At 56.6% G+C, this 58,642-nt stretch overlaps 4 protein-coding genes, 1 long non-coding RNA gene and 1 other non-coding gene across 12 annotated transcripts; 5 read left to right on the top strand and 1 right to left on the bottom strand.

Moving 5' to 3' along the window:
- Positions 1-2,982: 2,982 nt before the first annotated feature.
- On the bottom strand, positions 2,983-4,439 carry CLDN2 (claudin 2). The gene is made up of 2 exons (XM_021271062.4): positions 4,301-4,439; positions 2,983-4,185 (listed from the first exon to the last, which is right to left on the bottom strand). Exon 2 carries the CDS (start codon positions 4,061-4,063, stop codon positions 3,368-3,370), a length of 696 nt encoding a protein of 231 aa, XP_021126737.1. The 5' UTR covers positions 4,064-4,185; positions 4,301-4,439; the 3' UTR covers positions 2,983-3,367.
- Positions 4,440-4,646: 207 nt separating this feature from the next.
- LOC101801887 (uncharacterized) lies at positions 4,647-8,006 on the top strand. Its single transcript, XR_011811633.1, has 3 exons — positions 4,647-5,045; positions 7,059-7,137; positions 7,708-8,006. It is a non-coding gene; the product is annotated as an uncharacterized protein (transcript).
- Positions 8,007-8,543: 537 nt separating this feature from the next.
- On the top strand, positions 8,544-14,313 carry PRRG3 (proline rich and Gla domain 3). The gene is made up of 4 exons (XM_027465023.3): positions 8,544-8,649; positions 8,970-9,011; positions 11,691-11,851; positions 12,068-14,313. The coding sequence occupies exons 2-4, from the start codon at positions 9,005-9,007 to the stop codon at positions 12,599-12,601; spliced, it is 702 nt and encodes a 233-aa protein (XP_027320824.1). The 5' UTR covers positions 8,544-8,649; positions 8,970-9,004; the 3' UTR covers positions 12,602-14,313.
- A 336-nt stretch (positions 14,314-14,649) lies between these two features.
- Positions 14,650-22,457, top strand: LOC101800284 (mitochondrial fission factor homolog B). Of its 6 annotated transcripts, none has more exons than XM_027465019.2 (7): positions 14,650-15,036; positions 15,710-15,965; positions 16,374-16,540; positions 17,299-17,387; positions 18,261-18,422; positions 20,822-20,900; positions 21,077-22,457. In XM_027465019.2, the coding sequence occupies exons 1-7, from the start codon at positions 14,665-14,667 to the stop codon at positions 21,206-21,208; spliced, it is 1,257 nt and encodes a 418-aa protein (XP_027320820.1). In that variant the 5' UTR covers positions 14,650-14,664; the 3' UTR covers positions 21,209-22,457. The 6 variants fall into 6 exon arrangements, with proteins under 6 accessions (XP_027320820.1, XP_027320819.1, XP_027320822.1 ...); XM_027465018.2 differs by having other exon boundaries at positions 17,296-17,387; XM_013097657.5 differs by lacking the exon at positions 14,650-15,036 and adding an exon at positions 15,043-15,474 and having other exon boundaries at positions 17,296-17,387.
- A 148-nt stretch (positions 22,458-22,605) lies between these two features.
- On the top strand, positions 22,606-35,853 carry CNGA2 (cyclic nucleotide gated channel subunit alpha 2). Of its 2 annotated transcripts, XM_072042820.1 has the most exons (7): positions 22,606-23,810; positions 24,632-24,787; positions 24,870-24,980; positions 25,192-25,362; positions 27,657-27,764; positions 28,197-28,303; positions 28,991-35,853. In XM_072042820.1, the coding sequence occupies exons 1-7, from the start codon at positions 23,554-23,556 to the stop codon at positions 30,376-30,378; spliced, it is 2,298 nt and encodes a 765-aa protein (XP_071898921.1). In that variant the 5' UTR covers positions 22,606-23,553; the 3' UTR covers positions 30,379-35,853. The 2 variants fall into 2 exon arrangements, with proteins under 2 accessions (XP_071898921.1, XP_027320826.3); XM_027465025.3 differs by lacking the exon at positions 22,606-23,810 and having other exon boundaries at positions 23,831-24,787.
- A 4,616-nt stretch (positions 35,854-40,469) lies between these two features.
- LOC110352347 (uncharacterized) lies at positions 40,470-57,735 on the top strand. The gene is made up of 3 exons (XR_002401196.4): positions 40,470-41,060; positions 50,348-50,424; positions 51,822-57,735. It is a non-coding gene; the product is annotated as an uncharacterized lncRNA (long non-coding RNA).
- Positions 57,736-58,642: the final 907 nt, after the last annotated feature.

Genomic DNA, 58,642 nt, shown 5'->3' with positions numbered 1-58,642 from the left:
TCAAAGGGCACGGGGGCATCGAGGTTGTGGAGCCAGGGGTGGCCTCAGCTCTGTGACACCTGCAGACCTCTTGGGCGTCTCTGTGGCTTGGAAGAGCTCTCTTCTTGAGCTCTTAAAAGGAAAAGGGCTGAAAATTTGGGTAATAATACATCCATTGTGGCAATCTTGGGAGTGTCTGCCAGGTGTAGCTGGTGTTGTGGGACTTTGCTCTGATGACCTGAAGAAACTTAGAGGTTTTCTAGGGAAATGAGTTCAGGGTAGTCATGCTGTTCTGTGACGTGGGTTTTGTCCTGGTTTTAGCCTTTTTTAGCAAGCTGGACATCCCAGAAATAGAGAGGATATTGCAGGTTCTGTGAAAAAAGGCACCTGCTCAGGGAAAGATTAGTTCCCCGCTGTGGGAAAAGCTGCTCTGAAGCACACCCTTCCTCCGAAGTCCTGGGCAGAGGCAGGAGGCGGCCCCAGGGCTGGTGAAGCCTCCTTGGTTCCTGTGCTTCTGGGATGACTTCAGGGTCACACTGAGAGCCTGGAGGGGCTTGGCTGCCTTTCGGGCTGGGTGTCTTCGAGGTACAGACCTAGAAGTTACCTACAGAAGTTACCTAGAAGTAGCCTACAGGTTAGCAGCTGCCAAAATAGGGGTGCCCCTGGACTGCAGGCCTCAAATGGCCCGGTGTATCCTGAGCGTGGGGACAACAGGCTCGCTTGGGATGATCTGCGGCCTGGTTAACGTGGTGGCAGCTCGGTTTGTTCACCCCAAGGTGTTCAGGACCCTCTGGCCTCGCTCTCTTCCCTGCAGCACGCTGCTGCTTGACCAGAGGTGGGCTTTATGGTCCCTTCCGACCCGAGCCGTCCTGTGATTCTATGATATTTCTGTAAAATCCCTGGTGTAGCTTCGATTTACACTCCTGTATGAGTGTTCCTTGCTGATAAAGCTTGTTTTGCTGGCTGAGTTGGTGTAGGCTGCGCTGATAAAAGATTGTTGCTGCTGCAGATTGCATGTGTGCTGGCTCTGCTGAGATGGCTCACCTGGAGCTCCTCAAGGGTAGATTAGACGTAAATTACGGAAAAATGCGATTGTGATGTTAATGTAATGCCATGAAGATCGAACCCTTGTGTCCTTTTGATGGGCCTAATACCTGATTTTTCAAGGTTAACAGTTTTTATAGCTCTTCTGATAAATTTCTGAGCTGTTGTTCGACCTCAACCAGGAAAGTGCTTTCTAGGAGCCTGCTGTGGTGCACCCAAAGGTCCACTTCCCCTCTGTGTCATGGAGTTTGTTCCGCCTTGCTTACCTCAGATTTCTTCTGTAAAGAGCAAAAGATCCTTTAGGGCTCCCCAAAAGCTCACTTTGCAGAACACGGGAGGCCGTGAGGCGCAGGACAGGCCTTCCCTCCGACAGAAGGTGCTCCCTGAGGAGGAGCTGGCTCCTCACCCACTAAAACCAGGGGAGCTGGGCACCACCGGCCTCACCTCAGTGTCCCGGCTTTGTACCTCCAGCCACGGCCGTCCCCAAGATTTTGGGAGGGCAGGAAGGCTCTGGAGGTGAGGTACGGGTGCCCCTCCAGGCTGCAGCACAGCGCGGGAGGCAGCTGGGGGCAGGAGGAGGGCAGAGGAATGCGGAGGCCGTCTCCAAGTGCCTCGGCCCATCAGGAACTTGGCCTCAATTTTCTTTCCCTCCCTTCTCTCCTCTCCTCTCCGAGTGCTTCCCTGGGTTGCACTGGGGGCAGAGACGGTCTCCCCCAGCACCTGATCCCATACTCCTTAGAGAGCCTGTACAAATTATTTGCTGTTTTGGATCCACTGCCCTAGGAGGGAACAGGAGGCGGCTGTGGGGTGGCAGAAGGGGTAAACTCTGCCTGCCTGAGGGCTCCTCGGTGCTGTGGGATCCAGCCGGGGCTGCCCCTTTTAACAGGTGCCTCACGTGCTGCGGGATGCCCGGGGAAGGTGGCATCGCCTGTGCCTGTCCCCGGGGCAGGAGGGAGCTCTGTGGGGGCTGCCTGCAGAAGGCTTGGGGCCGAGCAAGGCTCCTTCTGAGGAGGAAGCTGGGGCAGTGACGTGTTTGCAAACCCCATTTCTTGCGCCTGTCCCCGCAGGTTGCAGCCCGTGGCCCAGGTGTGGCTGCGGGCTTGTGTGCTGGGCGTTTATAGCGCCTCTATTGCTTCAGAAGATAAGGGCACATTAATACTTTATTGCCCCCCTTCTCCATTTGAGGCACCGTCTGGAGCCGCGGCTCTTGCTCCTTTTGCACCCCCGACCCCAGTGACCCCGGGAGCTCCTTCCCCAGGGCAGCGCCGAGCGGCTCCGCTGGGCACGGGCTCAGTCCCCGGGCCGTGGGGAGGGGGCACGGCCCGTGCCTGGAAATCGCCGCGGTCCCTGCCCACGAGCATCTTCCTCGGGGAGAAGGGGAGAAAGCGTGACTCACGCTGTTATCGGGAGTGTGTTAGCCCCGCGGGTACACACGGTTTCACTGGCGCAAGGTTAGTGGTGACGTCTCAGTGGGGAACCCGGTGCCCTCCTCGCCGGGGCTTAATCTAAATTGTTTTATGAGGGGCTGGCAGGTGAACTGAAACCCCCGGGGGGCAGGGGTTATCGCGCCTCTGGCAGTGGGATGCAGGATACGACGGGCATCGGAGCTGGCACGGGAGATAAAGGCACCCGTTCCTCCGCCACGGGCTGCCTGCACCCTGCTCGCTGCCGCTGGCAGCCCCCACCCCAGACCCAAGGGCTGTGTGGGGAGGGCTCGACCCTGCCTCCCCATCCCAAACCAGCCCCTGCAGGGATCCCCTGGGCTCAGAACCCGCCTGCGAGCCCCCGCTGTGTTTTATTTCTTGTCTCCTGTAAGACCCAGAGCAAGGGATGGGGCTCCCTGTGCGTGACAGACACCGGGCAGGCCAGCACAGCCCCGCCGCAGCCCACCCTGCCAGGTGAGGTACTGGGGGGCTCCTGGCCCCCTGGTGCCGGAGGAAAGCTCAGTCACAGCCTAGCTAGAAACACAGATTTATTGCGACATCGTTTTGAAATCAACACTGCGCCCAGACCCGCCTCCCGCAGTGATTCAGGGCCCTGGGGGTGCCCGGATCCCCCCACAACCCCTCCGTGGCAGCGGGTGAGCTCTGGGAGGGGCACAGAGTCACTGTCCCACGGGGGCAGCTCCTGCAGGCTGGCGGCACCACGGTGGGAACAGAAGCCAGGTTCAGGGTCCTTCACCGTCAGCCGGGGTTTCTGAGCAGTCAAAGTGACCAGAGTCAAAACCTGACCAGGCTGAGCAGAGGGAGTGCCCCCGCGTCCTCTCCTCTCTCTGCCTTCCCTTGCTGCCAGCCCAGGCGTTTGGGGGAGCTGGGAGAGGAGCCAGGCAGGGGCCCCGCCGCCGCTACACGTATCCCGTCAGGTTGTAGGAGTTGAACTCGCTCTTGGGTTTGTGTGTCGGGCTGACGGAGGGCTGGGGGCTCTTGCTTGCCAGCAGCCGGGACGGGTAGGCGTTGGAGTAGGCGACCGGCGAGTCCCGCGACGGGCAGGAGGCGCAGAGGATGAAGCCACCGATGAGGGTGAACAAGGAGGAGATGATGCCCAAGTACAGAGCCTCCCCCATCTCGTACTTGGTGCTGTCGGGGAGGATGGGGTTGTAGAAGTCCCGCAGCACCACGTGGATGTTCCACACCAGCGGGATGAAGCAGAGCAGCCCCCCGAGGACGAAGGCCACGCCACCCACCACTGCCACGCGGTCCTTGCCCGGCGAGCCCTGGCCGAAGACGGTGCACCTCATGCCGGCCACGGCCAGCAGGCAGGCGAGGGAGGAGACAGCGCAGGAGCTCACCATCAGGGCCTGGGCCGCCTGCACGTCGGAGGGCAGGTTGAGCATGGAGCTGTAGATGTCGCACTGCGTGATGCCCGTGCTGTACGTGGCGCACTCCATCCACAGCCCCTTGGTGAAGCTCACGGCCGTCACGATGCTGGAGCCGATGTAGGAGCTGATCTTCCAGCTGGGCAGCAGCGTGGTCGTCAGCGTGCCCACGTAGCCCAGGAAGGCGATGGTGTAGCCGGCCAGCTGGAGCCCCATGGACACCATGGTGGGGCCGGGCGTCACCTGTCCTCCTCCCGTGCGCTTACCTTGCCATGGCCCCGCTGGCGGCTCCTCTCTCCAGGCCGAGCCTTCGCCCCACTCCCCTGGGCGCCAGTTTTGTGCGGGCCCTGCGTGTGGGTGGGAGCAAGGGGGGAGGAGAGGTTACCTGCAAGAGTGGAGAGCAATCCCTCCCCGATTAACGATTGACCCGAGCCCGTGGAGCCGCGCCAAGCACCCTTTCACCTCTGTTATCTTCCCAGGCAAGCTTCAGAGGCAGGCAGAGCAGCGCTGCCCGGGCAGGACGCCAAAGCTCTCCCTGCTGCCGCGGCCGTGGGCAGGGATGGGGAGCCCGCCCGGCCCCGCGGGGCCATCTCCCACGGGACCAGGAGGTGCAAGGGCAGGGAGAGCAGCGTCTCCTGGTGCAAGCCTCCCCCCCTGCCTCTTCCTCCCCCCCCCCCCGTGTTGTATGGGATGGAAATATTTCTTCGCTGCTACGCGTGCCTCAAGCTGCTTTTGCAGGCTCAGCTAATCCTTATCTTCCGCTGTCCGGAGGGAAAAAGCCAAAAAGCTGCAGCTGCGTGCTGTGTGTTTGGGACCTGCCGGTGGAGATCTGGGTGGTGACCCCCCGAGGCTTCCCCACCAGAGGCAGGGGGTTGCTCCTGTGCCATCGGGGCTCACTTAAAGCTCCTGCTGCTGCCTGCCCGCCCTGCGCTCCAGCGGGGCTGGGACAAGAAGATGCGCTCTCGAGGCTGAACTTTGGCTGCCAGCTCTTCCATGGCACGGTGACAGGGAGGAACGGCAGGTGCCGGTGACACCTGTGTCCCCAGGAGAGCCCAGAGACCCGTGGAGGACAGAAACACACCGGGCACAGCGGGGTGACCCGTCCTGCCGTGGGGTGCAGCCCCTGCTCCCCACAGGGGTGCTGGTGCCATGGTGGGAGTTTCCCCTCCCCACCTTGGAGCGGGCAGCAGGGTTTTGGCAGGCGCAGGTTTGTTTTCCCTTCACCTTGTTTCAAAATTCCCCCTGGTGCGGTTCTTGCGAAACGCCAAACCACACGGTGCCGCCCGGCCACTGGCCTCGCGCCCTGGGAAAGTTGCCGGCTGAGGGTGCAGCCCCTGCAGCACCTCCGAGGTCTGCTCCCAAAGTTCCCTCGCTCCTGTCTCCTTTCCCAGGCACTAACCAGCCCCTCTGCTCCGTCTTAGGGCTGCTGCTCCTAAATTAGCACCCCGGGACCCTCGTGGGGCTGGCAAACTGAGGCAGGCGAGGGCTTGGTACTTACGGAGGTGGCTGGGGATGCGGGGCCGAGGGAGGCTGCAGGCGAACGGGACCAGAGGGGGCTCGGTGGGGCAGGACGAGTGGCCGGGGACCCAGGGATCAGGGACCGCGAGTTGTTCGCGGCGGCTTTGCAAAATCCATCTACAAATCTCAGCCGGGATCAGAGGCTTATTGCAGATCAGAATTAAACCCTTTCGGCATCAGGAAGGATTGGGGAGCTGGGCTGCCTTGTTTGGCGTGTTTTCTATTAATTATCAGGGTTTGCCTAAGTGGCTTGGGATGCCAGGCTGCGGGGGGCTTGTGGCACAGGGGGGGAGCGAAGGGAGCAGAGCGAGGAGGAGAACCAGCTGCGGACAGAGAGCCAAATTCCTCCCTCGCCCTGTGGGCTCCCGGGAACCTTCACCTTTAGTGGCGATGCCCGGCTGGCAGGGGACACATCGGGGTTGTCGCTGCCTGTGGGGCTCAGCAGCCCCTGGGAGCTGCTGTGGGGCAGTGCAGCGGGCAGGAGGCGAGGTGTCCCGTGGCACCCCGGCACCCCCAGCGACGGGTGCCTGCTGGTTTCATCTTGTGCCCAGGTCTGATCCGTGCTGGGCTGCGTGCCCGCTGCTGGCAGGTTGAACTCCCCGGCCCTGCTCGTGCTCCGCGGGGTTTGTTATCACAAGGCTCCTGGCCCAAATGAGGAGCAAATGGGACGGTAATGAGGGCTGCGCTCGCGCCGTGCCCCCTCCCGCTCCCCGGCTGCCGCAGATGGAGAAGGGCAGGGGGGGCCCCCGGTGACAAATTGCACTCGGAGCCCGGCCAGGTCCGGCCAGTGTTTGGACACTGGCAGAGCTACAGCAGGGACCATTTGCTATTTTCTTTCCTTGTCCCAAACTGAAACTCTCCCAGGACCAGGAGGTGACCTGTCCGCCAGCAGCACCTTGCCTCGAGTGCCCGGACAGGGGCGTTACAGGGGGTCAGGGCATGTAGCGGTGCCAGGGGGGTACAAACCTGGGCAGGACTGTGTCACCCCCTGCCTTCTGTCTTCCCCCCGTCCTCTCCTGAGCATCCTTTCACCCTGGTTGCTCTGTGCTCAGCCCATCACGCTGCCCCCACCATGCCCATCGCACGCCACCGTGATGCCCCAGCACTCCTGAGCCCTTCCCAAATCCCCTCTCCCTTATGCAAACGGCTACAAGGAGCACTTAATCATCCTCCTTAATTGTCTCTGCCCTCCTCCGCTGCCCCCCTGGTGCCCCTGGTGATTTTCTCACAAACGGTGTCTAACTTTTCCCTTCTGTGTTTTGCTTTTCCACCGGAGCTCCCAGCACCCCGCTCCCAGTCCCCCCCAGCCCTCTGTTTACACAACTGGGACAAATTTCACACCCGTACTGCTGCCCCCAGCCCCGCGCTCCCCTGCCCTGAAGAATTTGCGAGTCCCTGGCCGGGGCAGGGCTATAAAAGCATCCTTGCCAAGGGCTCGCAGCCTTGGAGGGGACACGCTGCTGCCCATATGGAAGCTGCTGCCTGCTGCCTGCCTCCCCGCTGCCTGCCGGTGCCCCGGGATGGTGCTCACCCAGCCCCGGGGCTGGAGCAGAGGGGAAGGTACCTTGGGTGCTGCCTGCCTGGGTCGGGGCGGGTGGGCTCTGGCTGGGTTTGGGTGAAGGCTGCGCTGCTCCTGGCTCGGCTGGGGACCCCGGCACTGGGGGTGCAGAGCCACTGTGACCAAGCTGCTGTCCTCACCCAGGCCCCTGCCTCTCTGGAGACCGTGGCTGCCCCGAGAGGAGGAGGAGGTGACCGGGCGGCAGAGGGAACGGACGGACACTGTGAGTGCTGGGCTCCCTGCTGGGGCTCCCCTTTTCCCAGAAAAAAAGGCAGAAAAGCAGCCTGATGGCCCCGCACTCCTTCACCCCTATGTCCCTTCACCCTGACATCCCTTCTGCCCCCAGCCAGAGCTAGCTGGAGCCTGTGTGGGGGTGGCTGTGTGAGAAGGGGACACCCTTGGCACCCACGTCCCCCAGCACAGCACCTCTCTGGGGCACATGGCTGCTCTGTGGGGGCCTCAAAGGGACGCCTGTTCCCGGCCCGGCGGGCATTCCTCAGGGGGTTAGCGGGGCGCCTGGGCACAGCGGGGGGGATTACTCTGGCAAAAGGCCCTTGTCTGGGGTTTAGGTGCCAGCTTCCTCTGTGGGAGCGCAGGGACCTAAATCCTGGTGGAAGAGGAGTGAGGAAAAGAAGGGTTGGGAGGAGCCTGGCCCCATAGGGACTCTGCATGGGGGCTGTGAGGTGTAATCCTGCTCTGAGGGGAGAGAAATGGGAGAAATGCCCCTGCTGCCACCCCCACCATGGCAGCAGGAGCCCCGGGGGCAGCTCCCACCCCGGCTCTGTCTCCTCAGGCCCAGCCTCTGGACGTGGCAGATGTGTCGGGGGATGGCAACCCCAGCAAGGCGCTGATGCTTTTCCACCACCCGGTCAGGTACGGCCCCGCCACCATGCCCCTGCCGTGCCCGAGGGCGGCGGGCAGTGGGGGGCAGAGGCCTTCATCCATCACCCATCTCCCCCCACAGGCTGCTGTGGCCCCGGTCCAAGTCCTTCGACTATCTGTATGGCGTGGGGGAGAGCCTGCTGCGCAACTTCCCCGTGCAGGCCACGCTCTGCCTGTACGACGACTCGGGCAGCGAGGAGGAGGAGGAGGAGGAGGATGAAGAGGATGAGGATGATGAGGACCATGAGGAGGAAGAGGAGGGCGATGCTGGGGGTGCTGTGCTTGTGACTGGGGCTGGCTCCCTGCTGCCAGCAGCCGGCTCGGTGCGGCCGGTGTGAGGATGGCGTGCGTGGCGTGGGGATGGAGAGGGCGAGGCCGTGAGCGGTGTGGGGATGGAGGATGGGACGGGCGCCATGGGCACCACAGGGGCCATGAACACCACAGGAGCTGTGAGCACCACAGGGGCTGTGAACACCACAGATGGGTGGGGGCCATGACACCACAGGGGCTGTGAACACCACAGGGGCCATAAGCACCACAGGGGCAGCCCCGCTGCAGGGCCAGGCGTGAGCCCAGCGCCCCGAGCGGCCGCCCCCAGGCTCCGCGGGGGCCCGGAGCCGCCCTGTGGGTGCCCCCCCTCAAGGGCTCGCAGCCCCACCGCGGGACTACAACTCCCAGCGTCCTCAGCGGCAGCAAGCCCCGCCCCCTCGCCCCACCCACCTATGGCAGGGGCGGGAGGAGGAGGGGGGGGCGGTGCGGGCGGACGCGATTGGGCGGGGGCGGCGAGGGGGTGGGGCTTACGGCCGCATCCCTCCTGCCCGGCGGCGGCGGCGGGGCGCGGGGCCGCCATGAGGTACGGGCCGGGGGAGGGAGGAAGGGGGGGGGGGGACGCGGATCCGGGGCCGTTTCTCGGCGCCCCCCTAATTCTGTTAATTAATTCTGTTAATTCCGAGCACCCCAATAAAGCCAGGAGCTTGGCACGGTTGCAGCTTGGGCCTGGTTTACTTGGTGGGGGGGTTCCTGGCTCGCAGAGGTAGCGCCCGGCTGGCGGCTGGCACGGGGCTGGCCCGGGTTGGGCAGGGCTGGGGCTGCTGGGCTGCAGCGTGAGCTGCCACCGACTCTCCCCTTTGGTTTATTTTTTTATTTTATTTATTTATTTTTCTTCCCCTGCAGGTAGGTGGGAGCTCCCTGTAGCCGAGTGAGGCAGCATGGCAAGTAAGTGTCCCCCGCTGCAGGTGGCAGTGGTGCTGGAGGGGAGAAGGGCAGTGCTCCGCGGGCAGCTCGCAAGCAAAGGGCTGCCCGGGCTGTTTTTTTGGGGCTCGGATGCTGTGGCTGCTGTCCCTGAACGTGGTCTGAGGTCCAGCCTGCCTTGTGCCTCTCTCTGCGCAAGGTGGGAGGTGAGAGGAGGTGCAGCAGGGCTGACCTCCCCAGGAGTGCCCGCGTGCTGCAGCGTTTCTTTATTCCCATTAAGCTTGCAGCCCTCCCTGAGGCTTTTTGGTGGCCCGTGACTGGTGCCACGCTGTCCTGAAGCCCTCGTGGCCAGGGGCACTGTGGCTCTGCACTCCCAGAGCTGCTGCAGCTGCGTAGCACAGCCCTGCTGGGGCACGCTGTGTGTTGGCATCCAAAGGAGCCCGTGCCTGGCAGCTGTGGCCAGCTGGGGCTGGTGGCCGCAGGGACTGGCCTGGAGATGCTGGAGATGTGGCTGGGATCTCGGGGTCTGCTCGGGGTGTCGCCGGAGCCGGCTGTGAAGGTGGAGGCCGTGTCCAAGCTGGGCAGGAGGAGGAGGACTCCAGCATGACAGGTACGTCTCCTTTTTTTATCTGCTCTCTGCTAGGTGGGGGATGCAGCAGAGATCATCAGAAAAGTTCTGCCCTAAGCAGTGCTTCTAAAAGGCGGTTTTAACCTTGCCCTAACGAGGAGGGTACCCAGCCGGCTCCCTGCCCTGCTGCCCTTTCTCCCTCCCAGAGCTTGGGTGCTGGCTTAGCAGCACTTGCTGCCCCTGGGAGGTGTCCCGTGCGGTGGCAGTGCCCCCTGCCGAGTGGTCCCGTTTGTGCTAACCTGGAGGGCTGTCACCTGCAGGAGTGCTGCGTGGTGGTCAGCACGTTCCCAGTGTCCCAGGGCTGCAGCCGTGTGTCCTCCTGCAGGGAGCAGCTCTGGGGTTCCCCAGGGCTGTGGGTAGAGGCACGGCCCAGCCTGCCTGCCGCCAGGGGCCAGCAGTTCCTTAGGAAACCCAGCGGGGATGGCAGCGAGCTCCTGCTCCCCCTGCCTAAAGCTCCAATCTTTCCTGGGCACCGGTGCTCCCACTGGTGTGGGGAGGCTTGGAGAGGCACGAGGAGGCAGTGCAGCCCCTGCTGGGCTTTTTGTGTGGGCTGGGGAACCCAGGCTGCTTGTAGGAGTTTGCAAGGCTCCTGTTTCCTGAAGGATGTTGTTTTTCCTGCTCTGCTGTTAGCACTTTGCACGTAAAAGAGGAGGGAGCGATGACTTAGTTTCTGCTCTCCTGGCATTTCTGGGTCCCTGAGGGAGATGAGCGGTGGGAAGAGGCACATGCCTCCATGGCAGCGTGCTGTCAGCTGGGACGTTGCTCGTGATACCTGCCTGTCTGTGTGTCTGTGTTTATTTCTGTCCTAGTGGCCAGTTCAGCAGAGCAGGGAAGGGCTCAAGTGGTATCTGCGGGGATGGAGAACCTGCAAGTGAGATCTGCCGCCAAGCTCGTTGCTCCAAGGGGTGCTGAGGAAGCCAGAAAGAAGCTCAAGGAGGTGAGGCCGGACTTCTCCACGGAAAGACAGGACGTTTGCAGGACAGATACTATCTTTGTAAAATTTCTTCTATTTCTGGAGAGGCTCAAGAGAAGGCTGGCCTGCCAACCCGCTCGCTCTTCAGCCAGGACAGCGCTCCTTGACTGGGAAAGCCAAGGCAAGCTGGTCCCTGCCCTCCTGCGAGATGCCTTCTGTTCCTCTTGAAGATGCTTTTTTTGGTTGTCCTTGTTATTTAGAAAAAAAAAAAAAGGCATAATAAAGTCGATTCTGAAGGGAAAGTCTCTGACTCACATCATTCATGCTGTTCTTCATTCACACCTCAGTGGCTCAGCCCTCTGCAAGCTCTCTCACTGGAGCAGGCCATTAATAAATCACAGGGGAGAAAATGCACCTACACAGCACAACGGGAGCACGGTATCCAAGCACGGCACGGCACCGTAGTAGCTGCTTACTCTGTCCCTGCCTTGACATTTACAAATTGTCTCACAACCACCTTGCTGCCTCGTTTGAGAAGCAGGATGAAGGGAAGATGGAGCAGAAGGGAACCTGTCAATCTCTCTGGTGAAAGGCTGCTAATGAACGTTGGGTTTGATGGCTTGGTGAGCATGTGCTCTGTGGTGCCGTGCATGAGGAGAGGTTGCTCAGCCCCGTTCAGGGTGTGGCTCACGATCCCCGTGCTGTCCCTGGGTGTGCAGAACGACCTCCTAAAGCCTGAGCTTTGGGTGGGCAGGCACTGGCCCCAAGTCATTGCTTGGGTCTGGCTGTGGTGGCCAGCTCCTGGGGTTCTGCTTTGCTGAAGATCTGCTTGGCCCCTGGCCTGCCTCTTCTGAGAGGCAAAGGACTTTGGAGCAGTGCCAGGGGGCTCTGCTGCTTTGGGGTGCCCGTGTTCCTCCCCAGCTCTGCCCTCGTGGAAGGACATTCCTGGTGCTGTGTGTCTCTGGGCAGCCCCCAGGAGCTCCCCGCTGGCTGTGCCCTGTCTCAGCGGGCACCCTGAGCTGCAGCTCGGGGCTGGGTGGTGGTTGGGGTGCCTGTTCCCCCTAAATCCCGTGCTTGCAGCCCCACAGGTGGGGAAGCCCGGCTGGGCAGAGGCCAGGTGTGGGGTTGTCTCTGTTCAGCATCTGTGCCTTGTGTCTTGCAGTGTTCCTGGGGGCCAGGAATGCCCACTCGGTCCTGAAGCGCTTTCCCCGAGCCAATGGCTTCCTGGAGGAGATTCGGCAGGGCACCATCGAGCGGGAGTGCATCGAGGAGGTCTGCAGCTATGAGGAGGTCAAGGAAGTGTTCGAGAACAAGGAGAAGACGGTGAGTTTGTGCCCCCCTGCTCCTCGCTGGATGCGTGAGGTGCTTCCAGCTGGGTCCCACGTGTGGCTCGGATGGTGGCAGAGTGGCTCACAGCCCCGCTGAGGGTGCTGCGAGGCAGACAAGAAACCTCTGCCTCTTTTTGGGGCCTGGGGATGGTCAGGGGCTGCTCGTTCCCTGTGCCAGCACACAACGGTTCCTTCTCTCTTCCCGCTGCAGATGGAGTTCTGGAAGGGCTACACCAACTCCGTCTACTCTGTCAAGGACCCCGGGCACAACACAGAGCGCTCAGACGCCATGTACGTGGTGGTGCCCCTCTTGGGAGTGGCCCTGCTGATCGTCATCGCCCTCTTCATCATCTGGAGGTGCCAGCTGCAGAAGGCCACCCGCCACCGCCCTTCCTACGCCCAGAACCGCTACCTGGCCAGCCGAACGGGCCGCAGCCTCCCCAGGGTCATGGTGTACCGGGAGCGGTCGCAAAGCCAAGGAGAAAACCAGCGAGAAGCGAGCAGCCGGGGGGCTGGGGATGGCAGAGCAGGAGGCGCCCCGCAGCAGGATGGCACCCTCTGCCCGCCGGAGCATTCGGTCTCCGTCCTCTCCAGACTGTCCAGTGCCACCCCTCCGCCCTCCTATGAGGAGGTGACGGGGCAGCCAGAGAGCAGCAGCAGCAGCGAGGAGACCAGCATCTCCTACAGCGACCCACCGCCAAAATACGAAGAGATCGTGGCTGCTGCCCCCACTGCGGCCAAATAGCGGGGTTGCGCTCCCGCTGCCTCTTCCCACACTCACGCTCACTCACCCCTCACCCCTTGCCGTGCCCGGGACCCCCTCCAGGTGCCAGCTGGCATCCCCATCTCACTCGTACCGTCACTTGGTGCCATCACACAGTAGCCTTACCCTCCTTACCAAAACCAGCTGTCCCCAGGCAGGGCGAGGATGGGATGTGGGGATGGCTCCGAGGTTTACCAGCTGTCTCCTTCGCCTCGCTCCCCGCTCACAGAAGTGCTGCAGCAGCCAGGGCAGAGCAGCAGCTTGTTCCTGGCTCAACGCGGGGGTCTCCCCATGGTGCATTTGATTTCCTCACTTGCCCTCAGACGTAACATTTCCCACGATTAAAACAGCCTCACTGCCTCCCCGGGGCTCTGCTCAGCCTTACCCTGCGCGCACACCAGCTCACGGACCTGGGGCACGTGCGGTGCTGGTGTTGGAGTCGGTCCTTTCCGTGCCCGAGTCAGCAGGGCTGGTTCGTGATGTGCTGCGACCGCAATCCTCGCCGGGTCCTGTTTTGCTCCTCGGTGCTCTCGTTAGGGGCCAGGGATGCAGGAGGGGTGGTGCTGATTTCTGCCTGTCCCCCGGGTTGTGGCTGGGGAGCAAGTGCCTCCCTCGTGTGTTTGCTGCCTGGTGGGAGCGGGTAGCCCATCCCTTCCTGCGGTGCCTGCAGTGGTGATTGCTGTTGGGAGAAGGGGGAGGGAGCTGTCAGGGAGGTGATTTATGATCTCCCAGATCCCCTTGGAATTTGAGGAAGGCTCCTGGTGGTCTTGTTGGAGAGGTAAGTCACCTGGGAACCACCAAAGGTGCTCGCAGGACTTTAAGCAGTGGGGATGCTCTTTCCTCCTGGAGGTGGCCTGCCTGGTGCCTGCCCCAGAGGTGGCATGCAGGCACCAGGAGGCTGTGGACGTGCCAAACCTCCCCTCTGCCTGCCCCAAACCTCTCCGTCCCGCTCTTTGGGGCTCTTTTCCTCCAGAGCAGGTGGGGGAATTGAGACCCCACTGTCCTCCAAGCCGCTCTGGCGGGCACAGCACATGGTGGCGGTGGCTGTGGTGTGGAGGACGTGCTGGTGGGACAGGAGCAGGGCTGAACCCCGCTGTGCCTGACCCCTTGGTGGTCCTGGTGCCCAGACAGGGCACAGCCACGTGCTTTGCTGTGGGACCAGCTCGTTCCCTATTCCTAGGCAACCACTTTTGGGGTCCACACAGCGTGGCTGTCCACTGACGTCTATAATTTCCCAGTAATGTCTGACGGGCTGTGAAGGGGGCTCACCAGCCCCCCAGCACAGCCCAGAAGCTCCCAGCACTGCCACCCCGTGGGGTTTACCCCAGCACCGCTCTCCACCAGCACCGAAAGGCCGCCTGTGCCCCGCTGGGTCCCAGCGCTGTCTCGCAGCAGGTCCCTCAGCCCAGTGTGGCTGATTTTGGGGCAGGACACACGCCCACGGGGGCTGTGGCTGCCGGCACCTCGTCCCTTCCCCAGCCTTCACGCTGCCTTTTGGCCGTGGTGTGTGTGGGGGCTGCAGGAGGACCTGGCACGAGCGCCAGGGTCAGAGCTGGAAAAGACCAGAGGGAGACAGAGGGGAGCTCTGGGATCCTCTGTCTTTGATGTGTGGTCATTCTCCTTGCGGTTTGTATTCTGTAAAACTTGGTATATTTCTGTGCAAAAAGGTTATTTATTAAAAAACCCTCACTGTCCGAGTGGCACGGGGTGATTTATTTTCCCCAAACGGGGACGGGGGTGATGCGGGGCGATGGAGGCGGCTGTGGGGTGGTGGCACCGAGGTCCCCCAAACAAGTCCTCTGTGGGGTGGAGATTGGGGTGTGCAGCTGTGGGGCTGGGAACGGCACCCCACATCGGGCAGGGGGAGCTGGAGGCCGTCCTGTGGGATGTGCAGAGGGATTTCCCAAAGGCCAGGAGGGGATTCGGGCACAGGGCTCGTCACTGCGTTCCTCTGCGCACTCCCAACCCTCTGAGATAATCCCCTTTAAATAGCAAGCCTAGGGCGGCCTGGGATTTATTTTAAGCCCTTTCAAAACTGGATTTGGATGGCCAGGCCTTGCTCTCCGTCCCCACTCAGCAGCGTTGAAGCCCACCGCTCATCCCAAACTGATATTTTCATCGCCACAGCCTGCGCTGAGGCAGAAGGGCTCTGCTCAGGCACAACTCAGGGCCGGGCAGCCGCAGCCTCTGCGGCTTCCCCGCAGAAACTGGGGGGCTGTGGGGACCTTCTGGGGCTGGGTTGGGGTCCCACAGCAGCAGGGTGCCCGGGGGTCGTGGCTGTCGCCTGTCGCCTGTCGCCTGTGGCGGGGAAGCAGCGCCCGGCGGCGGCTTTAAGCGAGCCCCGGCAGGCTGCCAAGGGGCAGGGCCGCGTCCCGCCTCCCTCCGGCCGGCCGGGCAGGAAGAGCTGCTGCTTCCAGGTTGGGAAATGGCTGAAAGGGCTAAAAAATAAAAGAATAAATCCTAAAAGCGGCCCCCCGGCTCCGCCCCGAGCTGCCCCCGGCACCCAGCGGGGCGGGCAGGGAGGGGGGGGGGGCGGCCTCCACAGCCTCTCCGCCGGGCAAGGAAGGGGAATTGAGGCCGGGAAGGGGAACCCGGCCCCTTAAGCGCTTTATTCGGGCGGATTTTGACAGCTTTTATTTATTTTTTTCTGGCCCTAGTGGCTTAGACACTCAGAGCCTTCCCCTCCCTGCAGCAGCTGGCAGGGGGCTGGGTGCCCCACGCAGTTTTCCCCTGTGGGGTCGGTGCCTTTAGGGGCAGCCCCAGGATTAAATCCCCCCTCCCACCGGACTGGGGGCTGTGTGAGGACAGTTTAGTCCTCAGGTCTTCCCGTGGTAGCCTGGGATTTCATCGCCAAAGCACGTGGTTTGTTTTTAGAAAATCTCGTTTTTCCTCTAAAGTGTGTGAACGCAACAGTGTGTTCCCAAAAACCTTTACTTCTGGGTGGAAAGCCCACGGGAGCTGCCTTTATCGCTGTTTCTGCCCATGTTTAGCTGCCTTACAATGATTGTTACAGAGCCTTGTCCCCATGCAGGTGCCGGTTTTGAAGACCTGCTGCTTTCTCTCTCCCCTTTCTCCTTTCTTTAACCCCAGGCCCCTCCAGTTCATCCCGCGTGGCCGTGGGCAGGTGCTGGCAGCGAGCTGAGGAAAACCAAGAAGATGTGGCCGCTCTGGGGACTGGACCGAGCCCGCTGTGACCTGCTCTTCACTGAAGCCATCAATCAGAGGATGCAGGTCCCCAACAGGCTGAAGGTGGCGGGCAGCTACAGCCCTGTGGACGAGGAGCCCGCAGCCGAGGATCTGCCTCCTTCCTTTCGGATGCACATCCCTGAGAGGATCTCTCTTGCAGGTAATGTCCCTTTTTATTTTTATTTTTTGGGGTGGCTGAAGTTTGGTGAGGCTCTTTAATATTCTAGGGGTAGGATTGTTTTATAAAGCCCTCCCTCCACATCTCTTACAGCTCCCTCTTGGTCTTTGGTGGACTCCCTGCTTTGAGATGCAGAGATATATGGCCCTGCTTTGAAGAGCATTTCCCCAGACTTGCTTTCCTGGAGCGGTGTGTTCATTTGCTTTTCAGTCCTCACCTCTCCAGGCTGTCCCACTACTCGTATCTGTGGGATGTGGCTTTTGATATATATCTGCTAACTCTGCACAGTGATTTTGCTCTCCAACACGGGAGGATCCCTCCTCCCTCCTGCCCTGAGGACGATGGGGCACGTTCAGGTTTGTTTAGTGCTTCCCTCTCTCCTCTCTGTAGAAATATCCGATGCCGGCCTGAGGCCTGTCCTGCTGGAGCAGCAAAGGAAGGTCCCCTCTGTTGTGTGGCACGCGTCCGCAGACTCCTCAGCCCAGCTCTCCGCTCCAGGGGAGATCCCTTTTCAGCACGTAGCAGCCAGACCGAGCTCGCAGAAGCGCAGACGACTGGTACTGTACCGAGAGCACCGGGCTTGCCTGTGCTGGTGGTGGGGGGCATCCCAGCGGTTGTTTTGCTCTAGAGGTCTGTTACCAGCCTAAGCCAGAGCCATTTTCCAGTGTGCTACCTCCTCCCCACAGAGGGTGCTAGCTGCAAGGGTATGGTGGGACCTGTACCTATACCATAATCAGTATACAATCCCACACTGGGTCATCAATTCAGCCAGATCTACTGCATTTTATGAGCAGGAGTTGGGCTGAAGTAGATGCAGTCCCCTGCAACCTCCTTCTGGTACTTTTGAAATCCCTTTTCAATCACTGTTTCTCCTGGATGAAGTGTAAGATGGAGCTGTTTCATCGCAGCAGCATAAAGGATTGTGGGGTTGGAGTTGAAAGCAGATTTTAACCTAGTGGGAAACTAATTCAAAGAGATGCCTCTACTGTGAGTAGAGGGAGGCTTGTTTTGAATGCTAGAGCTGCTGCTCTGCCTTCTCAAGTGCTTTCACCTCCCTAAAATTCAGGAGCCAATCCTGGATGTATCACCTTCAGGTCTTTCTCTCCAGAATACACCTTCCTTGCTGACCCTGTCCTGCTCAGGGCACATCTTCCCATCTGCTCCAGCATCATCTAGCCGGGCTGGGGCTTGTGCAGTGCCACTGAGCATTTCCCTCGTGCTGACGGGGTTCTCACCCTGCAGACTGCCTGGGGTGTGGGGCTGGGCTTCCCCTGTGCAGGCTCTGCCCTAACGCAGCTGTGTTTGATGCCAGCAGGGCCACAGCAGCAGCAGATCACGGCGGGAGAGGATTCCGAGTGACTACACCCAGCTGGCCTTGCACAGCCCGGGCCCGCGCCACGAGCGGTGAGCACGAACCCAGAGCAGTTTGGGGAGGGCAGGGGCAGCGTCTCCTGGGTTTGGGGTGCTTCGATGTTCCCTGTTGGTGCCCTGAGGTGTGGCGGATCCATATCAGGGCCGGTCCCGCTCTTGGATGAAACTGATTAAGAGGAAAGTGGTTTCTGGTGTTGGCACGGAGGGATTCGTGCCAGGCAGCATTGGAAGGCAGCTGTGCTGGTCCCTGGGGTGATGTGCTGCCCTCTGAGACACGCGGGGCAGCGTGTCCCCACTTGCAGCTTGGAGCAGTGCTGTTGGTCCTTGCCTGGCCATTGGGCCACCAGGACGGTGCTGACCCTTCTTTGGCTGGTCCCAGTCTCTCCAGCTCTTCCCATCTTCCTCCCAGTGCTTTCTGTCATGTTCTCCTGCTCCAGCACTGGTGCCAGGGCTTGATTTAGTTTCTACATGGGCTGTTGAAACTTGCAGTGCCTTACAGCCTGGGTGGGCTAAGAGCACTTTTGTTTTTCAGCTCTTTGAGCACACCCTGTGAGCAGGAAAGTGTTTAAGTTGGTCCTTTCCTCGTGAGTCTTGGGCTCTGGATTTAGTGGAGAAAATTCTTTAGCTTAATCCAGGGCAGAGCCATCAAGAAATCAAGGGCTGTCCAGGAGACGTGATGGTGATGCTGCTTCTCGTGCAGCCGTGGTTGGTTTTGGAGGAGTCCAGAGACTGCCTCTGTGCCTGGGCTGCTGGAGGGGCTTCTCCCTCCTGGTGATATGGAAGTCTGGCTGCCGATGGCATTGCCCTGAGATGCTTGGAGCTGCCACGGGGACAAAGGGCCCTGGCACCCTTTGGTTTTGCTGTTGGAAGCCAGGCAGTAACCGGCGTGGTTTTTGTGCACCCCAGGCCAGACGTGTGCCCCCTGCCCGCTCGCAGCGCCCCGCTCCCCCTCTTCGCCGAGACAGGCAGAATCTACTCCGTGCAGAACATCTTCCAGACCATGTACCTCCTGGGCCAGGTGCTCTTCCACCGTGTCCAGGGCTCCCTGCAAGACCCGACGCCACCCAGGTGACTTGGGCTCATCCCGAGCCACCTCCCAGCTGCTCTGCCCAGACCTTCCTTTGCCTGGCAGAGGCAGCAGCCAGGCCTGAGCTTTGTAACCCTCATGGGAGCCACACGGACAGGATGCTCCTGCACGCCTGCCCTGGTCTCTTCTCCTCGCCTATTCTTTCAGCTTTGGGTGCCTGGTGTGGTTGGGCTGGGTGCACCCCGCTAACCCAGCTGGGCTCGCACCTCCTGCTTGGCTTAAAACCATTCCTCTGGTTGCCCCGAGTGACCTAACATCACCCGTGACACTGCTGGGTCTCAGCTGCTCTGCGGTGCTACTTTTTCGGCATGCTTGACGAGGAGAAGTGTGGGAAGGGAATCGAAATCCAGGACAAATGGCCCAATCCAGACACTCTCCTGCAGACTCTCAGCGCCAGTGGCTGTGTCTAGGTTAAAATAACCTTTTCTGTGAATTGTCTGCACCAAGGTCCCCAGCCCGTAGGATCTCCCGGGGGGCAGCACGCCTGCCTACTCGCTGGAGCAGGTCTGCAGTGACCTCGATGTCTCTGGACGTGCTGTGAGGCTGCTGAGCACCCAGCAGTCCGGAGGGATGGCTGAGTACTTCTAACTCTCCTTGAGCAAAACCTCCAGGCAGACAGGGAGGAGAGGGAGCATCCATCATCCGCGCCACTCCGGCACATCGTTCCTTCCCTCCCCAGCTGGAGCAGAGCTGCAGGCACTGCCAGGGGACAGCCAGCACACACTGAAAAGCAGGGACATCTTCAAATGTGGCCTTTTAAATAAAGTCTGGCCATGCTATCTGGTCTGGGTAGTGGCCACAGAGCGCCTTCTCCCTCCTCCTGTCAGCTATGGAGGAGTTTTAGCTGTGGTACCACGGCAGGAGGTAACTTGTGGAGGGGCTGTAACGCAGCGGGGTGAGCCCTGAGTCTCTCCCCAGCTCTCCATCTCCCTTTTGAAGCCAGGCACCGTGAAACACCTCCTCTTGGTACTTTGCATCTTTTCAAACACATACGGTGTCTCTTTCATACCCCCAACAACAGCAATAAAAAGTCACTGAGCTGACTTGTTTATCCTGAAATATGTATTAAAAAAAAACCAACAACAACTCTGGCCTTGGCTGGAGACTGGAATATTTCCACGACAGTGACCCCTTGAAGGGTATGAGTCATCGGGAGGTAATTTCTAGTCTCTACTGTAAAGGGTGGCCACCTGTGTCAACTGGGATTTTTCAATTAAAAGCTGCAGAATGTGTCCAGTTTTAATGGCTTTGTGCTGGGGGAAATCGGATTTTCTTTCTGTTATGGCTTTTGTATTATACCGTGGCTACATTATGTGGAGGCATTATCTCATAAATGTATTTTCAGGCAGATTCCTTGATCTCTGCGTGCTTTACTGTCTTCCCTTCAGTGAGATGTGTATCAGGTTGCAAACAGGAATAAATTACCCCCCTTCGTGAGGTCCCCAGAGGAGTGGTGTTTGCCACCTGGTAACCCATAACGTGTCAGCGAGTGCCTGTGGGGGATATTTGGTTTACAGACCAGCTCAGGTAACACTAGCCCACGATGGCAGCAACAGCAGACTGAACGTGGCAAGTCAGATTTTTCACCGTACACCTTTTTTATTTTGTGGCTCGGTGCTGTGGGCCCTGGAGCAAGGCTGTGTCACCGGGGTGCTCATCCGTAGCCTCTGCCAGTGCAGCTGCTTGTCCCAGGGGTGGCCCCGGTGTTCGCAGGGATGGGGAAAGTGTTGCACAGCTGGGATGCGTATTTACATTTCCAGCAAGATTTGCTACGAGGGCAGAAAGCAACACTTCTTTTTGGGGGAGGCGTGGGAGAGGGCAAATCCTCGTCTCAGCAAACACAGGACCCTTTTCTGCTCGCTGACACGTGTTCGGATAGGTACCCCCAGCTGGTGGCTGCGTCCCACCAGCTGGATCCCCACCCGCTGACGTAAATGATGCCATCCCTCCAGTTTGGCATTGGCCGTGTGGTCTGTGTCTGCCTGTCTCGCTCTAACTCTGATTTATCCAATCCTCAGTGAATTCCTCTGGCTATAGAAAATGGATGCTGGGTAAATATTGTGTTTTCTCTCTGTTGGGCCTCTAAAGAAATAGCAGCATGTGTTTCTACTCTTGGCTGCAGTAGCATGTGCTGTATGTTTTGTCGTGGTCACCCTGGGGTGCATGGTGGAGGGGTGTAAAAATGCATGATGGGGGGTGAGAGGGAATCAGGAGATGCTGTGCAAGTGCTGTTTCCTCTCTCCTGAAGCTGCATTCAGCTGGCACGGCCTGGGCATGCATGCACTGCCTGCATGGCTCGGCTCCCCGCGGCAGTGCCACGTGTGCAGGAAGATAATTGCACCTCTCGAGCAGTGTTTGCATCTCTGTTTTTCTCCCGCAGCCCCCAGGAGGCTGCCCCAGCCTTGGAGAGCTCCCTGGAGGAGGTCGGCACGGCTGAGATGGCAGCAATGAGAAAGCAGGTGAGAAAGGAGGTGGAGGGATGTGGATGTTTTCTGGGAAAGCCCCAAGAGGGTGGATGAGGGCGCTCCAGGGATCTGTTGCTCAGGCTCGATTTGCTGGCGTTGCCAAGCCAGCCCTGGGTGATGCTCCTCATGGAGAAGCAGGGCTGCTGATGGCCCCGCTGCTTTCCCTGCAGCTGACGAGGATCTCGGTGAGGCTGCGCGTGCTGGAGGAGCAGTGCAACGCCTGGCAGCAGAAGGAGGCCATCGTGTACTCCGTGCTGATCTCCGCCTGCCTCGTCAACACATGGCTCTGGCTGAGGAGATGACTCTCTGTGCCCCGGCCCACCGTGAGCAGGGGAAGATCCTTGCTCACCTGCTTGCAAACAGTAAAACCGTGTGTTTCTTCTGAACTTGACCTGCTTTTTGCACTGGAGGCCCTGCAGGACCTATGTCCTTCAGGCCCTGATGACAAGGTGCCACTCTTTAGCAGCAGCGGTGGGAGAAGTGAAACCCTGAAGCTGGACCTGGTGCTGCAGCAGCTGGAGATGGGTGTCGGGGGGTGGTGGGGTGAGACAAGGAGCGTAGGAGTAGGTAGGAGGGGTGGATGTGGAGGAGCTGGGTGCTCACATCCCTGCAGCCCCTGCTGTGCCATCTCCTGGGCTCTCAGCACGCTGGAGGCCGCCCAGCAGCGTGTTTGCAAATGTTCAGGTCCAAAGTGACCGCCAGCACTGCAGAGCTCTGGGCTTATCCAGAAGCTTGGCCTTTTCCCAGAGAGATTGGAATGGGAAATGTCCCTGTGGTGACTCTACACCTTGTAACAACAGCCAGGCTGTGGAAAAGTGCCCGTTTGGGCAGCAGGTAGGTGTTTGTTAGGTTGCTGGTGCCAGGGGGCAGGATCACTCCCAGGTCTGCTGCCAAGCTGCAATTTCAGCAAGGGTGCAACAAGACAGGTGAGGGGAAATCTCAGCCCAGATGCCCTTTAGCTAAAAACAAGTGCTGTTCAACAGCTCTGCTGCTCCTTGCCTTCCTTGGAGGCCAGGAACACCTGGCTTCGGGGGGGATTTGAGACTCTCGGTGGTTCATGCAGTACATCTGCTGGAGCTGTGCCTGTGTGCTTGGTCTTGGCAACAGGGCCTCTCTGTGCCACCTATAAATGATCGTAGCTGGATCTGCAGGTCACCTGCATGTCCCAGGAGCTTATTTACAGACCTGGCTGCTGAGGTGTTTCCTGCCTGCAACTGCATCAAGCATCCGTGACCATAAATCTGGCAGGTGGACGCTCACTGATAAATAGGTGCCCCACAAGTAATTGCAGGTCTGAACCTGTGGCTGGTGTCTGGGCTGAGGAGAGCGCTGGGATTTACTGGTGCTGAGCTGGTTCCTGTGGCTTGCAGCTCAGGGATGTGGTCAGGCTGGAAGTATTTGGAGGTGGTCAGACTGTAGGTGTTCCCGGAGGGTAATTATTGGTGGGCTGGAGGGGATAGAAGGTGACTGCTACATAAGGTGTATGTCCTGGTTTAAATCTGGAACCACTGACCCATAAAATGCGTATTTTAATAAACTCTGTGTGCTGGACGTGTCTCTGGTGCCATCGTGGAGCCTGATCGTGGTATCCGGCTGGGTGGGGATGGGTGAGGTTCGTTCCCTCGCCAGCAGGACTCTGACCTGGTGCCGGCTGTCTGCGCCACGCGAGCTTCTTTAATCACACCTCACCAGCTGGGCAGCCCAGGAACAGCTCTTTTGGGGCTGGAAGGAGGGCGAGCTGGGGATCCGGAGCTGCAAAGCAGCTCCCTGCTGCCCACCTGCAGCCCTGCCCAGGGGTGATGCCTTTATTTATATCCTCTCTCTCCAGGGAGAGCAGATGTGGCAGGGCTGGGTGCCCCCTCGGGTGGCTGCCACAACAATGTGTGTACAAAAAGAAGCATCATGTGCAACGCAGCACCTGAGGGAGGTGCGTGGCGTGCACCAAAGGGGCAGAAGCAGAGTGGCTCCCGGAGTTTCTGTGTTGTTTTTGGAGGTGGTTGCAGGTAGGGAGCAAAAAGAGAGATGGGAAGAGGGATGTGCTGCTGCCACTGCCCGGATCTGTGGCACGGGGACAAAAGCAAGATGTGTCCCTCCTGCCCAACGCTGCCTGCAGCCCCGACCGAGGCTGCAGAAGTTCCCTGTCTCTTCAGGCTCCCTGCTGCCAGGAGGCAGTGAGATCAGAAGAGGTGGAAATTAAGGCTTTGAAGGAAGCGAAGGTAAACTTTTAGTAGTGAAGGGACTCCAGCTGCTGGTGCTTTCAGATCAGCCCTGCCCGGGGTGCACAAATCCCATGCCTATGGCTGGATGCAGGTGGAAGAGGGTAAAAATTATCTCCTTTATGGCTTCGGGGATGCAAATTTTCTGCCGCCTGGTTATCAAAATGGCTTTGTGGACAACCTAAGAAAACAGAGACTGGTGAAAGGCACGCTTCATGATTGTTATCAAACTCTGCAGCTCTCTTCTCCAGCACTCCTGAGCAGCAAACGTGACCCCTGCTCCCTGAGCACGACAAGAGGTAGCGGGATGGAGGGAAGGAGGGGTGGCGGGGGCGAAGGGGACGTGCAGGGAAGCGGAGCAGCCCTGAGCAGCGCGTGTCCCTCCTCCCCTTTCATCCCTGGGCTCGCAGCCGCTGCAACCAACTCCTCTGATGTGCAGCGAGCTGCTCGGGGCATCGAGGGAGCTGAGGGGCCGGGTGCGTGCCGTAGCGAGGAGACGCGCACACGCTGTCACCTTCCCCGGGCACCGCGGGGACATTCTGCTGCCGGGTCCCTTGCTTGGGCCGGGGAGAAGGGCAGGAGCAGGGGTGGCACTGGGGACAGCTCAGGAGGCTGCTGGAGGAGGATGCTCCCCATCCCTTGCTAGCCCACACGAGGTGGCAGCGAAGCCTCAGAGGACACCAGGCTCGTAAGTGGACGGCGGTGGGGGCTTGGTGGTGGCTCTGCCACCCTGGGGAGGTGGCTTGGGCTGCAGGGAGCTCCGTGTTGGGGGTTCCCAGCACTGTCTCAGTGCAGCGGGGACGTGGGCTGGGGTGTGCAAGGCGTTGCCTGCACCCACACAGAGCATCACCCGTGGGCACACCATGTGGGGGTCACCCCACTGCGGGGCACGGAGGGCTAGCTGGGGGGAATTTTATCTTCTTCTTCCCCGAGGCAGGGCTGGGACTTTCCATATGTGCACGTCTGTGAACTGAGCGGGTGTCAGGCGGCGGGTGCGAGGGGTGCTGGGGCCAGACGAGCCCGCAGGGCATCTCACACTTCTTAGAGAAATCAGCTCCCAGACTTCACAGCTCCACAGCAGCCTCTGCGTGTAAACGCTGAGTTCCTCTGATGCTCTCTGAAACCAGACGGTAGCACTTGCCAGCAGGAACCTCAGCCAGGTGGTTTATTATTGTTGACATTATTTTTTTTAAAGAGCAAACCTTAATTTCCAGCGCAGGGATGGGTGCTGGCCATGAGGAAGGCTGCCTTGTGCTGCTGCCTGACATCTCCCCATGGGGGCTGCCTGGTCCTTCCCTCCCTGCTCACCCCCCTGTCCTCGCCGTGGGGCAGGCAGTGGGAGCAGTGCTGGTACTCGCTGTGGGTGCTGTTGTCCTGGCCATGACCGAGCATCCCTGGGGATGGGGACAGCACCTTACAGGGGCCACAGGCAGAGCTGGGACCTCAGGCTGCTGTTCACCACCATCATGTCCTGCTCCCTGCACTCCTGGCTGCTCTCTGCTCTTCCAGGTCCCCGGCGCAGGCGTGTGCCCGTGGTCTCCTCGCGGGGAGGATGACAGCCAAGAGCAATGGCCTGCACCGTTCCCCGGCCGCCCTCAGCCCCTGCCCGCCCGCCCCAGCCCCTGCAGGGCCCGACGAGGAGGGGACAGAGCTCAGCACCACCAGGTCAGGATGGACACAGCAGGGTGGTGCTGGCAGGGCCAGCTCGGGGTGTGCATGGCCGTGACCCCCCTTCTCCACACCACAGGACCTGCTCCACCCAGGATGAGGCCTCCTCGGAGCTGCAAAGAGGGGCTCCCGTGGCTGGGGGCGAGCAGCCGGCTGCCCCCCTTTTCCAAGGCAGGCGAGCTCTGGCCAGGTACCCGTGTGTGCGGCTGGGCTGGGTGCCTGGGTGTGGGGATGGCTCCCAGAGCATGGGGAGGAAGCTGGCGAGCTGCTGCCTGGGCTCTTGGCTGAGCCTGGGCCTTTTGTGCCTGGCTTTGACATGCTGGGGGTGTGTGGGGTCGGGATCCCCTCCTGCTGAGTAGGACTTTAGGGCTGCACCTGATTCTGCCTGTCTCCCTGCCCAGGATAGTCCGGCTGGTGCTGGTGCTGAGGGACTGGGCCAGCAAGAGCTTGCACGAGGAGCAGCAGAGGCCTGACCCCTTCCTCGAGCGCTTCCAGGGCCCGGAGCTCCAGATGGTGGCTGCAGACGCCGGCAGTGATCCAGAGGATGAGGAGACTGAGGAGAAAAGCAAAAAGTAGGCTTCTTTCCCTGCGACCGTGCGTGGTGCTTGGGGTCTCCCAGCAGTGGTGGTAAATGGGGCAGGTAGGGCAGCAGCCGTGGGAAGGGTCCCCCCTGCCCTGCCTGACCTTGGAGCAATTCAGCACCAAGGCTGGTGTTTGAACCCAGCCCTGGGTCCCTAAAAAGGGGTACCTGCAGCCTGTGCACACGTGGAGCTGGGGAGAAACTGAGGAAAGTGGGGTCGCCCCCCAGGAGACCCCAGCGAGCACAAACCTGTGGGCTTCTCCAGCCTCATTCATCCTCTCAGGAGGAAGGGAGATGAAGGCAGTGCGTTTGCTGCCTGTTTCCTCCACCTCCAAGGGCAGACACTGTGACGGCAGCTTTCTGAAAAGGCCCTTTCAAATCCAGCCCTTTCATCTCCTCGGCTCCCGCTCCCGGTGAAAAGCAATAACCTGGCTTTTCTTCTGCTGGCTAATTAAAGGGCAGAGCTCACGGACTCGCCTGGACCCTACCATTACACATGGTAATTAAAACACCAAGAAATGATTGTTTTCTATAGGAGGAAAATATCTGAGCCTTGTATCTGGGTTTTTACTAGTCGTGGACAAAAAAGTGCTCTGCCCTGCGGGGTTAAGGGGAGCTTGTTAATTATGGGAGAGGCACTGAGTGTGCCATCAGAGGGCAGCTCCCTGCCGGTGGGCTCCTCGCGAGGAGCTGTGCTGTCTGAGCTGAGGATGCGTCTGCAGGGGAAGCAAGAGCAGAGCCAAGTGCTGTCGCCTTACAGCCAGTAAATGCCAGCCTGGCTTCATCTAAGGGATGGGAGGAATGAAGATCCCTGCACTGGGGGTTGTGTTATTCGGTGCTGCCCTGCAAACTTGAGAAAGGAGAACACCGTGGCTCACTGGGATGAGCTCCTGGGGAGATGGTGGCAACTTCTGCTGCTTTCCCAGTCCCAGGTCTGGTAATTCTGAGCATGGAGCTGCTGATCATGGCATGGGGAGCTCCCAGGGCTGCAGAGGGGGCACAGAGCCTTCAGGGCAGTTTTCCCCCTTTCTGGGCTAGTGCTGAGCTAGTCTAGGGTTTTCCAGCCCTGGCCCTGTGGCCAGAGCATGCATCGGCATAATGTCAGTGACTCCAGCACTGGTGATTTAAAGCTGAAACTACCAACCTGACTAAGGCTGTTACTGAGGTTATTAGTGCCTGTGATGCGGCGTTACAACAGTACTGCCTGGTGGCAGGTGCTGTACGTCCCAGCGAGCAAGGTGTCCCTGTCTCAAAAAACATCAACCCTTATCTGAGCAAAACGCTGTCATTTTCTCCCCACTTGCAATGGGAAGGTTGAGCCACCTGCTTGTCTGTGGCCGTGCCCAGGGTGTATGTGAAGGAGCGCCGCTGGCTCTGCTCCGAGCACCGGTCCCCACGCTGCGGGCAGCCTGGGTGCTGCTGGGGAGGGAGGCTTCAAGGCAGAGGTTTTTCTTTTGAAGCTGTTGGAAGTGGTGAGGTGAGCGCAGGGAATGTGTTGGCAAGTGGGCTGTTCTTCCTAGCGCTGGAGGGAGTTTTACGTGTTCAAAAGCTGGGAGTGAGGGGAGGATGGGAAGGGAGAAGGCGTTTTGCCCTGGCAGGTGGCAGCAGCCGTGCCTATCAGCCAAGCTGCAGAGTTGCCGTTCCCCTGCTCCTCCGGTGAGATCTGGCCATGGGAGCACAGGCTGCTTATCTCAGAGCCCCAAGACGAGCAGGATCAAATGCTTGGGAGCAGTTCAAAGGCTGGACCCCGGACTGAGCACTGACTGCAGGCAGGCAGTGTGGCGATGGCAGCCCTGTGACACCGGCCACCGCTCTGGGGCTTGGGCAGCCCCTCCTGGTGCTCCTGCTGATCTGCAGCATGTTTTCCTTCCTGCTCTAATTAATCTTCTTCTCTCAGATCTGTCTGGCACCAATCCATGCCTCATTTGGGAGAGGCGATGCCATCTAACAAGAAGTTTTCTGGTCAGCCTCTTTCATACATCTGTCTGGCTCTGCCTCTGAGGTGCATGTAGGCCAGCTGCTTTGTCTTGCCACGCTACAGTTTCTCTTCTGGTACGTTAATAAGCTTTGTTTTGGGGATAAAGGAACATAAACAGTGCCGGACGTTTTTGCTCAGCACTCCTGGGATTGGTTTTAGCTTACAGACTACACTCGAGCTGCAGCTACGTTTGATCCAGTCTAGTGCAAAGGATGAAGGAGATGACTCAGATGGTTCCTTCCACACCTGTTTTCTATGTTTAGCCCTTTATTCACACATTGCCTGCTCTGCCTTCTCTCTGCTTCCAGGAAGAAATGGCAGATCTTTGTGGTGGACCCTGCGGGGGACTGGTATTACCGCTGGCTGGCTGTCATTGCCGTTCCTGTCCTCTATAACTGGTGCTTGCTGGTGGCCAGGTGAGCTCGGAGGTTGTAGGGTTCCTGTCTCCTCTGATCCTCATGTTCACCTGCCTGTTGTGGCTCAAGCAAGGATCAGACAACTGGTGCTGGTGAGGGGGGAGAGGGCCTGGGGGTGCCTAAAGAAAGGGGCCTTCATCTCACAGTGGCTGTGGTGTGTAAACGCAGAGCACCCCTCATCTGGCCCTGGCTGGAAAGGACTGTCAGCTCGGGGTGAAGTTGCTTGCAGAGCTTTTGGGATGTGGTATCAAGACATTGCTTTATGCAGGTCAAGGCATGGCAGATTCTTCAGAGGAGATGGTTTTAACTTCTCTGAGTAGAGGGGCAAGTGGCCAAGCTCTGTTGCAGAGTTACAAGCCCCAGAATCAGCCTATATTCAGCTGTAACAGGGACTTACTGGTCTCACTGCCCCATTGTATGGTCCTCGTCCAGGGCTTGCTTCAGTGACCTACAGAAGACCTACGTTGTCCTCTGGCTGGTGTTGGACTACGTCTCAGACTGCATCTACATAGGGGATGTAGTGATCCGCCTGCGCACAGGTAAGCAGCAGCAGCCTCCTGGCCTGCGATTGCTTTGCTTTGATGCCCTAAAGGTGGAGGTGAACTGCAAGGGAGGGACCTAATCTGCAGCTCCATTAGAAGGAGGGTTTTGTCTACCTTGGCTCTCGCTTGTATGAAGCAGTCTCCAGAGAAATAATCTAATTAAGAGATCTGAGAAATGGAGTAAGTTTGAGAATGAAAGATTAATCATCCTAGCTTTCAACTTCACCTTTGAATAATTGTACAAAATTACCCACATTACTATTAGTATTCGGGCATAGTTGAAGGTCTGTATCTCTGATTTTGCACAAGTTCAGCTAATGAATTATCTACATGGAAAAATGGTAGAATTTAATGTTCTCGGAATGGGGCAGGTGGCTGTGCTTTCTGTCCAGAACAGCGGTAATTCACGACCGGAGAAAGGAAACCTTTGTGTCCCTATTACTTCATGGCAACAGAGTAAATCCTTAAGTGATAGCTTTGCATGGCTTTTGCCAGATGAGGAGCTTGCGTGACAGCAAAAGCTTGTAAACAGAGTAGATCAGGTGCAACTGGTAATGTTTGGATAACTGTGTATATGCACAAATATGCATGGCATATTCTGAAATATTTATCAGAAGCACTTACAAAGCCAGTAGAAGAGTTGAACATAAGCCAAGAACATTCTATTATTTGCTTCTCTGTTAGGCTTCTTGGAACAGGGCCTCCTGGTTAAGGACCTGAAGAAGTTACGGGATAACTACATCCACACCTTACAGTTCAAGCTGGATGTTCTCTCCATCCTGCCCACAGACCTGGCCTACTTTGCTGTGGGGTTGCATCGTCCTGAACTGCGATTCAACAGGCTGCTGCACTTCTCCCGCATGTTTGAGTTCTTTGACAGGACGGAGACCAGAACCAGCTACCCCAACATCTTCCGCATCAGCAACTTGGTTCTTTACATCCTGGTCATCATCCACTGGAATGCCTGCATTTATTATGCCATCTCCAAGGCCATAGGCTTTGGGGAGGACAGCTGGGTCTATCCCAATGTCACAGACCCTGAATATGGGTATCTCACCCGGGAGTACGTCTACTGTCTCTACTGGTCTACGTTGACTTTGACTACCATCGGAGAGACCCCGCCGCCTGTGCGTGATGAAGAATACCTCTTTGTGATCTTTGACTTCCTCATCGGTGTCCTCATCTTCGCCACCATTGTGGGGAACGTGGGCTCCATGATATCCAATATGAACGCCACCAGGGCAGAGTTCCAGGCAAAAATTGATGCCATTAAACACTACATGCAGTTCCGCAAGGTGAGCAAAGACATGGAAACTAAAGTCATCAAGTGGTTTGACTACCTGTGGACAAACAAGAAGGCGGTGGACGAACGGGAAGTCCTCAAGAATCTCCCTGATAAGTTAAGAGCAGAGATTGCCATCAACGTTCACCTGGAGACGCTGAAGAAGGTGAGGATTTTCCAGGACTGTGAGGCAGGTCTACTGGTGGAGCTGGTGCTGAAGCTTCGCCCTCAGGTGTTCAGCCCAGGGGATTACATTTGCCGTAAAGGAGATATCGGGAAAGAGATGTACATCATCAAGGAGGGGAAGCTGGCTGTGGTGGCGGATGATGGCACAACACAATATGCTTTGCTCACTGCGGGAGGCTGCTTTGGCGAGATCAGCATCCTCAACATTAAAGGGAGCAAAATGGGCAACAGGCGCACGGCCAACATCCGTAGCTTGGGCTACTCTGATCTTTTCTGCCTGTCAAAGGAAGACCTGATGGAAGCAGTCACAGAGTATCCTGATGCCAAAAAGGTCTTGGAGGAGCGGGGCCGGGAGATCCTGACCAAGGAAGGGCTGCTGGACGAGTCAGCTGCAGAGGCAAGCATGGAAGGGAAGAGCGTGGAAGAGAAGCTGGACAGGCTGGCCTTGAACCTGGACACGCTTCACACCCGCTTCGGCCGCCTTCTGACAGAGTACAATGATGCCCAGATGAAGCTCAAGCAACGCATCACTGTTCTGGAGTCCCAGCTGAGGCAGCAGGATCTGGAGGACTTCTTCTCGGATAGCTCAGACAGTCTGCCTTAGGCTAAGGAAGAAGCCACACCTGGTGGGATGCAGTGCGGGGGCGCAGAGGCCAGCTAGGTGATGTCTTGCCCCGTGTGAGATGTTATTTCATATGGCAGCGCCTTTGGCTGCCTTGCCTGGACTTCTCTCAGGTCCTTAGCGCTGCTGCTGCCACTGCCTCAGTGGCAGCTTGGAAGGTGGCTCTGAATCAGGTGTCTGTCCTAGCTCCTCCTCAGGCCTGTCTCTGTTCTCATCACCTCCATGCGAGACCTTGGGCTTCCTCCCAGCTTAGCAAAAGGTCTCTGCCTGACTCATTTCCCTGTTACCACTTGCCTTACCAGGAGGTGGGACATGACCCTCGCTGGAGGGGTACCTGGATGTGCTGCCCTCCCCTGTGTCTCAGGGAGGTCAGAGTCTCAGTGCACACACAACCTGCCACGTGCCACCCACTTATGTGCACCAGGGCAGGGGAGGCGGCCTAGCTGCTGCATTCCTTGCAGATAACAAAACACCCCACTGAGAGAGACCAAACCACAGGCCAAATATTTACAAAGGCATTTTAGGTCTGGCTTTTATAACTCACTTCGTGTAAATACAGCGTCTCCACAGAGTGCCTGCAGACACCTGGTCTGCACGGAGTGACTCCGTACCCGCAGGATACCCAAACTCAGCTAAGAAAGCCCGATCTGTGCCTCTGATGTCTGCAAATGAGGAAGCCTGTCTGGGTCACTGTGACTCCATAGGTCAGCTTCACCTCCTACTCCGAGGCTGGATATCCAGCTGGAAGGGCCGGCAGCTGCTCTCCTGCCCACCACTCTTCTCCCTTCTGCTATATTCAGTGCTCCAGCTGTCAAACTGCCCCGGCACGAGCAGCTGGGTACCCTGCACCACACTATCCTGGGGGACAGCATTCCTGAGCCCTCCTGCTGCAGAGGTAGAGTGATTTCCTTCTGGACTGCGGAGGGCTCAGACGACAAGTACAATATGGAGGTAGAGACCTCTCCGTGCTGAACGACGATGTCTGTTACGCCAAGTGCAGAAGGACGACAGTAACTGTCTCTCTCATCTCTCTAATGATGGCTAGATGTGCCAGGAAGGCTTTGGCTGAACTGACTCGTTCTTTAGGAACAAAGCAGTGATGGGACCCAACTGTGCCCGTATTTGCTTTACCGTCAGTAGCTCGGAAAGAGCGCAGAACACATTTATTTTCTTAGGCAGGAGGTTTTCTTGAACTCGGTGGGAGTTTTGGGGCCTTGCAGGCCAGTTGCTGACTGTAGGAGAAATGAACGGCAGAGTCACGGGGATGTGCCTGCAAGGGCGAAATCCTGGCACCAGCACAGCCACTGGCAAAGCTCTGCCAGGCAAAGCCCCGTGGGCAAGAGTGCAGTGAAGGAAGGGCCACCAAATCCCTGCCAGCCCCCTTGCACAGCATCCTAAGCACTAATACTACCTGTGCCCCTAAGGGGGGCTGTGCAGGTGCTGGGACCGGGGGATGCAACCTCCCTGCTTGCCCACCGTGACTGCATGCACACCTCTGGGACCTCCTGCTCCTGCCCACTGGGTCCGTGGGGTGGGATGGTTTACAAGGAGGAGGAAGTCCAATGGAGAAGGGAATTTTGGGGGAAATTCGTGCTCTGGGCCAAACTCAGCTGGTAGTTTTCTAAGATAATGCGGTGGGAGCACATCAACCCAGAAAGGCTGATGGTAGAAAACCGAGAGGGTTTGCTTTGTCCTTTCTTTTCCCTCAAAATGAGACTGCCTTTCTTCGTTATGGGTGAGGCTTTTCTGTTTAAAATGAAACACCCTTGCTTTTTGGGACCACTGGGTGAGGGAAGGTTAAATTCCCAGCACTGGAAGGTGGAGTGAGATCAAAACTCCTTTGCTGCCCGTCACCGAAATGTCAGGCTTTTCCGTTTAGCTGCTACCCAGGCGGGTTGGGGGACGAACCGGCTGCTGCTCTGCCTTTTCCCTTTCTTGACACCGGCATCCCGGCTGCTCGCTGCGGCCGCGGGCTGCAGCCCGAGGATGCCAGCACGGGGCCGGGAGAGGGAGCTGTGAACCGCGGAACCGGCTGCAGCTCCCGGGCATTGCCCTGCCACCGGCTTTGGGCACAAAATCCCAGGGTTTTGCTCCTCTGCTGCGGGGGTTGAGGGTGCAGCCAGCCCCGGCTGGGTACCCAGCTCCTGCCCCCCCCCGGCTTGGGGAGCTGCTGGCAGCTCGGGGGATATCCCGGCTTCTTCTGGGGGATAGGAGGGGAGAGAAAAAATAAATACAGGGCAAAAAACCTCTTCCTTCCCCAGGTTTAATCCGAGGTAATAATCCACTCGGGAAACTCGAAGCCTTCAGACCAATTACCCCAGAGGATGGCTTTGCAAATGCAGAGCAGATCCCGCTTGTTTTCCTCGTGGCGGCAAGCCAGGAAATCATAGATTGATGAACCGCTTGATGGGCCTGCTAATGAAATTAGCAGCAGCTCCATGATTTTTCCAGTGAGCAGGACAGGCAGATGCTGGCGAGAAGCAGACAATGGCACAGCTGCGCTTCTGGGCTGCCTGAATTCCCAGCCCAGTGGACACGGGGCACGGCAGATGCAGCTTTGGGGCTGCCCATTTTACAGGTGGCTTCAGGACGAGCCTCTGCTGCGTAAGGCTCCCCGAGAGATGGGGAACAGGAGCTGCCAAAAGCTGCTCCTGGGGGCTGGCAGCGGGGGGGACAAGCTGAGGGTGCGAGGGTCTGCTCAGCGCCCCGCAGAGGTTTGCCCCTGCACCGTGGTGCATTAAGCTGCTTTGGCTTTATATTATCCATACACATTTTTTTTCTAGATTTCTCATTGCAAAAAATAATCCCCGGTACAATGGAGGCTCGTTCTCAGCTGTGTGCTGTGGGTGGGAGACATCAAATATGGAGCCAGTTTTGCAGTTTTGCCTCCAGAGAAGGCAGACTGAGAGATTTGGGGGTGTCTCACCAGGCAGCCACCCCTTCCAGTGCCATCGAGCCCGGGGAGCCCCCTGCCTTCTGCTGCACTTTTCTGCAAACCTGCTCCCAAAGGAAGGTGTCTCCTCAGCCCTAGCCTGCCTCTACCAGAGATGCAGGAAAAGGACTGGGATTTTTGGGTGAATCAGCCGTAAGTGCTCTGTGTGGCACTGGGCTTCCCTCCTCCTCTCTGAGCACCATTTCTAGGAAAGCAATCATCACTGGATGATACCCAGAAAAAGCTCTCTTGTGGGCCTCTGGGAAATGTAAGGACACATTGCAGAGCTGAGGGAAATGGAGCCATCTTGGCAGGACAAAGCAGCGATGACTCCTGCCTCTTGTCCACCTGCTTTTTGCCTTTCTCAGGCTGCTCAAGAAGAGCTGTGTCTGCTAGGGGCTCAGCTGAACTGGAGTCTCCTGAAGCTGCGAGCTCTGCCCAAGGGTGTCCGGTGGTGCTGGGCAGTGTTTGCAGCCCCCTGATGGGTGTTTGCAGCCCCTGGTGGGTGTCTGCAGGCTTTGAAATAGAGAAAACTTCCTGAGATGTTTGGGTGAGTCTTGATTCACTGAGGATGGGTCTGCCCTTTCTTGTGCTTTCTCCCCTGCTCCTTCCCTGCTCAAACACCTGGGTGCTGCCGCCTCCTCGGTTAAACAAGCAGAAGTACCCATTCCTCCTCATTTCTCCCTGAATTGGAGTCTGTGTTGCCATGACAGCAGCTCAGGGTGAGCAGGAGGTGAAGGCACCCAGCGGAGGGAAAGCCCCGGGATGCCTCCCCGACACACTCCTCCCCTCAGCCCACCGCATGCTGCTGGCAGGGAAAAGAAGGTTCCCAAGGTGGGAAGTTTTGGAGGAGCTCCAGCACTCCTCAGAGGAGCTGTTAGAGCATCTCCAAGAAGTCCTTGCCTGCAGGATCACCCTCCTGAGTCCTCGGGTGGTGGTGCTGCAGGTGGGTGCCCTGCTCGGTGAGGCATCTGCTCGGTACATGGGATTAGAGGGGCCGGGAGCTTAAAAAAATAAATCCACAGGGCACGCTGAGCTTGGTGAGTGTTGGTACGGAGCTGATGTAATGGCAATCTGGGGGCTTCTCTGGCAAAGAAAAGACCTGGTGTTTTGGAGAGTTGCCTCCCAGAGCAGGATGGCTGGAGGACGAGAGCGTTCCCCATGGCAAACAGGCGCAGGGGCACTGCAGCCCTCTCGTCCCCTCTCCTGCTCGCGGGCTCCTCATCCCTCCTGGCCCTCTCGGGTAGCTTTGAATGCCACATGAATCGATACTTTTAATTAGCTGCCATTCCTCATTTCCGCCTTATTGCTTGGGTAAGCAAATTAAAAGCCAGCATGTTGTGGTGAACGGTTCCCCGGGGCGGGCTGTGGGCAGGCGCTGCTGCTTGCCCCGGGGGGGTCGGGGGGCTGCCAAGGGCTGGGGACAGGGGCTGGGGGTGGCAGGAAGGGCTGGGGGATGGCAGAGGAGCTGGGGGAGCCTGTTCCTGGCCCTGCAGCATCCTTCCAGCCCTGCTCAGAGCTGGGATAATGCTGCAGCTGGAGCTGTGCTGTATGCAGGTGGGAAGCCCCAGCAGCCACAGGGGATGTTCTCTGCCCCAAAAAAGGATCCTGCTGTTCGCTGTGTATGGGACCAATCCTCCACCCCAAAAAGGGACCCTGCTGATCGCTGTGTACGGGACCAAAGGGCCCTGCTGCTCCAGGGGCTCAGCGTGGTGTAAAGCTCGCAGGAGCTGATCTGAACCAGTGGCACTGCTGCTGTCTGCATGGGGACAGAGGTGCTTCTCCGTGGGCAGGCTCATCCCTAGCAGACTTTTAAAGCCTGCCTCTGATCAGGGCAGCAGTAGGGACGTGGCTCAGCCACCTGGAGCACGGATCTGGCATGACTGCTATCCTCTTACCCTGCCTTGCAGCAGTATCCCTTCTCCCTCCTCCCCGGTCTCTGCTCCCCAGCTGATGGCTGTCCCAGGCAGGTGTCCCCGTGCCACCAATGGAGGAGGACCCTGCACATAAAGTGACACGTAACAGGGACATGGAGACCGTGTCCCCAGCCAGCAGGGACCCAGAGACCTTCCCTCCTCCAGAAAAGGCTTCCAGAGTCCGACCATTTCCCAAATCTCTGCCCTGCCTACACGTGGGATGCCAGAAATCTTCCTATTCAGTGTGGTCCCTGCAAACCTCACCGCTGCCTGGATGCTCTCCTGAGCATCTCTGTCCTGCTACCTGGAGGGTGCCTGCCTTGAGGTTTCCCACTGCTCCTGTAGCTTCTCCCTGGGAATAAATTTAATTGTAAGGCTTCAACTGTGTGAAGTCCTGCCTGGTGCTGATGCTCTTAGGTAGTGCAGTGGCCTTGGAGGGGAAACTCCATTAGGAGAATAATAAAAAAACACATTGAATGCAAAACCTTGAACGTAGCTGGGAGGCAAAATGTGGTCTGACAGTTCCTTTGGCTTGTCAGAGCCTCTGAGTGATGGGCGCCAGTGGGCTGCTGTCTTTAAAAGTGACCTTTTATGAAAGACAAATTGAGGGAAAATGTCTCATGGGAGAATAAAAAAAAAAAGCACCAAAAAACAAACCGACCAGCGGTTTATGGAAATCTCTCTACTGCAAAGCAATGGCAAAGGTTCCCTGCGAGCTGGCCTTGGCTTGATTGCTTTCTGTCAGACACGAAGGGCAAAGCGAGTGCTTTCTGTGAGAGCTCAGGCTTACGGACCCGTTTGCACAAACCGCTTGGTTTTTATTCCTTTTCCCTTCCCCAATCCTTTTTTTTTTTTTTCCCAGCCTTTTCCTGGTAAAACCTTGGGTGGATCTGGCATCCTGAGTTTCTGAGGGGAAGTTCTATGTGGCATTTGGGAATGTGGTCATCCCAAATTGCTCTGATCCCGAGCTGTAAAACCCAGGGCTGGCATTTCCCAGCAGTGCTGGGTTGCAAACCCTTTTCTCTCAGCTGCAGCCTCCAAACCCAGCTCTGGCCAGGACCTTCAGGATCTCCAGTGAGCTACACAATCTGCTGTGATGCTGCACATCGACCCGCTGAGCTTCCCTCTTGCTCCAGCGAGGGACATTGGCTGTTGGTTTCTCCTCGTGCCACCGTGCCCTCCCAGCCCCACATCCCCAAAAACCTGGGGTGCAGGGGAGGGGAACCCCATCTGCTGGATGGGCCCAGCATCTCTGGAGGCTTTCCTGGAGCAGATCCCAATGCCTTGCACCTCCTGTTGCCCAAGTTCTCTGTGCTCGGCCTGGTCTCCCTTTTTGGAGGGGACGGGCTTTGTGCTGTGGGATGTTCCAAGAGTCAATGAATTGTGTTGATGCTAATTTTCTTTGTAAATTCAGGGAAATTACCAGATGAATATTTGATGAGGCTAATTAAGGCTGAATGACTGCCCTGCTCCCCCGTTCTCTGCTGCTCTTCTCTCAGGAGTGTGGGTGAGTGTTTGGGTCCCTAAATTGTCCTGCCCCTAAAGCCCTGGATTTTGGCAGCCATAAACCAGCCATGGTCCCTGTAGGACCACAGCAGAATGTAAAACAACTCGGTCAGCTCAAGAAGCCCTCAAAACCTCAGTTTGCAGGGACGTTGGAAAACCCCAGGGCTGCTCCCTCGGTGCACAGAGGTGCTGGGGCTACAGCGTGGGGACAGTTTTTGTTGGAGGCATGAATCTTCTTGAAACCCTTCTCCTTCCCCCATTCCACTCGTGGACCACAGCCTGCATTGATGGTAATGATTTAATGAGCCGGGGTGAGTGACAGGGCTTTCTTCTTGGCCTCCCTTTTTCCCAGTTCACCTTTCCAGATGCGAAAGGTGAGAATCAAACAAGAGCAGCTCAGCGGGCACACCTCCACCCTCCCCTTTCTCTCAGCCCTTCTTCTCCCCTTTCATCCACCTCTCCCTGCTCCCTGCTGTGCCCCGCTATGCCCCGATCCAGGCAGCGCTGAGAGCTGCTGCTGCTGTCAAGGATGCCCTTATCTGCAAGGGCATGGCTTGCCTTTCGGATTCGGAGCCGGCATTAGGATCAAGGCTCTGACTAATCTCCTCCGATAAGGCGTGCCACAGCAGGGCAGAGGGTCCGACACTGCTGCTGCCTGATCTGTGCTTATCCCCTGCCTGGGCACAGCCAGGGGGATGCGGCGGTGTCTTCCAAGAGGGTTTCTTCTCCACAAAAAGCTGAGCGTCCAGCGGGCTGCTCAGCTCCCAGCCCCTGCCCGGGAGCCGAGGTGAGCTGCCCATGGTAAAGCAGCACAGGTGTACTGCGGTAAATGGAGTGGCAGGCAGAAATAAGCACAAAAGAATTAGATGGATAGATAGGAATGAGGGATCGATAAAGCGAGACTAAAGATAGCAAGCGAGGTGCACCGAGGGCTGTTGACAGAGAAATAGATGTTGCAGCCGGAAAGATCCTCGAATCAGAGAAACATCGATGAGAGAGCCGAGGCTTTGAGAAGGGTCACTCTAAGTGCACTTCACTTAGGGCCAGGATTAGCCCACACAATACACGGCTAATGCTTCCTTTTTTCTCTCCCTGTTTTAACCCCCCGGAGAGGCAGGACAGGAGCAGCACAGCAGCCCCCTTTCAGATCTCCATCTCAGCACCAGCCCGTCGCACCTGCTGAAATGATCTTTTCCACGCCGGGATGCTGCCATGGTCCTGAGTGCCCCTGAAAGGCTGCTCGGAGAGATCTCGTGGAGCTGGGCTGCAAAACAGCCAGCAGGGACAGAAGGAAGGCAGAGAACAAGCAGCACGGGGCACTCGGGTCATGAGGGTCCTGCAGGACACAGCAGGACAGAGGGATGCTCGTCGGAGGGGAGTTTGGTGGGTGGGCAGTAAGGCTTCAGGTGCTGGTCTCTGGCAGGTTCATTTGCTGCACTAAGCCTGGAATTGGCTGGATTTGGTTATTTGTCACCAATCTAATGGCCAGTGAGCTTGGCAGCGAGTCCTGGAGGCATCCTGTAATACCTGTCCACATGGGACCCTGCTCTCCAGGTATTTTTTGAGCATGGCTCTCTACCCAAGGGAAACATCTGAGTCTGAGGCAGCCTCGTGCTCTGGCGTTGCTTCATCTCTTTTCCTAAGGGCTGGTCTGGCAGAGGAGCGAAAAAGCTCAGCAGCTCCACAGCAGCTATTCATTTCCTCTCGTTAATTAGGTGATACACTCCCTCCCCATCTCCCTCCTTCTCTCTGGGCATTTGTTTAAACCCCAAGAAGCCACTGAAGGGAACTGAACTCCAGCTCCCTCTTCGTGCACCCAGGGCAGCCCAGTGGGGCTGGAAGGGGTCTCTGTATGGAGGTGAGGGCGTGGAGGGGGTGAGCCTGCCCTGCCTGGAAATGCCCCCGGTGTGGCCCTTCCCCAGGGAGGTGTCTGTGCTCAGGGCACTTTGTCCAGTGGGCTCGCGGTGATCTGGAGCCGTTTATCAGTCCTGATGCATATTTAATGCTGAAATGGTAAGCAGAAGTGGAGCGGTGTTTGCAGGCAGGCGAGCGGAGGAGCTTTGCCACGGTCGCTAACAGCCCTGCATTAATTATGATAGGATAAATAATTCACAGGGCTAATAACAAAGGCTTGTTTTTGACAGTTATGGAAATCCCGGCTCGCTCCTGGGAGCAGGGTGAGGAAGCAATGCCCGGCTCCGTGCTCTAAGCCAAGCAGGCAGCGGGGCGCGAGGGATCTGCTGGGGCTGCTGTGCTGGTGGGTGAAACCCTGGGGTCCCTGCGTGGCCCTGGGGTCCCCTGGCTCTTTGCAGAGCCTGCCAGTGTGTCTGGGAAGCCTGGGGGGATAGGGACAGGAGGGATCAGACACTCTGCTGGGGAGCAGGACAGCAGCCACCCCTCCTTCTTCCCACCTGGTGCCAAAGACTGCCTAATTTAGCCTTGCCATGTAACCTTGTCCCGTGGGCACCGTGTGGACCCCAGCTCGGTGGCATCCCCCTCTGGCAGGATGCGGTGGGCACAGCCTGCATCCCCTCTGCCCTTACTTCAGGCGGTTTGTCCCTCCTTTCCTTCTCTCCATAACCTGCTCTTTTGCTCCTTTAAGCATTAATATGGATGTTTTCTTGCGCCACTATTGTCCTTCAGCTTAAATAGCTTTTTTTCCCCTCCCTGATGTTTACCCTCCAGATGTATTTATAGAGGAAAAAAAAATCGCATCACTGCCAGTTTGCTTCGTCCAGGCTAAGCGAGCTCTGTTCTGTACTCCTGCCATACCGTGTGCCCTCCATCCCCTGGTTCCCCAGCAGCCCTTCTCTGCTCCTCGTTATCCCTCCTTAATGTGGGCAGCCCTCTGGCTGAGCCACCACGGTGAGAGTGACCTTGGGCAACTCCTGTCACCTTTCCTGCCTCAGTTTCCCTACGTACAGAGACAGAGCAGTGGCCCCATCCTGTGGCATGGGGTGGGCTAGGTGCTACAGCAAGTGCAGGAGCCTTCTCCTTCCCAGTGCTGAGCCTTTCAGGGGGCTCATCCAATATTCTGTGCATTTACATCTCAGCAGGAACATGAATCCTGCCCCAGCCCCTTGCAGGCAGCCACAGAATATCTGAGCAGTCCCAAACGAGCACCCAGGGTAGGCTGAACGACTCACCCACACACTGCTGCTCGTCCTGGGTCCTGCCAAAGACCTTAAGCTGGGGCAAAAGCCATGATCAACAAGTTTTCCAGGGCAAAACAACAGCAGCTGGGACCTTGTGTGATGCCGCCTCTGCAATCAGTTGCATATGTAAAAAATATATACCAAGTATGTATTTTAACCACTTTTTTCTTTTATTTTCCTTTTTTTTTTTTTTTCCTTTTATATCCATGCTGCTCACCTCCCTACTGTTTTGTAGCCCCATATGCTGAGAGGGTGCAAGGAGCAGAGCACCCCACAGGCTGCCCGTGCAGAGGATGTGTTTGCACAGATAAACAGCTGCCCTTGGAGTGTTCCCAGCCAAGAAAATGGGGGGGGGCTGGAGGAGGCTGGGACAGCCCCAAGCAGGCTCTGTTGACACGGGAGGATGCAGCAGATTTCACCTAGAAAGTGGCTGTTTGAACAGAGGAGTGCTGCACAGCTCGGAAGTGCTTATGTCTGGAGAGTGGATGTTTACACAGGGGAATAGCGCATCTGCCTTGCTATTAGAGCACAAAACAAATGTTTGCCCAGGTAAGTGCAGGGCCCCAGCTCAGGTTTTGCACTGGGTGTGTGGCTTTGGGGTGTACACAGGGGGAGGCACTGCCTGGGCGCATTCACAACAAAGCCCACCTCACTCCCCTGCTGGCTCAAGAAGAAAGAACCATTAAGCTGGTGAAAAATTGCTTTTAATATATATTTTTCATTAGACGCGGTCCTTCTCTTTCTCTTGTTCCACAAGGAATCAGTGGAGAAAGCCCCTGAGGGAAGTCCTCTCCTTCCCATCGGAATCAAATTAATGTATCCCCAAACCACCAGATTCCTATCCCACCTCCCTGAGCCTTTAGAGAAACTTTTGTGGCTGCCACCGAGGAGCAAATCGCTGGGAAGTGGCATCACATTCAGCCATGGCAGGACACAGCTGCAGATGCTCTGATTGTTAACGAAGACAGCTCCCGTCCTAACAGGAAAGGGAGTGGGCTCAGCTCTTTTCTGCTCAGGAGGGAATGAAAAGAGCCAAACAGCTCCGTGAGCTGCACCTTCCTGGGGCCAGAAGGTGCCCCCCAGCCATCCATGCTGCCAGGAGCATCTCTGCAGCAGGGGGTCACTCAGGGGGTTGGGGTGATACCACGCACCCAGGTGAGACTGCACAGGCTTTTGTCGCGGCAGACGTTGGTGGCTGTGGGGATCGGAGGGAAGCGAGTGCCAAGACGGCTGCGCTGAGGGCTGCTGTTGTGGTTTCTGTGCTGGAGCTTGTGGGCTGGAGAGGAGGAGGCAAACCAAAATATTTATACCATGAGATGTGCACTTTTTTTTTGAGCTGAAGCTTGGGCAGCGTCCCAGCCCCTCCATATGTGCTCGTAGACATGGCTTACCTGATTTCCTTCCCTGCCGGGAGAGCACAGCTCGGCTGCTAGGCAGAGGGGGACGCGGGCAGCTCCTGCGGCTGGGCACCGGACACACGGGGGCTGCACTGGCCGTGCTGCTCTTCCCCTGTCCCTTTGCGCCTTGGTGTCCCCAGCTGAAGCACCATCCCCTGGCTGGAGCTGGTGGGGCTGCAAAGACTGGGCTGGGGCAGCGGGGATGGTCCGTGTGGGGTGAGTGCACCCCGGTGCTGGCTTTGCTCCCCGATGAGGGGGCAGCTGCTTCATGCCCCTCGTGCTGCCGAGGGGAGCAGGCTGCAGGGCAGGGAAGGAACAGGAGTTTTCCTCCTTCCCGTGGCCGGGACGAGCAGCAGCAGAGCAGGCTGGCAGTGCTGCAGTTAGTGAGGGCTGTGGGAGCTGGGCTGGAGCTCAGCACCCAGTGCTCGGCCCCGAGAGCCTGCGCGGGGGGCTTGTTCCGTGCCCATGCTGTGGAACAACAGCGTTAAATCTTCCCGTCTGCACACCGGAGATGGCCCCTCTCATCCTCCCCCGACAAGATTTAAGATGGTCACGGATAACTGGCTTTCATTATAGCTGTGCTCATAAATCCTTCCCATATCCTCTTTGGGGCGGGCTGCTGCCATCTCCCACACAGCGCCCGGGCTCTGTCTGCGGCGGCGGCGCCCTCCCCTGCTCCCTGGCTCCCACCACCCCTATCCCCCAGAGTTTTCCCCCATTTCCAGGTGCAGTTTCTGCTCTGGTCCTCCATCGCTGGGCATCTCCCTCCCTCTCGTTTCTCCGATGGCAGCACAAACTGAGCAGGAGCAGGAGCAGCACCGGGGCGATTCCCCCTGCTGTTGCCCATTGCTCCCCCACACCACGGTGCCTGGTGGCCACGAGTTCTCCTCTCCCAGGCACCGATCTCATGAACCCCATCAGGCCAGGACTGCTCAGCCAGGCAGGGCACGCTTTGGCCCTTCATCGCTCCCTGGGGGTTTGAATGGTGTCTGTTACTTTCTTCCAATTCCCAGCTCGTTTCTGTCATGTTTTTGGCTCCAGCTGCCCGGTGGTATTGATTGGACTTCTTATGCCGTGAGGGTTCTTCCTGTATATAGTTATCATGCAAGATGCATTTCTGTGGTACAAGAGCTACAAACTGGAAAAAGAAAGAAAGGGGAAAAAAAAAACATCACATAAAATCAGACCTTATGTTCTACTCCTCTAATTGCCTGTGAGCGGAGAAGGCAAATAAAAGTTTGTCAAGGTTTCTTATTTCATTTTAAGAGCATTGATTTTTGCAGACCTCTGGCCCTCAGTGCGGGCTGATGAAGGTTGGGTTGGGGTTTGTGGAGGAGCCCGCAGTGGTTTCCTCATCCCCTGAGAGGACGGTAACCCTGCTCCTGCCTTTCCCTGGGAAGCAAAGCAGCATGGACGAGTACGGGAATTTTATGGCTGACGATGTATTCAAGGTTTGTGTAAGGGAAGAGTGATGGTGGTTTGCAGGGACTGGTGTTTAGAGGTGGCCGTAAGACCCCTGCAGGTCCCTAAGAGCCAGCTTTGGAAAATCAGCGTTGCTGATGGGGCTGACATGGGGCAGCTGCCGTGTGAGCGTCAGGAGGAAGGGACGGTGGCAGGAGCTGATTAGCACTGACTGCTAACGGACCCCGGGGCTGAGGGGTCAGCAGGGGGAGGTGGAACAAGCATGAATCAAGCAGGAGGGCTTCACGGAGGGAATGGTGGGGAAAGCACGGAGAGCTGTGGCTGCTGCTTTGGGGATGCTGCCCAGGGAGCAGGGCCAGGGCTGGTGGCCAGCGTGGGGCCACCGATGCCTGAAACGGAGCAGGGATGGGAGCCAGCGAGGGAAGAGCTGCTGGGCACTGGGATTGATATGCCCAGGCGAGGAAGGCCCAGGAGCTGTGTGGGGGAAGCCTTCCTCCCTGGCCTGGATGGGGACCGCAGTTTCATCTACTCAGCTCATGGCCTCTCTCTTCCCACCCTGCCAAAACGTTTCCATTTGGGGCACGGGCACCTGCCAGCCAAACTGGGCTTGGCCAGGGCAGCTCTCTGGAGTGGCCAAACAGCCCCGGGAGATGGAGCAGGGCTCGCTCGCCATCTGTCTGATGGGCTGCCACGCTGGGTCCGGCCAGAGCTGAGGCTGGCACCAGGGCTAACAGGGCAGAGACCCCAGGGACCAGGTCCTGCTCTGTGCACAACGCCCCAGCAGCACAGATTGAGGCACCCACACCAGGCACTGCTGCTCGCCCAGCTTGGGCAGGGGGCTGGTGGGGAAGGCAGGAGGAGAAGAGGAGTCCTGCATTCAGGGGGTGCCAGTTTGGAAGGAAAGCGTGGATCCTGGGCCAGTTTTCCACTCCATTTGGTTCCCCTGTGGCTTGATGGGGACGCTAAATGGCAGGCGTTACGTGCCAGGCTTGGGCATTTCATGCCTGTGTGGAGAAGCTGATGAAGAGTAGTTCTCGGGCATGAACACATCTATAATCATTAGCGGAGCTGACTGTAGTCATCGAGGGGACTGTCTGCGGTGAGAAACAGCCCGTGTTCGTCGCGGGAGCTCGTGGCAGGGGAACTTTGGGTGTGAGACCGAGGGCTTGATCTGTGAGCTGCAGCAGTCAGGGGAGAAAATGCTTCTGGAAGTGGGCTCTGCCTTGCCGAGCCCCAGGTGGGCCATCGCCTTCAGCAGTGTGAGCTGGGGATGAGGGTGTGCAAACCCGGGATGGCAGCACAAGGGCTGCACATCTCCTGTCTGCCTTGAGCCCAGCCTCGGGCTGTCTCTGCTCCCAGCAGCTGCACTCCAAACAAGGTGTTTTTCCCCCGTAGTTGTCTGCTCATCGACTAGATTTTCAATAAGATCACTGCAGGTCTTAAGCAAAGTTTCCTAAGTTAATCCCCCTGCACATAATCATCAGAGAAAGCCTTGTTTTTGCAAGGCTGTGCCTTACGCTTGTTAGGAGGTGAGCGGCAGCAGCTGTCACTGAATAATCGTTCTCATTAACTCATCTTTGTACCTTACTTTTGCCTGATGAAACCCTCTCTCCAAAACACAGCCCCGAGGGCTGCTCAGAAACAAGGCAGACAAACAAAGCTGGCTGACAAAGCAAACAAGGACAGCCATGGCCGAGAGGAGAGGAACCCTTCCACCTTCTCCTATGGAAAATGTGGATGGAGAACGTGCCCCAGTTCCTGGTCCCTGCCCTACAGGGGCAGACGGACCTGCTGCAGCAGGGACCCTCATCTGTCCCCAGGCTGCAGGTGGTTCCTGGGCCTTTACACCACTGGGATTTTCTTCTCCGCCAGTCTCCAGCTTTTCTGGGGTCCCCGGGAGCCCCTCGTGAGATGAAGAGCTATCTGCCTCCTCCTGCTGTGGCTCTCAGGGACTCTGAGCATCTCCAGCTTTCCTGTGACCAATGGTCTCCTGCAGACAAGGAGCATACGGACAGGGAAGGAGCAGAGGGAGAAGCCATAGATTAGCCTTAATTGACTAGAACAAACGGAGCTGACCTTCAGAGAACAAAGCCATGAATCTTTGGACAATGGAGTGAGTGCTACACGGATTTACCGTCCTCTGGCTTGAAAGGCCTGACCTCCACCACCCCCCTTGTTCCTGCAGGAGGAGAAGGATGAGGAGGATCTGCTGGGGAAAGCCCTGGATTACAGGTGTCACTTAGCACATGTGAAATTTCACGTTTTCCTGCAAGCTCAGCACTGGCTGGCCCAGGGGGAGAGCAGACAGGCAGACGGACATGGAAACAACACTGCAGTGGATGGATGGACACAGCCTTCACCATGGTTTTCTCCAGGCTCCTTTGGTCCCAGATCTCTTTCTGCCTTTGGGACAGGGTGCTGTGCTTCTGCCAGGGCAGGGTGCCACCTCTGCCTCTCCCTCTGCCCGACCAGACCCTGTCCTTGAGGTGGCTGGGAGCATTGGACAAGGCTGGCTGCCACTGGGGCTCCGGGGTGCGCATCGCATGGAGAGGGATGAGAGATGGAAAGTGACGGGAGGGTCCTTCCGTGCAGCCTCCTCCTCTGCAGTGCCTGTAGTCCCCAGGAACGTGTCGTTGATGCAGGAGGACTCGTATCAGATGCTCGGTCACTCTGAATCAGGGATGCTGCGTTGATTTGTACCAGCTGCAGCCTGGCCCCCCCTGCAGACTCCTGGTTGTGCTCAGTACCATGTAGGAGCCAAGAGAAGGAGGCACAAGGGGGAAGGGGAGGAAAGGAAGGGTGTTTGCACTTTTTAGGGTCTGAGAACAGCACATCTGGGCCCTGGGTATCTTGCAGGGACTATCAGGGCAAGGAAATCAGGTGGCAAGAGGGGACAATGTTAGCAAGGAACAACCAGCATCTCAGCTGCAGTCTGAGCATGCAGGGAGCTGTGTGTGTGGTTTTCTCACTTCTGGACCACTGTGTCTTGGTGCTCGGCCCTCCTCTCTGCTCTTCCTTGGGGCAGGAACTGATCCTATGAAATGAGGGAGAGAAACTCTGACAAAACACATCTCCTGCAGGAGGAAGGCAAGGTTTCCGGAGGGCAGCACCGCTGGCTGGGCTAGTAGGCAAGGCAAGCTTCTGCCTGGCAGCTCCGTGCTTTGCCATCTGCAGGCGCTGGGAGGAAGAGGAGATGGGCAGTGACAGCCCCCTCTGGGTGGTGACTGTCTGCACAGAGAAGGCACTGGAGAAAACCCAGGACTAGCAGAGGGCCTCTTCTCCAAAGGCTTTGGACCATCATGAGGATGGCTGGGAACAGAATAGCAGGTGCTGATTGCTCCCCCAGGCAGCGATCAGACCCGTCTGAGAACCTTGAGCCCTGATGCTGCTTGGAGATCTCTCAGATTTTGCTGATCCTCAGGCACCAGATTGCATCTTCCTTGCCAGCACGCTTTTGAAATCCTGCCCTGTGCCGCAGAGAGCCCTTTGCCATCATTGCCCACCCTGTGACGCATTGAATTGTGCATGGAGGATGAGCACAAAGGGAAGCCCCTTTTGTGAGAAGGAAGAGCGAAATCTTCAAAAGGCATGTCCAGGGTTTAAACAAGCTTGGGATCCTTCTGCCAATTACTCCTCTTCCAGTAAATTGGTTGCTGTTTGTGTATTCTTTTTTCCCAAGCTTTCTACAGCCTTATACAAACTTCACATTATAAATATGCATTGAATTGGGGACTGCTGGGTTAAATCCTCCAAGTGGTTTTTATTTTCCTTCTGCCAAGTGGGACTTCTGGAAGAATGCAGTCCCCTGCACACATTTAAATGATGCAAAAGTGCAGAAAACCTTTTAATCTCTCCTGCCTCTGTTTTGTTAACCTCTTTGCTTTCTGAAGGACTGGCAGCCTCATAAGGGAGCAGATTTCCTCAGTACAGGGTACTGTTTTCATGCCTTTCAGGAAGCCTTACCAGAATTCAGGGCTTCAGAGGCTGCCTGCTTCTACTTTCCACATCCTAAACATTATTATTATTGTTCTTGTTGTTATTATTGGTGAACCTGCCCGGCTTTTCATGCATTTCTTCCATTTTCAGTTGCTGTTTCCTACTGAAGAAATACCCACAAGGAAATCCTCTGGTTCCTGATCTGTGACCCCCAACAGACTTGCAGCACCCCGCTAACCTCTGCAGGGTCTCTCTGAGTATTTGCTCTGTGGTTTCCTTTGCTCAGGCAGTGGCTGGCACCTCTCTCACTTACCTATAGCTCGTTCTTCCCTGCCAGCCCTGCCAGTCTCGCCATGCTTCAGGCTTACTCTCATTTTTAGTGCTTGTATACTTATGGTTATACCTGTTCATACAGGGACGGTGTTTTGGTTTGGTTTTGCTTTCCCCTCCCAGACCTTGCTGAAGGAGCAGGTGTGATCGCACACGAGTGCAGTCTCCTTGCCAGCAAGCAAGGCATTGTCAGTCTCCTTCCCGTTACGCCTTTTGGCTGTTATCTTGGCACAGCACAAGCTTGTAAGTCAGACTTCCCTGAAGAACTTCCCTGCTAAGCAAGCACGGCAAAGGAAGACGAGGGGAGGATGCAGCATTCTGAAACGAGTTTTTTTTATGTTTGGGGGTGTGTGTGTAAGTTCACTGAAGATGATGAACAACTGGGAGTAATACTACATTTTCAATTATCTGTCATCTTGCTCAAAACATACATATAAAATAATAAACTCTCAGTAGTCTTGGCTGAAATGATTGGTCTGAGAAGCAGTTATTAATTCTTAATCATTTGCATCATGTACTGTGCCTCACGACTGCTTGTATTGTTCGAGGCGGATGAGAGAGCAGGCAGCATGAGAAGCATGGCCCCAGCAGCAGACACCGAGAGCTGCAGCACCCTGCTGAATTTGGGAGGATGAAGCTGCAGAGCAGTTAAAAGGGATGCTAAACCAAACTGTTCTGGGAGCAGCAGAACACGTGCAAGCCAGGGGGATTCTCCAGGGTCTGCAAATGTGGTTGTGCCTTGGCTCGGAGGTGGGAAAGGGCAAGGTAGGGTCTCCTCCCTCTGCCCAGCCACCCATGCTCATCACACAAGTGGGACGTTGATATCCTTCAGACCTCCTTCTCCAAATTTGACTGATCTGGACATTGAGGTGTGATGGTGGCTTGCAGAAACCACAGAGGTGAGCAGGAGAGGTCTGCCGGTGGCTGGGGTGGGCAACAGCACCTGCAAAGGGAACCGAAGATGCTCATGAGGGGCTGATGTGGTGGGTGGCTCCACAGCTGGTGGGCAGCACAACAGAGCTCCTGGGGCTTTCATCTGTGACATTCACAGGAACAAAATAAAATCATCGATGCAAGAGTGGCCAAGGGAAACTCCTGGGAGGACCGTGCCATGGGTAGGAGGGCAGCTCCTACAGCAGCTCCCTGCTGCCACCTCTCCGGGGGTTTGCCCACATATTTGCTGGGACACAGGAGAGGATGGAGCAGCAGAAGGAGGTAAGCGGAGTGGAGCTGCAGAAGTTTTCCAGTTCAGAAGAACATTTTGAAGCTAAAAAATAGAAAACTAAAATCCCCTATTGGGAAAGCCCTTGGAGGATATCAGAAAACGAGGCTGAGCAGAGTTTCTTTGGATCCTGTGGAATTTAACACAGATTTGTCATCTAGCTGTCAAACCCACTGGAAACGTCTCACCCTATTAATAGTTTCATAGATTTTAGAGATTTTCCAGCTCAAAGGACCATTCTGTTCGTCTCTTCTGGCTTCTTGCACAAAGCGGGCCGTTTCTGTATCAGGCCCTTCCACCCTGGCTGAACACAGCCGTATCTTTCGGAAGGATCTCCTCTGAGGTTTAAACACTTCCAGGCACAGAGAATCTGTCACGTACTTGGTGAATTCTCGCAGAAGCTAATTGCTCTCACAATTAACCATGTCTTTCTGAACGCATCCAGCCTTCCAGCTGCAGCCTTTGATCCTGCAGGCAGGGATTCAGCTGGGTTAAAGAGCTCTTAATCGTGAGGTTCGCCGTCTGGGGACTTGTTCACATCAGCAGCTTTTAGTCTGCTGACCTGCGGGGCCTTTCTCAGAGGGTCTCAGCGAGGAACCTGGGAGAGGCCGGCCTGTCAGGAGGTTTCAGTTAATTACACGCAGGTCACCACCAGGAAAATATCAGAGGTCTGATAAAGAGAAAAAGCTGACGCTGCTGGCTTGTGGGGTTTTGGAGAGCTAACAATGGGATGCTGGTGTTGCAGCGTCTGCGCCCATGTGTTACCCAGGGGATGAAGGAGTGAGTTTCTGGAGGGAAAAAGGCAGAGCAGGGTGGCTGTGTGCTGGGACGGGTCTCATCCAGCTTCTCAGGGACCCCACCAGTCCCCATCTCTGTAGTGTGCAGCCCTAGACGTGCCAACACACACAGCTGTGTGCGAATAATGTTTGGTGCACAGAGCCTGGGATGTGTGCTCTGTGGTGTAACAGCCCATCTGCCCCAGAGGTGGGTGCACGTCCATCCCACCCAAATTCTTGGGGACCTGGGCCCTTGGTCCTTCCTTCCAGGTGCAGGAGCATGGGGAGCTGCCGCAGGCAGCGGCACGGTGCCGGAGCGCTCCTCCTCGCTGTTTTCCAGAGCACCAGCTGCAGACACTGGTGCCAAACCTCGTAATTAAGAGCCAGTAAAACCTTCCCCTTGCTGCTGTGGCTTCTCCATGTGGCTTGTTACGGCTGCGTCCCAAGAAGCTGATTTAGAAGTGTTATTGGGGCTGGGACGTTTTTACGAGGTGCTGTTTTCACACCCTACGGCTTGGGAAGCCCAAGCTGCCTTAATTAAAGACCTGGAGGGACGCAGCTACTGGGCTAGTGAGAGATGCCTCTGCAGCATCTGTGGCCTGGCTCCCAACGCGGGATGACTGCTGTCCCAGGACCCCCATGACCCACTCTGCCCCGAGGGTCTCAAGGGCAGGGCTGGTGCCTGGCAGAGCAGAAGGACACATCTCTAGTGCAGGATTGTTTTTCAGGGCTTGTCTTCTCAAGCACCTGGAGCATGGTGCTAGTTCCGCCTGGGGACCATCTATCACAAGACAAGTCTCTTTGCTGCACTGGGCTGTATTTCACAGTGATTGTCCTTGGAGCCTGAGTAGTTTGGGTGTGTGACTCCAGCAGCAGTGAGCCCCAACAGTAAATGAATGCGGCTATGGGCTGGAGTGGGTCTGCTCAGCCTTTTGGTTTAATGTAACAGCTGTATCTTTTTTCCAAATTAAAATGTATTCTGTTATCAGCCATACCTCTGCCTGCCTCTTCAGCCAGCTGAATGCTCTGGTACATGACCTGCACATGGACTGTACTTAAAAAATGGTAACAAAATGACGTATTAATTTTGTTAAATTTCTTGAGACAAGCAGCCAGGATTGACATGTTCAACGCAAAGATGATGACAATAACTCATATTTTCAAAAAGAGCAGCAAATCTAATCTGTCCTTTCTGATGGAGAACTTCATGAATTGCATAATCTCCGAATGCTCTTTAGTCATTAAATCTAATTACTGGAGCTAGTGACATCCAAATTTACATTTGCAACTAGGAAAGCAAGAAATCTAGGTATTTAAACAAGCATTTGTCAATTTTGTTAACCCTTCTTCTCCCTGCAGAGAGCCCTGTGAGGTGGAAGGACAAGTCCGAGTGACCTTGCGTACAGGAGGTACCCAGCTTTCTAATTGCCAAGCAGGTACGAACTGCAAAGCTTAATTTCAGTAATGAGGCATCTTCTTTTAGTTTATTAAGAGAAGGTTAGAGGTGATGTGATAATGGTCCAGAAGTACCCACATCCAGGGGGAGCCTCTGGGCAGCTCTTTAATCTCTTAGACAAGAGCACGGTGAAACCGTGAAACCGGAGAGCTGGCCACAAAGAAAGGTTAAAGGTAAAGCATGCGATGTGAGTTTAATTAGCCAGAGGAGCGGTTCTCTAAGGGCGATGTCTGCTGCTTTCAACTCATTTTGGGAAAGTGACGCAGCTTGGATATGTATCGCATGGGAGCCCCAGCTGCCCTGCAGCTGCTGGTGGGGTCCCGTCCCCATGCGGGCAGAGCAAGCACGTGCCTCTCGGAGCCCATCTCAATTCTCAGGCTTCCAGGTGGGACTGGCATGTTGTATATCTATTCCAGGGCTTTGCTCAATTGCTTTATTTTCGGCTTCCTCTTTGATGCGTGGTTCATAACGGCTCCTCGGAATTTATGCGATCATGGGACGAGCTGGTGAGTCAGGAGGCAGCCAGTCATTAATTCCCAGTAATGCCTTGGACTGAGTTCATTACTGTTATCAGAAGATGAAATGATGTGGAAAGTAGATTTATTTATTTTTCTGTGGCTGATGCAGCTCGCTTTTGGAAGGCGCTGCTCTGGGGAAAAGCAGTGCCAGGATGCTGGCAAGCGGGGAGCCCGAGTCCTCTTGCAGCACTTTGCTCGACGCAGAACTGTTTGCTGGGTTTGAAGCAAGAGGTTGTATCAAGGTCACCCCACTGAGATCCAGCTTTGCAGCCTCTATGAAAGCAGAGCTCTCAGCATCCTCGTAGATCTTTTTTACTCCCCTCTGCACGTAAAAGGCAGGTCTAGCAAGCTCTTGCAGGAAGAATAAAAGGTTTGCAGAATGGGACTCTTATAGTGTCCTGCTATAAAGGGCTGCTCTGAATCACAAACTGCATCTGCTCCAGAAACTGTCCCTGCCTTTCTCCCACCTTCCCTCTGGGTTCAGCCTTTGCCTCTGCTTTATTGCCGGGGGCAGCTTGGTGGGTGTGAGCGATTCAGTGCTGCTGTCCCGGCACCAGACCCTGCAAGGGGGTGGGAGGAACTGGAGAGACACCCATTTGAAAAGCGTCTAGTAGATAATGATAAAATGAGTCTAGCAGTTGCCATAAACCATTTGAGAACTGTCCTGATGGAGCGTTTCCCTTTATTTTTTGTTTTTTTTAGCATCACACAGTGGGTGCAGGGGTAGCGAGACCTGCTGCACTCCCCGCTGCCAGCCCAACGCAGGCAGGAGCTGCAAAGCCATTTAATTCACTGTCACACCGGGCTCAGGGTGTCAATCTTGGTTTGAATTTTATTCCTTTCCTTCAACTTACTGCAGGCAGAGAGTGTCCTGGTCTCCCTCCTGATGCCACAGCAGCCAGGATGCCCAGAGCCCCCGGCACAGAGCAGGACCAGCCTTAAAGCTGATGGGGACGGGGATGAATCCAGCCCCTGCTGGCACTGAGGGAGGGACAGGAGCAGCGATCCAGGCTGGAGGCTGGGCAAACAGAGACACTGATCACTGGAGAGTTTTACAGGGATAATAAAGCACATCATAATAAATGGCCATGAATATTTCATGGCAGGAGTAGCACTGATATGATGTATCATAGAGGAGCAACGAGGTTTTTCAACATTTGGATGCAAATGGAGAGCGTGCTCCATATTTTACAGGTTTCTCCCCAGACACGCTATGTTTTCTGAAAATCAGATTGACTGGGCACTTTTGATATGAGAAACAACACCAGGGCTCTGATTAGTTTGAAAACAACAGCAACAACAACAAAACCCAAGCAGTATCAGAGGATTGTCAGTGCTAGGGATGAAAAAATCATGTAGATGAAGCAGCTCATGTCCCTAAACACCAGGGGACACCAGGTGGGAATCACTGAAGGGAAATCAGCTGCAGTGCTGCGTTTGGAGCAGCATGTGGGAGCAGAATACATCCCTATAACATCCCTACAAACACCCCCTCCCTGTCGGGATGCCGAAATGGTGAATGGTTGTGGCATGGCACTGGTACCTGGGAGAGGAGGTGGAAGCCAGGAGCTAAGTCCTTTTTCCTCATTTGCTCCTCACTGACAAATACTGGGCTTCTTAGGATCAGCCTGGGGCAGACGGTGAAGGAACCTCCTTCCTGGAGGGGACCAGCTGAGGTTTTGAGTTTCCCCCGATCTCACATACTGGCACCGTGCCTGCCCTCTGAACAGGTTCATCCGCGGGGACCCCTGCTCCAGCTCCCCCTCGCCTTGCCGATGGCACACACAGGGGTGCTGTGCCCAGGGACAGCCACCCAGCACCGGGGAGAGCCCCGCAGGAGGCAGCCCCGTGCTCTGGCACACGGCCAGAGGGAGCTGCGTTTCTTGGGGTTTGTTTCTTGCTCTGCCAGCATATGTTTCTGCAGGAGCACGAGCATGTTTCAGGGCAAATGCTTGCTAATACATAATCCCTTGATAGCCTAACATCTCTATACCATCCCACACAGGAACACAACCACAGATGAGCACAGGCAAGTGCTTGCAGCTGCCAAGGCTGAGGCTGTGCCTGCATCCAGCAGCGCTGGGGAGGGCTGACAGCTCGCCGTTTCCTTCCCTTTGCTGACGCATTCTGTGTAACATCAGCCTGCTCCACAAGCACCTTTTGCGTGGTTGTCCCGGTGGAAGTCCTGCCTCCCTCCTTTTAATGAATAAGACCACCAGACCCTAACAAAATGCAGTTGGGTATTCACAAGCCTGCATGTTGCCAAACCAGCTTCTAACAGTCTGCTACCCTCTCCTCCCTACAATGTCTTCTTTTGGCACAGGTGGCAGTGTTATGGCCTGGAATGAGACAGGGCAAGAGGAAAGAAGCCTTTGCAAGTGCTTGGTATGATTTTGCCCTGGTGCTCATTCCCCAAAAAGGTTGCTCTATGTCCTTTCCCTCTTTGGTGTATTGGTGGGCTTGGGTGCCTCAGGGCCGTGCTGCTGCCTTTCCAGGGGCTCATTCCAGCTCCCCAAGCAGTGTTACCAAGGTCTCATTTCACTCCTGGCCACTCAGCTCAGGACACAGCACCTGCACCAGCAGTTGTTTGCACCAACGTGCCAGCGAGCAAGCGGGCCACAGCCCCCAGCGAAGGGAATCGGCAGGGCAAACCTCTGCTGGGGAGTTCAGCCAGATGGCATCTCAGCAGAGCCGGGCCCATCAAACCGCAAGTACCTCTCCCAAAAACAAACAAAACAAAAAAGAAAAAAGAGATTAAATGCACTTGTTTTTATAGTCTGAGATTGCACGATGCTGTGAGCTAATTCTTCCCAAATTGGGTGTTGTCAGCTGATGAAAACTCTTCTGTAAAGGTGTTAAACTCACTGGCTGGATCAGAAGTATTTCTTCTTGGAGAGTGCTGATGAGATCGTGCCTCGATCAGCCAAAATGGGCCTGATTTTAATGTGCTTTACTACAAAGCAGTCATTACATTTCTCTTTAGGATTCAAACGAACATTTTCTCCATATTTCAGCTGTGCTGAACTGGCTTTGCAAAGACCCCTCCAGGCATTTGCTCAGGAACTGGTGAAATTACCCTGTCTAATGGCCTCCAGAAGTGAAGGTACCCAAGCAGAAAGTGTGCCACGCAGGTCCCAGGAGCTGCGTGAAGCAAACGGCACGTTGCTTTCTGTGCCAGTCTCAAGGTAGCAGCTGAAGCATAAACCGGGGATGGAAAAAGACTTAATACGCTCACACTCCTTCTTGTTTTGCTTTAGGGCTTTTTTTGTCCATTTATTTGCCAGTGCTCCTCCTGGAAAACGCGCGGATGGGAGGAGAGTTTGTCCGTTTGTCCCATCTGCTCTGCTCACACCTCGGGTCAGCAGGGCTGGGGCTGCTGGCAGCGATTCCCATGCTGAGTGACCCAGGGCCCCAGTGGGGATGGGGCTGGCTGTGCAAGCAGGGGACCCGCTCCTGCCTCCTCTCTGACTGCAGGACTCCGCAGAAAAGTGCCTCGGGCTCTTGCCTGCTACAGCCAGCAGCGAGCTGGCAGCACGGCCAGGTAGGATGAGTCCCAATGAGCTGTTCTAGGCAGCATTTCCTTCATGTGGAAAGTGGTAGGGTTAGATCTGCAGGGATGGACCATGCAAATGCCTGGCTGGGCAATGGGTGATTTCTGGCTGGGGCTCTCCTCCTCCCAGGGCACTGCAGGGTGAAGAGCTCTCTCTGGGCTGAGCAACATGCTCAGGTTTCCTTTGCAAAAGTGTAACAAGAAAGCCCGTTTCAGCCCCAAAATAGCTAGCAAGCTCCAGGTAACATTTTCTGCAAAAATTGAATCAAATCAGACAGAAGATTTCTTGATTAAATCTCCCCAAGTACAGAGTTATAGTTAGGAGCTCATGGGAGTACTTACATGTTCTGGTTTGTCACTCAGAAAACAATTGGGGAAGAGAAGGAGAGACGCTGCTAACTAGCATCTTGTCACCAGCTGCAAGGCAGCTACAGAGAAGTCAGCACCGTAAATATGGGGATTTGGAGTCGGTGTTGCCCCGTTCCCCTTCACAGGGCTTCTCGCATTTCCCCCAGAGCAGGAACACAGGTCTGTACCAGGGCTGCGGCCCCTGGCTCTGCAGGGGCTTCTAGACCTGTTGAGAGTTTCAGCACGTTAATTATGAATTGAGGATGTTAATTATGAATATCTGTAGATTTTCACTCAGAGGCTTCTTGACTTGAGGGCTCTGCCCTGGGAGGCGTGGGGTGCCGTGCTGCTTAACCCGGTGCTCCTGCAGTGACTGCCTGCCCATGGCGATATGCCCAGGGGCTCAGAGGGTGAGATGTCCCATGCAGGGTGAGAAGAAGGTAGAGAAGCAGAAAGCTATATAGGAAGAAATAGGGACAGTTTTTGGGGAGCACCCCCTCAGTAGAGGGATGTGGGTGCCACTGTTTTTCGGAGGCTCTGCAGCCCCTCCCCTGGCAGAGGGCAGGGTGATGGCGGGCAGAGGCAGTGTTCCTGGGAAGGAGGTGTGCAGTCTCACTGCTGAAGGCTTCTTAATTTTTTTAAATCATGTTACCTGCCTAGATTTGGCAAGTGCTATCGTGCATGTGAAAGGGGGAAGCACAATAAAGCATCATCAGAACGAGGGCTGGCTGACTGGGAGCTCCAGCACCAGGCGTGTACATCTTCTCCCTGCCTTGGTTTACTCAAGAAACTCTGACTTATTGCGGACCTCTGAGATTTGCTCTCCATATTTTTACAGTGAATAGCTGTAAAAGCAGTCATCTTTTTCACTTGTACTGTGTTAAGCACAAATGAAGCACTTCCCTTCTAAAAGCATTTTAAGATGAAATAATTAAAAAGCAGGAAAACAACCAGCAGTTTGGAGCCTTGTGAATCTCTTTATGGTTCCCTCAGGACCCGTCCTGTCTCTCATCCCATTTCTCCTGCTTCCCTTGCAGTTTACGGCCCTGAGTTGGTAAATCACATTCAGACCTGTGCCTCACTCCGCACGTAAGCAGTGGTGTGATCCCGTGGAATAAATGTGTGTGATGGGAGCACCTTCAGCGATGTGCAGCCCTGCTCCCCCCCTGCATCGCCCCCGGGCTGGGGAGCACTCGGCTCGTAGGTTTATTATTTATCTTGGTGAGCTGTGCTCAAAGCCGAGGAACTGACTTCACGGCCCTGAATTACTGCACCAAATGTGTGCGTAAAGACCCGTGTTTCAGCAGTGACTGATATGAATAGGTCTGCCTGCAGCTAAAAATAGAAAGCACGGGGCAGGCTTCCTGGCAGAGCTGTAGTAACTTCTAATCCAAGGTGGCTCGGCAGCAGTTCCCATGGCGAAGCTCCCCCGAGGCGGTGGGGACGGCTGTGCCATGCACTTGAGCCAGTAATAGGCAACACAGGTTCCTGTTGGGAACGGGCTCGCAAGGCGCAAAGGCCAACATTGAGGTTTGAAGTTTCCTTTTTCCCCAGCACAAGGGTGCCGTGCCCTGGAGGGATGACTGCTTGGCTTTGTATCTCTCCGTGCCTTGGTTTCCCCTCTGTAAGGTGGTCTGGGTGCTGTGTGGATGTGTTTTAACTGCACGGTTTTCTTGCTCTCCCTGCAGCAGGGTGGCTGCGGTGCCTGGCCAGACCTGGAGACCCCATCCTGCTCCCAACGCACCCGTCCTGCCCTGCAGCATCCTCCTTCACTTCCACTCCTCCATGCAAGGGTTTGCTTCTTCCCCCACTCCCAAACCCAGGGAAAAGTGTTCTTTCTCACACCCCTGGCTGTTCTGCCCCAGCTATTGCTTGCAATGAACTGTTTCCTTCCTTGCAAGGCTGGACATGTCTGTTGGAGCTCTGTAAATCTCCCACAGCACGCTGAGGTTATTTCTCTGCTCATTAGGCCTTATCTGCTGTGAAAATCTGCTCCTTCCCTGCTCCCCCAGAGTACTCGTGCCATCAGTCATGACAACGGTTCATCACGGCGCTGCTAATCGCAGCGAGTGGCTCGTTGTCCCCCGTGCTGGAGCATATGGTCGCCTGCCTTACCGCTGCCCCGTGCAAAGGTTTCTGCATGAGGAGCAGCTGTGAGAAGGCTTAGCGGTTCTCCCCCTGGACAGCCAAATGTGATATCCGCAGCTGGACAGCTGGCACGAAGAGGCAGCAGGAGGGCAGGGGCAGCTCGTGGAAGCGTTGCTGCAGCCCCAGTGTGGCTGCCCCCCATTTACCCAGGTGCGATGGTGTCGGAGTGCAGCTGCCTCTGGGGAGGAGGGTGGCAGCGAGGTGGCATGGGCACGGGGCTGGGCAAGGCATGGGGAGGAGGAGGCCTCACTGCTGGGCTCGGCTTCGTGTTTGTGCAAAATGAAAGCGCTGTGATCCTTTCAACCCTGCCCGAACAGCTTGTCCTTGGTTTCTCTGGAGCCAAGGGGAGGTGTCAAGTGGAAGACATCCTGGGGCTATTGCACAGACCACAGGGTAACCAGTGGGGCTGGGACCTGCACCTGCAAGGGTGCTTAGTCCCTGTGTCAGCATGAAAATTGTAAATGCGTGCAGTGGAGAAAGGAGAAATCACTGCTCCCCAGGCTGTGTGGCAAGCACATGCCCTGGGCTGGTTCCCCTCGGCTCTTCCCCAGGAGGGGAGAGACTTAACAGATGGGATCAATTTGACTTCAGATGGAAAACCACCCCTCTCTTATTTCATTTCTATGATGTATGATTTCCCTCCTCCTCGCACTGGGCTTGGATGCATGAGGTGTCTCAGGGCTGATTAGGGCTCATGCAGCGTCATGTCTGCAGGGTGAAGTGAGCAGCTCCAGAGCAAGGTGGGTGCCAGGGACATGCAGGAGGAGGAGAGGGCTGCCTAGGAGGGGGTGCAGAGATTAGGGGTGTGCTGTGGGTAAAGAGAGCCTTTTTTTGGGGATGGGAGCCCTCCAGACCTTTGCTCTCGTGTTCCCCTGTTTTCTCTCCTGTCCTCAGAGAGCTTCTGGGAAGCCCCAGGACTGTCACTTTCCAACACAACAGAGGCTGTGCTGGGTAAGCACAAAATCCTTCCGTAGGAAGGCTGTCACTTGCTGTTGTGCTCATGGTCCATCATTTGATGCTGTCTCTGCTGCATCCATATGCAAGGCGGGATGGAGATGTGCTTGTGGCTGCTCACGAGCCCTGGTCACTCACAGACCCATGCCCAGGGCAGCTGTGCTCCCCAGAGCCCCTGCTGGGGAGCTGGCTGGGGGGTACGAGCAGAGCCCAGCCCTGGCAGGGTGGACCTCCCCCATCTCTGCCTAGAAGGTTTGGCAGCATCTGTAGGGCACGTTTTGATGTTGCTTAGAGATCAGACATGCTACCAAAGGTGCCTTCTTTGATTTGCTGTGATAATGGCTTTAGGACCGTAGCTGGCGTTCTTTGAGTTGAAGGTGCACCGGGGGATTTTAAGTCATCTTTTCTCCTGCTCTGCTTTGTTTTTTTCCTTTGCTGACATTCCACATCCTCTCTTGTTTCAGCTCTCAGGGAGCTTTCCTGCCTGCCATGAGTAGGGTGGGGTGGATTTGTGTTCTGGGGGTCAGTGCTAGCTCCCCAGTCCCATCCCAGCTGAGAGGGGACACCAAGAAATTCCCTACACTAAGCCAGTGACAGATTCCACTTGGTGTCTTCAAGGGTGGAAATAATAGGAGGGATGGGCTGCAAGACGGAGAGCCACGTATAGATATAAGGTGGTG

The sequence above is a fragment of the Anas platyrhynchos genome, chromosome 10 (assembly GCF_047663525.1).
Source record: "Anas platyrhynchos isolate ZD024472 breed Pekin duck chromosome 10, IASCAAS_PekinDuck_T2T, whole genome shotgun sequence".
Classification (NCBI taxonomy): domain Eukaryota; kingdom Metazoa; phylum Chordata; class Aves; order Anseriformes; family Anatidae; genus Anas; species Anas platyrhynchos.
This window is presented reverse-complemented; position numbering and strand designations above follow the sequence as displayed.

Excerpts from the sequence above, each read along its gene's own strand:
- PRRG3 (XM_027465023.3), top strand. Across the intron at positions 11,852-12,067 it reads TCGAGAACAAGGAGAAGACG|ATGGAGTTCTGGAAGGGCTA; the intron begins GTGAGTTTGTGC and ends TTCCCGCTGCAG.
- LOC101800284 (XM_027465018.2), top strand. The coding sequence starts at position 14,665 with ATGGCCAGGCCTTGCTCTCCGTCCCCACTCAGCAGCGTTGAAGCCCAC. Across the intron at positions 18,423-20,821 it reads CAAGACCCGACGCCACCCAG|CCCCCAGGAGGCTGCCCCAG; the intron begins GTGACTTGGGCT and ends TTTCTCCCGCAG. Across the intron at positions 20,901-21,076 it reads TGGCAGCAATGAGAAAGCAG|CTGACGAGGATCTCGGTGAG; the intron begins GTGAGAAAGGAG and ends CTTTCCCTGCAG.
- CLDN2 (XM_021271062.4), bottom strand. The coding sequence starts at position 4,063 with ATGGTGTCCATGGGGCTCCAGCTGGCCGGCTACACCATCGCCTTCCTG.
- CNGA2 (XM_072042820.1), top strand. The coding sequence starts at position 23,554 with ATGTGCAGCGAGCTGCTCGGGGCATCGAGGGAGCTGAGGGGCCGGGTG. Across the intron at positions 24,981-25,191 it reads GGCAGGCGAGCTCTGGCCAG|GATAGTCCGGCTGGTGCTGG; the intron begins GTACCCGTGTGT and ends CTCCCTGCCCAG. Across the intron at positions 27,765-28,196 it reads TGGTGCTTGCTGGTGGCCAG|GGCTTGCTTCAGTGACCTAC; the intron begins GTGAGCTCGGAG and ends GTCCTCGTCCAG.